Source organism: Schistocerca piceifrons, chromosome 2, assembly GCF_021461385.2.
Source record: "Schistocerca piceifrons isolate TAMUIC-IGC-003096 chromosome 2, iqSchPice1.1, whole genome shotgun sequence".
In the NCBI taxonomy this organism is placed as follows: Eukaryota; Metazoa; Arthropoda; class Insecta; order Orthoptera; family Acrididae; genus Schistocerca; species Schistocerca piceifrons.
The window spans coordinates 940,484,423-940,556,511 of record NC_060139.1 but is presented as its reverse complement, the minus strand read 5'-3'; the positions used below and the strand labels follow the sequence as shown (position 1 = coordinate 940,556,511).

At 45.1% G+C, this 72,089-nt stretch overlaps 1 protein-coding gene across 1 annotated transcript; it reads left to right on the top strand.

The window, feature by feature from the left end:
* Nucleotides 1-17,640: 17,640 nt before the first annotated feature.
* Nucleotides 17,641-67,623, top strand: LOC124776008 (nuclear receptor subfamily 2 group E member 1). The gene is made up of 8 exons (XM_047250849.1): nt 17,641-17,829; nt 17,988-18,018; nt 22,121-22,202; nt 25,005-25,159; nt 31,713-31,822; nt 34,117-34,245; nt 36,243-36,468; nt 67,316-67,623. Exons 1-8 carry the CDS (start codon nt 17,641-17,643, stop codon nt 67,621-67,623), a joined length of 1,230 nt encoding a protein of 409 aa, XP_047106805.1.
* The last annotated feature ends 4,466 nt before the right edge of the window (nt 67,624-72,089 follow it).

Genomic DNA, 72,089 nt, shown 5'->3' with positions numbered 1-72,089 from the left:
TTAATTTCTCCAACGTCAAACAATCAAAGCTATACGGGATCCAGAAACGACTGTTGTGCCTCAAACAAGACTCATTGTAGCTGTGCTTTGGATAAATAGCCGACGTCTAAAAACACGGTTTTTGGAGACTCATGCAGATGTACACTTCGCGTGTATCTTCTAAACACTCTGAAACCACGATTCAGATTTATTTTCCAATTATTATCACATTGGGGGTACGATAATTTCTGATTGTGACACTGTTGGGCAGTTAAACACTCATAAAAGTTTCTACAATCTTCAGAAAAACCTTGTGTTGTCACCCATTACTATTCATAGCGTTCGAGAGAGCTTTTGTAATGGGCCTGATACAAAGATTTCACAACATTTTTGCAAGATTCAATTTGACGCCTTTTGGTTCGAAAAACAGGCACAACTTCCAGCGACTAGCTGCGGAGCAGATATCGAATTCAGACTGATACAATTACTATTTTATTCGTTGTTTATCTTCACCCTTTTACCTTATTGACGATCATCAGTTACCACACACGTTCTCAAAGAGACTAAAGGAGAATTCAGTCGGGATTAAGTTGTGTATGAGACTAGTCCTACAGTCAAAACACGTTATCAGAATCGACACAGGAATTCAGAAATGAGTCTGTCCCTGGGACTAATCCCGTAATTGTTAATTAAAATAAAACACACACTCGGGCTGTAAACGTGTGTCTCGAACGAGTATTTTATTCTCTCATGAGTTTATCCACCTAGTTGGCAAGGTTTGCGTGCAAAATTGCGTAATATCCCTTTAAGAAAATAGTAGCAGATGATGATGATAATAATAATAATAATAATAATAATAATAATTCGATGATTTTCTCCATCATAAATGGTCTGTTTGGAAACCTGCAACTGTGAAGATAGGTGGGTTTGTTTACATACAATTTTTTGCAACCAGTCACGATTTCCTTTTATTCATATTTTACACAACTCGTTTCGAGAAATGCACACTTGAAAATGGGAATCATTTCACGAAACGCGTCCTGTAAAATGGAAATAAAATTGTGGCTGGTACCTGATAAGTTATTTATAAACAAACGAAATAGCAATACGCACTTGCATTTTTCAGTTTCTGCATCACCTTACACAAGAAACAGTTCTTTTAAAATGTTCTGCGTTATGCATTCACCTGTATTCCATTAATACTGATTTATGTTCCCCATAAACCTTTGCGTTGTAAACTTGAGGTACTGGTTCTCTGATATCAGCTGCTACTTTTCTGCATGATGCACTCAGAGCTAAATTTTATCTAATATCTGTACAAGTAGACTACACTGATCGTTAATGAATTCAGTAACCATGGATAAGAAATTGTGCTAACAGCTTCTATGTTTTCAGACCAGCTAACCAGAACAGTGAAAATGAATCCATACGTAGATAAAAATTAACTTCTTGCTGCCAATAAAGAAATTCTTATTATTACTCTACATAGCTACATAATATACAAAAGAGAGAAGGTTGTCTTGATGAATACTTTTTAGAGCTCTTGAAGATGACGTGGGTGTGTTCCATGTTTGTGAATTTCGCCTAGGGCATAGGAACGTTTCATTCGAATTATGGCGTCGGTCAGAAGAACAAGGAGTTATTCTTCACTCCTACTCCGCTGGTATTATCAGGTTCACTGAGCGTTCCACATTTCCCAATGCTCAGTATAACATTGTTAGATAAATTACTCATTAAGGCATATTAGTATCTTTGCTTGACAGGCATGTCAGCTTCCAAATATTAACTTTCAATCCCAACATTTTGCCTTAGGCCTAACCGCGGCCATTACGACTAACGGAACTTACTAATCTTTAATCAAAGAAGTCGTGGTTCTTCGCCTATCAAAATTATGTGTTCGCTGGCACATAAATCCATGAATTTTATCTATGTCTATCTCAGAAATTTATTTTTATATTGGTTTCGTGCATAACATGGAGAGTTGATGTTCGAACTCTTGAAAACATTGTGATGTCTACATCAATAAAAGTGACTTGTGACACCTCTTTGTCGTGGTTTATTTTGTAAAACTTTTTAAAAGATATTGTCAACCTTAGCATGAAAATTATTTATTTTTAATATCCGCAGTTGCTATTTCGAGCTCCATCCATTTTTGTGCTGTAGCACATGTCAAAATTTAAAAATATTACAAACGTAGGCCTATATGTCATTATCACACGGCTAGTATTTTAAAGTTTTTCTGTGTGCTAAAGCAAGTAATCTTTTCAGTGTTCCATTTGAAGATGATAGCGGACATTTCAGTTGTGTGTTTTAAACACCAATTTTACCATTTAAGCTGACAGCAAGATATTGAAAAAATTTTAATCGACTGCGGACGTCCCTCAAGGAAAAAATTCCGTCCGCAAAAGCTGTAACATGGCACTCCTCTCTATCTGTACACCACACTTTCTTCAACTGGCCGAACATATACACCTACATAAAACCAATAAAAAGGCGAATCTCTGAGAACGAAATACGTAGAGTAAGTGAGCTGCATTGAGGTGGTGTGGGCGGAAACGAAAAGTTTCTCTGGCGAACGATACAGCATAATATTTAATTAGAGTTCAGTTTCTCTCTGCTGGGCAATATGGTACGGAATTTAATGGCTAGTCTCATCTTGGAAGTGGCCGGGGTTCAATTCCCCACAGGCGTCCCATAGTTTTCCTAAATTACTTCAGCTCCTGTCTGACGTCACCGCGAACAAAACCGCTACTGACTCATTTTCCGCTGTCTTAGCCGACAGAGCTGGTGCAACTTTAGTAATTTCTCTATGCTGATAAAAAACAGTTTTCCTCCTCTAGTTTCTCTACTGGTCCAGTGACTGAGCTTCTGAATTTCCATAGTATGTACAGATCTCGCAAGACGATGGTCTGAACGCATTTAAGGTTAAAGCGTCTCGTTCTCTCTACGTGACACGAACCAAAGGTACAGGAAAAAAAGTCAGCAGCTTTCTTGGGCTACAATTACGAAGAAATAGGTATTAAGGCTCTCGGAAATGGGCAGCAAATTTCCTTTCCTTTAGCTGTGCAGCAAAATCCTTAGATTATCACAGGCTCAAAGAATTTTTCATATAGGTTAAGCTGGCATATTTGAAATGTTACCAAACTCAGCACAGTTTACGTTATTTCGTGCACTTGTATTTTTGCTGCATTCTTTCGGAAGATACGGAGGAGACTACTAATACAGAACCACGCCGATGTTGTAGTTGTCGAGACGTTACCATTGTTTTTGTTTTAAAGCCAGATGTTCAGCCATCTTAGACGCATGGACGGCCTTAGCTTACTGAAGTCAATCAAATGAAACAGATAGAATATTACGCTCAGCTTCACAGGTAACGGAATCTTGCAACGCCAAAACTGCGGTGAGATCAAACTGTCTAGAATCACTCGTGTCTAGTGACAGACCAGCCACTGAGCTGCTCTGAGCAGACACTGTTAATGGTTACTGTCGTTAAATCTAAAAAGGCGTTCTGACTGTAGAAAACAATTTTGAAAATAATAGTCGTATTTATGGGCAACAGAGATAAAAATCTGGGAGACACATTCTCGGCATATTATCAGAAGAAATAAAGTCGCAATGATTTTTACACCAGGATAAGTAGGTAATAATTAGGGACAACCCTAGAGGAAGGAAAACCTCGAATACGGGGTTACCGTATCTAGGCCCCATCAAAATTGTGCTCATTTGAGACGCAGCATTAGTTCAGGCTGGACAAGATTACGTCAAGGAGTCGACCAGTATATCTTGACACTTGATGAAAAATTTATTCACATTCAAGGAAACCACTGAAAACCTAAATCAGACTCGGAGCAGACGTAGAGTACACTTCTCCCCGTTTTTAACTCAGTGTCATAACCACTACCTCAAACTCGATGCGTTAGAAAAAAATATTTCTTGAAGTGATTTGTTTGAAAGATAGTTTCACGGTGAAGCCTACTGTTGGCGGGAGGTAAAACAAACTTATCGTTTAAACAAATGCGGTAACTTATTTCGTCGGGAATGTTGATTGACCGTTAACAGATTTTTATTATGCCGCACGCATAAGTGCTTTTGGGGATTGAACCCAAATAAATAGTACGGTGTTGAAGAAAAATTTAATACGACGATTATATCACGTACAAGTAACTACGTATGTTGTCTGATAACGAGGGGAAATTACATTTTCAGACTGCGTGTTCTAGCACTACTTGAAGCTGTGCACATATCATACTCCTGTATTTAGATGTCGTCGCTCCTAGGTTATCACGCGGTAGAAAACTGTCAAAACCAATTTTTGCGGTACAAAAGCACTTGCAGTACCCGCGTGTTCTCCGTTGGGTGCTGCAGATAGTAATGGTTCGCGTGATCGGTGATGGAGTGTCAAGTCATAAGATGAACTTTAGTATACCATGACATTGCTCCGTAATTTACTGTCTATCGTAAAAGGAGTTGGCTGCTATTTTGTCTCACACGCAATAATTTCAGCTGTGGTATTAGGTCCCACCCTAGGCACAACCTCGGGTATCGATCGTTACATATTCGGAAAAAACATGATTGTGGAAATCAATAAACTGATATAAACAGAAGGAAAAAAGAGGAACAAAAAAGAAACTTTGGAAACAGCTTCCATATTGTAAAGAAAAGTAATAACTTCGTACCTTCCACCAAAAGAAATCATTTTCAGCTATTCTCATTGGCTAACGTATACTATCATCCGACAGGCTACGAGAAAAGTTGACGAATTGGCAACAGTGGAACTGAATGGAACAGTCGCGGACACCGTAAGTCTACTTCGCCGAAAAAAGTTCCTGTTCTTTGTAAGAATTTAAAAGCCAGCCTTCTTACAACAACAGCGTTAATAAATTTTGTTAGCTTTTCAGAAAAGTCGGTTATCTAACTGTATACCAGTTCCTTGGAAAAGAAACAGAAAATCGAACCTTCTAACATCCCTGCAGTTTAAATCAAATCTGACATTTATTTACTAAGTCGCTGTCGTTTGAAGTTACATTTAGGTCTTGTTGGTGAATATACGTAAGAGTAGGCCCTATCACCTAAATTATTTTAGAGCCTTTGTATAAATTTTGTCAGCCAGAACAGTAGTGCCTACATACAATTTGCCAGTCGTCGAGCAAAGAGGGAATAAATACGTCTACGAGGTAAGGTCGACGACTATGCAAGGAAATTTAGATCTGGAGTAAGTTTGTATAAAGAAAAGTGCGCAAGGTATGATAAGTTCTACATAGGGCAGACTAGACGCAGTTTCCATACTTCACTCAAGGAACTCACAGGTTTAAATATCAAAACAGCGTTCGATGCACACGCACATGCACACATCATACGAAACGCAAGACACAGCACTTGGAAGTAACGCATACAGGCCCACTGAGTCGTTTCCTTAATGTACTGGAGGCACTTGTAATTTTCGCACATCACTTGAAACAGACAAACTGCTCAAAAAACAAAACAATTAATAGATGCATAGCTTGTTCGAACATTCCAAAGACACTTCCAGAGGCACATACCGCAACATACGCGCTGAAAGTGTTGGCCACTACAACGTTTGCGCCAGCCGACGAGACCACCCCAGAAGCGGAAGCGAACTGCACGCTGTACCTGGTGTGTTCCCAAGCAACGGAAAATAACACCCTCTCTTGGAATACTCTCAAAAAGAACCACCCGGTGTGCACGACTGAAGAGATGCGAACTGCGGGAATCCCTTCCATTGGATATCAGGTAACTGTTTTGTTGCAACACAATGACTTTATTATTTTGCTGTACTACGTGTAGAGTGCGACACGTCCTATCGAACTTACCCTCTCCACTTTAAGGGCTCTACAAACGTACCGACCGACCGACCGACAAACTGGACGAGTTCAGTCCTTTTGACCGACCGAACGGCGATCGTTCCTTGTCGGTACGTCGGGCGGCTAGGACAATTCAACAACCGACCCCATCCCACCCACGAGGCCAAGAACTTATTACCTCTAAAACAGCCAAGGCAAATCCTAATGTTTGGTTCTGTGGAAAACCATGCACGATCTCGTAGAACATTAATTCGGTGACTCGGTGAACTAAAAATAAACAAACGCCAACCGCCTGACAAATGTTCGTCTTTTCTCATTGCTCACAGGATTAAATGCAGTTCTAAATACACATGACAGAGTGCGGGACGGGCGAATCTTTAAGGACATAGTTTCTGGAGAAATGGAAATGCCGTGTGGCTAGGACCTCCCGTCGCGTAGACCGTTCGCCTGGTGCAAGTCTTTCGACTTGACGCCGCGTCGATGACTTGCGTTTGGACGGAGATGAAATGGTGATGATTAGGACAACACAACACCCAGTCCCTGAGCGGAGAAAATCTCCGACCCATCCGAGAATCGAACCCGTCACCCTGATCACTAAAAAAATGGTTCAAATGGCTCTGAGTATGGGACTTAACTGCTGAGGTCATTAGTCCCCTAGAACTTAGAACTACTTAAACCTAACTAACCTAAGGACAGCACACACATACATGCCCGAGGCAGGATTCGAACCTGCGACCGTAGCGGTCGCGCGGTTCCAGACTGTAGCACCTAGAACCGCTCAGTCACTCCGGCCGGCCGCTGACCACTCAGCTACCAGGGACGGACTCTGGAGAAATATAAAGACTACGGATGTTTGTGGCACGTGGTGCGAGGGGTAGAGCAATATACGAGTAGATGCAAGAAATGAAGCACTTTTTTTATTGTTTTACGAATCCGTAATAGATCCATGTGGCACATAGACCGAATAAAAATCCTCTGCTCTTCTGTAGATCTGTTTTCAGAGTTTATTTCCAATACTTACCGAAAATGAAATCTAAAAACCGAAAAACTGAAATTAAATGGACGTTAACTGATAAAATACACTTGCTTCATTCTTACAAGCCTTAAGAAAGTCCAGCCTATGGTTATAGGTTTGTTTATGGAGAGCAAAGTGGGTGACTTATTTACGGTTCCAACGGTCACTAAATGCTTCATTTTTTAGGTATCTATGGTATCTATTGGATGATGTGCATCACCAACATGTCTAGCCTTCCTTCTTCGAATTTTAAATAAGCTTCGTAAACTTACAGGACCTCTTCTATGTTACGTGCATAAATAAATTAATAGCGTTTACATTACCGTCGTTCGTTTTATTTAATTTGGTTTACCATGATGTATTTCTTTAGTCAGCTATAAATCACGTTGCAGGTTTCAGTATTCATTTTAGTTAATAGCTGTGGGGTACAATAGCACTGAATGTGAGGTCCACCTAAATTACCTCAGTTTTTAGAAATCATAATTTAAGTAACAACCTTTCCTCGCGGCTTACAACCTCTCTCGTTAAGAATGGTTTGATGATGTTCACCAGCTCCGAAATAAATAATTCATCAGTTCTTAGGTAATTAGTAAAAATTGGAAAATCATCAGCTGCCAATCGCTTGAGTAACATAAATTTACCAAATTTATTTCCTTGGAGCTCGCCGTGGTGGGTGAGCGGTTCTAAGCGCTACAGCCTGGAACCGCATGACCGCTACGGTCGCAGGTTCGAATCCTGCCTCGGGCATCGATGTGTGTGATGTCCTTAGGTTAGTTAGGTTTAAGTAGTTAAGTCCCATAGTGCTCAGAGCCATTTGAACCATTTCCTTGCATTACCTTTTCTTTGCCCAGAGCTTTCTTTCGGCATTTTCTTTCTGTTACCTCTAAAACAGCCAAGCCAAATCCCCATCTTTGTTTCTGTGTAAAACCAAGCGGGATCTCGTAGAACATTAACTTGGTGACTCGACAAGGCGACGCTGTAATTACTGAATGCAGTCGGGAGGGACATGTCTAGGTTGGTCGGTCAGCCGATAAATTAGTACGTGTTTAGGGACCTTTGTAATTACTGACATTGTAATTTATGTACATTAAGGATTTGTTCAAGCCGCGCACAGTGTATAAAACAGACGGGCTGCTGTGCACCTACAGTGGGTATCGTATACTATACAGGACGATCCGGTTGCCACTACGCTTGGGGTTTATGGAAGCCGCAACGTCTTCAAAAACCACGTGCGAGATTTTCATATTCTCTCGCTCGCTACGCGAGAACTATTATTCCTGCAGGAAAAAACGAGCAGGACCTTCTCGTAAGAAATTTAGTGGACTTAAATTTTGTATTGCGATACGTTTTGCTGGAGTCCACGGTTTTCGAGTTATTCAAGATGAAAGCATTTGAAGCTCACTTTTGTACGCTGTTGTTGCTGTTGTGTTCTTCAGTCCAGAGACGGGTTTGATGCAGCTCTCCATGTTAATGTATCCTGTGCAAGCTGCTTCATCTCCCAGTACGTACTGCAGCCTACATCCTTCTGAATTTGCTTGGTGTATTCATCTCTTGGTCTCCCTCTACGATTTTTACCCCCCACACTGCCCTCCAATACTGAATTGGTGATCCCTTGATGCCTCAGAACATGTCCTACCAACTGGTCCCTTCTTCCTGTCAAGTTGTGCCACAAACTCTTCTCCCCAATTCTATTCAACCTCCTCATTAGTTATGTGATCTACCCATCTAATCTTCAGCATTCTTCTGTAGCACCACATTTCAAAAGCTTCTATTCTCTTCTTGTCCAAACTATTTATCGTCCATGTTTCACTTCCACACATGGCTACACTCCATACAAATACTTTCAGAAACGACTTCCTGACACTTAAATCTATACTCGATGTTAACAAATTTCTCCTTCAGAAACGCTTTCCTTGCCATTGCCAGTTTGCATTTTATATCCTCTCTACTTCGACCATCATCAGTTATTTTGCTCCCCAAATAGCAAAACTCCTTTACTACTTTAAGTGTCTCATTTCCTAATCTAATTCCCTCAGCATCACCCGAGTTAACTCGACTACATTCCATTCTCGTCGTTTTGCTTTTGTTGACTTTCATCTTATATCATCCTTTCAAGACACTGTCCATTCGTTATCCTTAACTAATTCGAAAATTACGTCTTATAGGGAAAACGTATCCCAGTACAAGGTTTAATTCTCACAAAAAGTTCCCATTCATTTTCTTCTGTAGGACTAATAATTTAAGCGTAGCGAGTGAGAGAATATGAAAATTACGTGTGAGGTATACGAAGGCGTCGTGTGTTGCGTAAAACCCATAGCCAGGGGCAGGTGAGTCACCCTGTATTTATTATATTTGTGTTTCATATTAACGATGTTAGATCAAATTTTGCATTTTTTTTTTTTTTTTTTTTTTTTTGACTGGTCTGAGGACGTTCTGGTAATCATTGTGAAGATGAATGCGGCAGTAGATTGAAATAAAAACTTTTAAAAAAGTGTTAGAATAAAATACGTGTACCTTTGGTGCCGCGTTCACGAATAATCGTCCAACCGGTTAGAGTCGCGCTAATTGTAGCCCGTCGCGCGTGATAGCTTATAAAGAATGCGCTGCAGCGAGCCCTTCGCCAGAGGGCCGGATGCTCGGAGAACGCCAGACGGTAAGGCACCGCGAATGATCCGCCGGTGTGAGCTTCCGCCGCACCTGTAAGGCCCTATAGCTGTACCATATGCTGTGCGTGGGAATTCTGGGCCCGCGGCGGCATATGCGGGTGGGCCGGAGCGCGCCATATGGCCGCGGCTGGTGCGATGTTCGCAGACTCCCCGTGTATCCATCCGCTGGTCCGTGACCCGCGCCCGTCTGGCGCTTCCGCGGCGATAGCCACTCCCACCCCACCCAACCCCCCGACTGGCAGTCTACAACTTGTTTAACAGCCGTAGAATAAAGTGGTACTGGGTTTCGATAACTTAGGGCTCGTTTATGCTGCAGCCTCGCTGCTAGTACGTAACCGGCATGACCTACTGCGTCTTACCCGGAGCATTTAGCCTGCAGAGTTGCTGCTCGCTACGATCTTCGTCAGGCGAGGATATGAAGTTGCTTTGTGTTTGGAGCAGCGCCGTGCGTCTTGAAACTTTAGCTGCGGTTGCCTGCTTTAAGGTCGCTACATCGGCGCTATTTTTTAAAGGGCTGCTCCTCGTTTGCGCGATTTCTTGAAGGCCGTACACCTACATCTACATCCATACACTGCAAACTACAGTAACTTTTATGGCAGAAGGTTCTTCCCATTGCACAACGTGCTAGGGTTTCACCCGTTACATTTGAGTATGGAGCGCGAGATGGTTAGCGTCGGTCTTCAGACGTCTGCCAGTTCACGTTTTTCAGCGTTTTCATGATGCTCTGCCGTTGACCGTGGATCAAACGAAGCTGTGACTCTTCGTGCGACCCTTCTTTCTAAACGTTCAATGGTTCATATGGCTCTGAGCACTATGGGACTCAACATCTTTGGTCGTAAGTCCCCTAGAACTTAGAACTACTTAAACCTAACTAACCTAAGGACATCACACACACCCATGCCCGAGGCAGGATTCGAACCTGCGACCGTAGCAGTCCCGCGATTCCGGACTGCAGCGCCAGAACCGCACGGCCACCGCGGCCGGCCGTCATCTTGTTCACATTGGTCAATTTATTGGCGACGAGACATTGACACCGCAACAACAGAGCGTTTCCGTGAACTGAAGACGGGCGAACATTGGCATCAAAGATACAAACCATGTTCCACAGCCTGCCTTGTCTGAAATGCTGTCCGCCTTCCACCCTTCCCTTTATACTGCCACAGTCTGGGTATAGATGTTTACCCTTCGAACCCCATTATCCTTTGTGCTGCAGCGGGGACGGGGTTTTCCTGAAAGCGCGCCGCGTGCTGTTGTTATGCCGCCGCCCGCTACTCCACGCGACACCGGACTCCGGGCGTTGCCACGGCGAAAGGCCGTGCCGCGGCGATTACGGCAGCGATAGCGCGTCGTGACTCAGCAGCGCTGACCGGGCGGAACACTTCTTGGCTTTCTGCCGCGATTCCTGACACCAGCCGTGATAGTCTAGTGGTTAGGACATTGCGGCCGCAAGAACCCAGGTTCGAATCCTGGTCACGGCAAGCGGAAATTTTTTATGTCATCCGCCAGAAAGCAATGCTTACCGCCGATTCTGTATTGTTTTCTTGTGCGGAGCGTAGTAGGATATAGAACAAAATTTGTACAGAAGAGGCCACCAATGCTGTATAGCTCTTGTGGTATTTAGAGGTATATGCAAAATTTTTCTATCATACTGGCGCCAACTGTACAAAAGAGTGTATTGTAAATATGAATATTTTACAAAAATGTACACACAGTATTTACAGATTATATTGTAGCAAACGTATCGGTAAGTTAAAATGCAAGCCCCAGTGTTTTCAGCTAATTCGCTACGGCACTGGTGGCTCTTTCTACATCTCGCAAACTTCCCCAATATCCTCCCTGGACACTCCGTGGCCACGTTCTGGATGGTCTGTGGCACATTTGTCACAGTACCAGAACAAGTTTTCAGTTTTTCGCCACTGATGAGGCCATGATCTACGTCTTCCACGATTTGTCCTAGTTCTGTTTAATGGTACCCATTCGTTTCTTGGTAAATTAAAGCCTGGCCGATGTCTGCTTGAATTAAATTTAGGTAATCGGGATTTACAGACGTCCGTTCTCCATCCCAGGTCTAATCAGTCTCGATAACATCATTTGATGAGTTTGTCACCAGGTTTCCATGAAGGGTACCTGGATTTAAATCTGGTTTTATCTGGCGAAGGCAGTCCTGATGCAACGCCAGCTGAGGCTTACTGCGACATTTCTACCAGTCTCTTAGCAGACTCGTTTGTCTTCGGGTATGAGGAAGATGCGTGTTGGATAGCGGTGACAAAAGAGTAAAAACGGAATGGTGGTTGTCCGTCTTTGGAACTGTAAAGATGTGGGCGAAGTATACTTCATCCAATTGCATTTTAATCGAATAACGACTTAGGTATCTGTGATATCTTTCGACTCCAAACCAATCTACGAAGGCGTACTGAAAAGTAATGCCTCGGATTTTTTTATGTAAAAACTCTTACAGCTTTTTAAATAAAACAAACGTTGTTAGCATCATAAATCTTCATTCTTGAGCCGCGCGGGACAGCCGTTCAGTCTGGGGCGTCTTGTCACGGATCGCGCGGTTCAAATGGCTCTGAGCACTATAGGACTTAACATCTGAGGTCATCAGTCCCCTAGACTTAGAACTACTTAAACCTGACTAACCTAAGGACATCACACACACCCATGCCCGAGGCAGGATTCGAACCTGCGACCGTAGCAGTAGCGCGGTTCCAGACTGCAGCGCCTAGAACCGCTCGGCCACAACGGCCGGCCCGTAAAATGTATTCATAGGTTTTCGTATTTAGTGTTTTCTTAGCCACAAAAACAGGACCACACCCTAACCACGAAGAACACGCTCCCCCTCCCGAAAGAAAAAGACGATCTCCTCCGTACTTCACTGTTGACACTCCACCACGCACCTTACGGTGGCTTCCGGAGTATCGATCTACATGTAGACACTATACATGATGGCACGCAACTGTCTCGAGACATTCGCCAACCCTAAACGCATCCATCGGATTGCGACGTGGTATATCATGATTCGCCACTCCACATCACCTGTTTCCAGTTGTCCAATGTCCAGGGTCGTCGCTTAGCACTGACTACAGAAATACGTGGCTTATAAGCAACTGTTCGATCATTTTTATATCTCCCTCCCCTGAGGCATTGCGCTAGCTAGACTGCTGGCAGTGTAGCAACGACCCGCTGCAATGCTGGACGGTCCCTGTCCGTCAGAGGATAAGTTCTGTCTGGTCTTGGTTCAGCTGTAGCTGTTCCTTCACGCCTCGACTTCACAGTCACATCACGAACAGTCGAATTGGCCAGCTTCAGAGGTTTCTAAATGTCTCAGCTGGATTTGTTACTCAGGTGACATCCAATGACTAGTCCATGTTGGAAGTGACTGAGCTGTCCTAACGGATCCGCTTCTCTACTGACAATATACTGGTGGGTCCGTCTGTCGTTACAGTTAGTGGTCAATTCCGCATCACACAGTTGAGAACATTACAGGTCCTATTAATATTCCTTGGGACTAATCCGATGTTACTTTAACTTCTGCAGAACGTTCGCCGTCCAGTGCAGCGTTCTATTAGTCAAATACTCATCGAGGTATCAAAGAGGTAGAAATGAAAGTGACATAATAATAGCAGAGCGTCCCGTCATGAGCCGGCCACGGTGGCCGAGCTGTTGTAGGCGCTTCAGTACGGAACCACGTGGCTGCTACGATCGCAGGTTCAAATCCTGCCTCGGGCATGGATGTGTGTGATGTCCTTAGGTTAGTTAGGTTTAAGTAGTTCTAAGTTTAGGGGACTGATGACCTCAGCTGTTAAGTCCCATAGTGCTCAGAGCCATTTGAACGCCCCATCATGAAAATAACCCCTGTATTTAATGCGCTCGACGGAACACTGTACTCTCAGAGAGAGGAAGGACAAAAACAAGCATTCTCATCCACAGACAATCAGCTATGACGTGTCGAGATACCCAGTGCTCCGGAAAAAAGTTTTCTGTCGCTTACCCCACTTTAACCAATATCACGCAATCGACACGCATCAGCGTGACGCTGCGTAGGCGGCAGCTCAGGGCGTTCATTAGAGAACAATAGCAGGGGTAGCGCGGCGGACTGATTAACGAGGCGGAGGTGGGCCAGCAGTAACAAACAGCAGCAGCAGTGGCGGTGTTATCTCGGCGGCGGGCGGATGTGGTGTGCGGACGTACCGACGCCGTGCCACGCGACAGATGCGCGGCATTCCCACGGGCGCCGGTGGGTTCCCACAGGATGTGCGGCGCCGACATGTGTGGCCGGCCACCCCGGCGTCCGTGAGCTCCCAGCTCAGGGGGTGCCCCTGTGGCTGGACCACGAGCGCGTGGGCGGCGGAGCGTGGCGGGGGCGGGAAGGGGCGTGGCGTGGTGGAGCCACACGGCCACAGCTCTCCTGCCCATTGCGTCACTGCCTTTCACTCAGTTTCACATGTGACTCAACTTACCCACTATTTAGTACGTACTGATGAAAAGGTACCGACGTACTTGCTTTATTTTTCAGAGTTTTCCTGGCTGGACTCTATCCAGATTTAGTATGATACATTTAACTGAAAGGTCCGCTACAAAATCGACGGCACAGTGGAATGACTCACTTTAAACCAGACTTAGCCAAGATTCGTGCTCCCATAGCGCAATCGCGCTTCCCCCATCACTGCGCTATTCCGAGCAGGTATGTGTGAGAGAGACGGCTATATGCTGAAGGCTGTACAAGCAGGAAAGATGTGTTTGACACACAGTGTGTCTACTTCCAAAAGTTGAATATTGCAGTATACATTTATAAACAGAATTTTATCACTTGTTCATTTTCTCCTCTATAATTTTCTTCCAAAGCAATAACTTCATACCGGTTCTTTGGTCAGTTAGTAGGCCTACATTTGTGTATAATAATACAGTGATCAGAACTACTAAAAGCTTTCGTTCTGATGTTTATTAATTTTTACACATGTAGATTTTAGAAAGTGTAATACACTCCTGGAAATTGAAATAAGAACACCGTGAATTCATTGGCCCAGGAAGGGGAAATTTTATTGACACATTCCTGGGGTCAGATACATCACATGATCACACTGACAGAACCACAGGCACATAGACACAGGCAACAGAGCACGCACAATGTCGGCACTAGTACAGTGTATATCCACCTTTCGCAGCAATGCAGGCTGCTATTCTCCCATGGAGACGATCGTAGAGATGCTGGATGTAGTCCTGTGGAACGGCTTGCTATGCCATTTCCACCTGGCGCCTCAGTTGGACCAGCGTTCGTGCTGGACGTGCAGACCGCGTGAGACGACGCTTCATCCAGTCCCAAACATGCTCGATGGGGGACAGATCCGGAGATCTTGCTGGCCAGGGTAGTTGACTTACACCTTCTAGAGCACGTTGGGTGGCACGGGATACATGCGAACGTGCATTGTCCTGTTGGAACAGCAAGTTCCCTTGCCGGTCTAGGAATGGTAGAACGATGGGTTCGATGACGGTTTGGATGTACCGTGCACTATTCAGTGTCCCCTCGACGATCACCAGTGGTGTACGGCCAGTGTAGGAGATCGCTCCCCACACCATGATGCCGGGTGTTGGCCCTGTGTGCCTCGGTCGTATGCAGTCCTGATTGTGGCGCTCACCTGCACGGCGCCAAACACGCATACGACCATCATTGGCACCAAGGCAGAAGCGACTCTCATCGCTGAAGACGACACGTCTCCATTTGTCCCTCTATTCACGCCTGTCGCGACACCACTGGAGGCGGGCTGCACGATGTTGGGGCGTGAGCGGAAGACGGCCTAACGGTGTGCGGGACCGTAGCCCAGCTTCATGGAGACGGTTGCGAATGGTCCTCGCCGATACCCCAGGAGCAACAGTGTCCCTAATTTGCTGGGAAGCGGCGGTGCGGTCCCCTACGGCACTGCGTAGGATCCTACGGTCTTGGCGTGCATCCGTGCGTCGCTGGGGTCCGGTCCCAGGTCGACGGGCACGTGCACCTTCCGCCGACCACTGGCGACAACATCGATGTACTGTGGAGACCTCACGCCCCACGTGTTGAGCAATTCGGCGGTACGTCCACCCGCCCTACCGCATGCCCACTATACGCCCTCGCTCAAAGTCCGTCAACTGCACATACGGTTCACGTCCACGCTGTCGCGGCATGCTACCAGTGTTAAAGACTGCGATGGAGCTCCGAATGGCACGGCAAACTGGCTGACACTGACGGCGGCGGTGCACAAATGCTGCGCAGCTAGCGCCATTCGACGGCCAACACCGCGGTTCCTGGTGTGTCCGCTGTGCCGTGCGTTTGATCATTGCTTGTACAGCCCTCTCACAGTGTCCGGAGCAAGTATGGTGGGTCTGACACACCGGTGTCAATGTGTTCTTTTTTCCATTTCCAGGAGTGTATATTTAGAACTGTGGTTCGCGATACAAAGACATTGAGTTACGCTGATTAAGATCTGCTACACTCGAAAGTTGGGGAATTTCTTTAATTTCACAATTTCTGTAATTTCAGATTTCTTTAATTTAATATTATACAGACATAAGTTGGACCAAACACTGAAATATTTCTAGCAGATTGTCCTTGTAGTCGAGGTTATTGCTCTTGGGGCAACATTTCATGAGAGTCTGCTAAATTCCTGAATTGGATGAATATGTCTTATTTGAGTGCTACACAGAATGTCTGTCCAGTCAGGTAAGGTTCGTGTGTTTACCCGCTCCCTAGAGGCCCGTCGCTCTACTATTGTAGCTATGAGACAGCTTGCTCGTTGACCTATTCAGGGCTGTAGTCAGTCTGCCAAAGTTGAATTTCGTCACTAAATCAAATATTCAAATGGTTCAAATCGCACTGAGCACTATGGGACTTAACATCTGAGGTCATCAGACCCCTAGACTTAGAACTGCTTAAACCTAACTAACCTAAGGACATCACACACATCCATGCCCAAGGCAGAATTCGAACCTGCGACCGTAGCGGTCGCGGGGTTCCAGACTGAAGTGCCTAGAACAGCCCGCCCATACCGGCCGGCAGCAGCTGCTGAGATCAGAAACTGTAGGGGAAGACTGAGTGGAGTACGTCCAACACATAATTCAGGTTGTGTGGTGTAAGTGGTACTTGAGATGAACAGGCGGGCACAGGAGAGGAATTCGTTGGGGGGCCGCATCGAACCAATTAGGAAACTGATGACTTCAAAAAGAAAGGCACATAATATCCGTCGTGCACATACGTCTCTCCTACCTTTCAGATGTCGTCAAGAATTTCTGTCTAGTCAGTAGCGAGCCAGCGGGTGTGTTCGACCGTCTATCGAGCTACAGACCCCCTTGAAGATGTCTCCCGCAGACGGGGACGAAACGTTGGGAATTGAGACAAAATTCATCAACCGACCACGGCATAACAGCCCGGATAATCATAATGGAAATGACATTTCCGGACGTGAAAGTGTACAGTTTACTGTCAAGAATTTCACTGAATAGTCTCTCTTTCAATTGCGATGTTGTTTCTCTGTGTTCAGTTACATCCTCATTAACGAACAGCGTGTACATTTTGCTCATTCTCAAATTTTCTAATTTTAGTTCCATCTCTTCTCTTTCCTCCAGAGTATCGTCTCCACTGCTTATACTTTACTGTCATATTTCTTTTTAATTGTCTAACTCTGGCTTCCGTACATCTGTAATGGTATCAGCATAGTTATAAATCTTTGTTTTGCGGAAGAGATAAGTGGAAGTCGGTTGATCCAGAGCAGAGACCATGCCTACGATTCGGTACAAGATTTCCTTCCGCCAGGAAACATCTCTGCCATGCAGGGCGTTGTTTACGTCGCACAAAATGTTATCGCAGTACAGTGTAACGTGATATGTTTTCGTAGCACGTCTTCCGCTACCGCATCCCGATCGGCTTCCGCTGGCACCGGAAATAGAGCGCTGTCACAGACCGCTGCGTGTCCCACCGGCGGCTACGTAAGTGGAGCCGCGGACCCCGAGCGACGAGCGAGTAGTCTTTAAACGGCGCTGCGCTCCCTGGGTGGACCTGCAGCTTCCGGCCCACAATGGCACCTTCCGCTTCCCTCTTGCGTCCCGGAAGCGAGGACTTTGCTGTCGGTAGCCGCGCGCCTCTCGCAGCCCATTGAGCGCAAGCAGGCAGGCAGCAGGAAGTGCCATAATGGACCGCCTCGCGGCAGCGCGCCGCTCGCCATTTCGTCGCGGCGGTTACGCCCACCCAGACACGGAGCGCGGGCCGGCCGCGCCCACTTGTTGCTGCTCGCCCTTCGGCTGGCAGGGGAGCCTCAAGACCCTCCCAGCCACCTGCAACGCCCTCGCCAGACGCTCTGCTGCCCAAAGGCCCAAAGCCGTGAGTCCAATAGCAAACCTCTCCTGATTTCCACAAAAGCGTACTTCAGAGCAGACAAATAGTGCACATCGCAGATTCTCAAACTGAAAAATTGAGGATGGATTCCAGGCAAGAAGAATCATTGGGGTTGTGTTCATAGAATTATCATCTGTTTACAGCACAGCCAACCACAGGCTGCAATAACGGAGAGTATGTGACTTACACTACTGGCCATCAAAATTGCTACACCAAGAAGAAATGCAGATTATAAGCGGGTATTCATTGGACAAATATATTATACTACAAATGACATGTGATTACATTTTCACGCAATTTGGATGCATAGCTCCTGAGAAATTAGTACCCAGAGCAGCCACCTCTGGCCGTAATAACGGCCTTGATACGCCTGGACATTGAGTCAAACAGAGCTTGGATGGCGTGTTCAGGTACAGCTGCCAATGCAGCTCCAACACGATACCACAGTTCATCAAGAATAGTGACTGGCGTATTGTGACGAGCCAGTTGCTCGGCCACCATCGACCAGACGTTTTCAATTGGTGAGAGATCTAGAGAATGTGCTGGCCACTGCAGCAGTCGAACATTTTCTGTATCCAGAAAGCCCCGTAGAGGAACTGCAACATGCGGTCGTGCATTATCCTGCTGAAATGTAGGGTTTTTCAGGGATCGAATGAAGGGTAGAGCCACGGGTCGTAACACACCTGAAATGTAACGTCCACTGTTCAAAGTGCCGCCAATGCGAACACGAGGTGACCGAGACGTGTAACCAATGGCACCCCATACCATCAGGCCGGGTGATAACAGTATAGCGATGACGAATACACGCTTCCAATGTGCGTTCACCGCGATTTCGCCAAACACGGATGCGAACATCATGATGCTGTAAACAGAACCTGGATTGATCCGAAAAAATGACGTTTTGCCATTCGTGTACCCAGGTTCGTCGTTGAGTACACCATCGGAGGCGCTCCTGTCTGTGATGCAGCGTCAAGGGTACCCGCAGTTATGGGCTCCAAGCTGATAGTCCATGCTGCTGCAAACGTCGTCGAACTGTTCGTGCAGATGGTTGTTGTCTTGCAAACGTACCCATCTGTTGACTCAGGGACCGAGACGTGGCTGCACGATCCGTGACAGCCATGCGGAAAGATTGCCTGTCATCTCGACTGCTAGTGATACGAGGCCGTTGGGATCCAGCACGGCGTTCCGTATTACCCTCCTGAACCCACCGATTTCATATTCTGCTAACAGTCATTGGATCTCGGCCAACGCGAGCAGCAATGTCGCGATACGATAAACCGCAATTGCGTCAGGCTACAATCCGACCTTTATCAAAGTCGGAAACGTGATGGTACACATTTCTCCTCCTTACACGAGGCATCACAACAACGTTTCACCAGGCAACGCCGGTCAACTGCTGTTTGTGTATGAGAAATCGGTTGGAAACTTTCCTCATGTCAGCACGTCGTAGGTGTCGCCACCGGCGCCAACCTTGTGTGAATGCTCTGATAAGCTAATCATTTGCATATCACCGCATCTTATTCCTGTCGGTTAAATTTCGCTTCTGTAGCACGTCATCTTTGTGGTGTAGCAATTTTAATGGCCAGTAGTGTAGTAAAGATCATTGTATGACGCAAACGATAGCCGATCTCCCCCGAAACGAAAGATGCTTTGTCTGTTTTTAAGGTCGAAGGAACTATTGGAAAACGCGGAAGATAGTGTGCTGGCTCCAGTGCTTTTCAGTATATACGAGTGACCAGCGAGTCCCAACAGGTCCTAAGTTATATATCCGTAGATGACTGTACTATTATATCCCAAGCAAATAACTTTGACATCGTTTAAAATAAACAACCAGAAGCGCTGGCTGCCTACTACAAGGAAAACCAGCTCAAACGTAACCCCTCGAAGGCACAAACAGGTGTTTTTTATCTGAGTGACAGGTATCAAAGAAACAACTAGCGCGCAAGGGAATACCGCTAAAGCATTGAGTGTCATATTTGACAGAGTTCTGAGTTACAGAAAATATCATACGATCACAAAGTGTAAAGTAGCTGCTAGGAACAACATTGTGTGCAAATTAGCCGATGTGACCGAGCGGTTCTAGGCGTTTCAGTCTGGAACCGTGCTGGTGCTGCGGTCGCAGGTTCGAAAAAAATGGTTCAAATGGCTCTGAGCACTATGGGACTTAACATCAGATGTCATCAGTCCCCTAGAACTGATAACTACTTAAACCTAACTAACCTAAGGACATCACACACATCCATGCCCGAGGCAGGATTCGAACCTGCGACCGTAGCAGTCATGCGGTTCCGGACTGAAGTGCCTAGAACCGCATAGTGCTTAGAGCCGTTTGAACCATTTTTTCTGCGAATTAGCGGGTACTACGTGGGGCGAACAACCACAGTACTCACCTGCGGAGTACGCATGTCTTGTGACGTGTAACTCCAGCCATGTTTATATACTGCACATACCACTCATGGGATCATGCTACATCATCGCAGGCTGTTTGAGACCGACACTGACTGATGAGTTATACCGCCTATCAGGTATCGTTCCCCCTAGCATCAAATACGAAATGGCAGCGAAGAAGGATAAAAACTACATCTTTTACATCTACGGGCCAAGTCCGTCTTATATATCAACCAGCTCGCCGCCCACTTAACTCGACGAGTAGTTTCTGGCACACATCAGAAATGGTAACTGAAGAAGCCTTCACAAGCCGAGATGGCTAAAAATCGCTAAAAAAGCATTTTATTGGATGACCGTTTTCGACCAGTTATGGTGTCATCATCGGATCTTACGATGACAGCACAGCTTTGTCGAAACCAGTCATCCAATAAAATGCTTTTTCTAGCTATTTTTGGCGATCTCAGCTTGTGATGGCTTCTTCAGTGGCCACACATTGCAGAATTGTCCACGTCAGGATTATATTACAAATCAGAAAATCTCTTTAATACACCGCAGCAAACCTGACTAGAAAAGAACGTCCATCTCTGAGATTGGTCTATACCAAGGGAACAGTTTCCCTCGAGAGACACAGAGAAGTCGGACTTACGGAGATGTTTGAACAGATTACGTTCCGGAGTAGCAAGAACCAAAAGTAACAGAAACTCATGTAGATTATCAGATGTACCAATTCTATGCGGTTGAGGACAAGAAGAGACTAATGCCCGCCTTATGCAGTGTGAGCCATGTCCAAGCAACTGCACTGTTGAGGAGCTCTTGAAGACTGCCCCATATGCGCTACATGTGGCCAGCTTTTGGTCCAAAATTTCTTAGCTCTATAATATTATATGTTACATTTACATTTATACACATTTCTTTAGTTTTACAAAATTTGTCTTTAAAAATGTTATCTATTCTTTGTTGTTAAATAATACTAGCTAATAAATTTCCGCAAGTTGCCTATGGAAGCTACTTCTGCAATTTCTTTGATGTGGAAACATCCCCACCAAGTCGACATCCACAAATTCCATAAACTCCTAGATGTGACTTCCAGAAGTTTGTGGATACAGTTTCTTGCATCTTGCTGCAATTAGTTGCCGAAATTGCTCGTTGCTCTAAGTTTTTCTGAAACTTGTGCAGCATTTCTGCCCTCTGTACCGGTACGAAAATAAATGTGTCGAAAAGGAGAATGTTGCAAAAACAGATGAGTCGAAACAGATGTACCACTGGAACCGCAAACATACGCAATTGGACAATCAGTGAAGGAAGTGCCAAATGATTTTGCCGATTACTTTTTTTCACTAGAAGTGGAAGTAGACTGACTAAACAGACGTCTTTAAAGTTTGGCTGATTTTTTAATGTTGCTATAAACATAAATGCCTTACGTTTGTGATAAAAGTAATACGCATTGCGGATGTCGTGAATACCATTCTGATTCTAGTGTGCTTCTCGCACTGCGATAAGGAGATGTTTCTTTTTTCCCCTACTCGTCTCCTCCCCGGCAGCGGCTCATGAGCTGGGATGCGATCATCTGCTTATGCCCGTAGCATCCCCAACGAAAGGCGACTTAGCACTAGTAACAGCTATGGAGACAACTTCTGTTTGATGTGTGTTCAGAGGAGTAAAAAAATTCTAGAACGCAAATGATACTGTAGTATTGGAAAAATATTTGGTTCCAAACTGCTTTCCAGACAGTGTAAGTTGTATGGAGATATGTTTTACAGAAATCTGTCAACAAGCTTCGCTGAAAACATCATATATACGTTAGTATATTCACCCCTTCTTCGTTTCTTCTCATCTTTCGCCCGTGACATTCAGTCATCAGTAACAGTTAACTCTGTTTATGTTGCAGGCCGCATTCTGTACGACATTCCTTGCAAGGTGTGCCAGGACCACTCGTCGGGAAAACACTACGGGATCTTCGCGTGTGATGGGTGAGTTACTCGTGCATTACGTTTCCATTCTCTCACTGCCTCACTGTTGCCAGGAAGAAGATAGTGCAAAATTACATTCGTATAAAATATCCAAAAAATCTAATGCTAAAAACTAAGGTTTAAGTGATAGAAAACAGTGATCCCAACTAATTGATTACTATCTGTTTTGCTAGCTGGCCGATGTGGCCGAGCGGTTCTAGGCGCTACAGTCTCGAGCCGCGCGTCCGCTACGGTCGCAGGTTCGAATCCTGCCTCGGGCATGGATGTGTGTGATGTCCTTAGGTTGGTTAGGTTTAAGTAGTTCTAAGTTCTAGGGGACTGATGACCTCAGAAGTTAAGTCCTATAGTGCTCAGAGCCATTTTTGAACTATCTGTTTTGCTGTTCATATCGTCATCAAGAGCCACCTTCAGATACAAGAAAAACGTGTATTCCTTCAGTCTTTATTTCTCGATCTTAACGATATTTTTGAAAGCAAAGGAAGCTAAGAACAGCAGCTGCGAAAACGAAACGTTGTTTAACTGAGTACGCTTCTAGTAAAGATAAAGACTATAATCGGTTCACTACGCCAGTTACGGGGTCACAGATAGTTTAACACAGAATTCCAATCACAGATAAGCTTCACACATTACAAACACATAAAACACACAGGTCATAGAGCCCATGACTTTGCTTTTGCAGCCTGAAACTTGGTATTTGAGTCATCACACCTTCCTCCCTAAAACCTTTAGCTATCGTCTCACATAAATTCTCACAACTTTTGCTGTCCGTGTTCCTAATAAATTTCCCTTACTTGTCTATTTTAAAAAAGGGTCTTGCGTTACCGCTGAAACAGATTCTCAGCTTCTTTCTGGGCAAGTCCTTCATTGAATTCTCCTTTTCACAAATGGCTGCTTCTTGAAGAATAATTTGTACAGTATTCACACAGACTCCTTAATATTCGTCTACTGATCTAGCACTTAAGCGAACCGTAGCCGGCTGACTGGTACACTTTCAGCCTGAAATTCTTCAACAAAGCACAAGAAGACCAACAGCCTTTTTCAGTCCGTTCGTACGCTCTGAGTTAAAGATCCTAGAGTCTTTAGGATGGTACAGTAACATAAATCGCCTTTCTGCAAACGTAATCTGCTGCCGACCACTAAGATGGTCGCTTCCCGAGTGGTGCTGTGGCCACAAGTTTTACCGTCCACGCTACTGTTGGCCGGTGATGACAGCTACGATCATTTTTCCAGTCAGATGTAAATTGATTCCTAATCTTAATACGACTGCGTTCCCAAGTTTCATCAACAATGGGAAATTTGAATATATAATTACGTAATTGTCTTTTTCAAGCGATAGCTAAAACTTCGACTACTCCTCTATCAGCTGGTTTTTAAATCCACTTAAATGTCGGAGAAAGGAAAGGCTGTATCACCCCAATAGAGCCATACTTAGTAGAGTGCTTTGGTATTCCAACTAGCCTTCGGTGTGAGGGCAGTTTTACTTTACATAATGTATGTAGTCATGAAGAAATCCGAAACGGTGGATGACTCATCCGTGGTACACTTATTCTTCTTTCTATACTTCAGCCTTATAATAACCTAATCACATTCTCTAGAGATACTCTGCATTACATTTTCTTGTGAGGAGATCATAGTTTTTCATTGCAAACCTGGGCTACGTCAAACATTTCCTTGCTTCGCAGCCACACATTACTGGGACAGTTGTGACATGTAGAGAGATGCTCCATATCCGAAATTCATCACAATCACGTCTGTCGTCGCGGTCATCTGCAAGGCACGATTTTATCATGTTTTTAAAAGTGTGTTTTAAGAGTGGTAACATGCTACAAGTAGGTTGTAATCCGTTTATCTGTGCGATTAGACAGTTTCAACTATGGGTTGTTGTCAAGAACGTATTTTAAGCTTGAAATGAAGTGTGGCGCTTAAAATATGTGCTCGAAAATTACCCACGGCTGAAACTGGCTATTTGCACACATAATAAACAAATCACAGTCTACTCGGACTATGTTTACATACTCATAATATCAGGTTTGCCTTAACTGGTGTTGCTCCCGTTCCGATGCGGTTCAGGCCTCCCAGAGTTGTCACAGGTGAGTATCTTCTGTACTAGAGGGTAGTCGTGTGGACGCTCTGTGAGTTCTTTGAGCCTTCCACAGAAATCTGCAAATAAATTATGACTTTCCTGGAAAGTATGATTAAGCGGTCTGCCACCGAGAAGCACAGTGTCTGGGCTATGGCTCTCAGAATTGTTTGAACTAGCTCCCCATTTGCTATAGCTAATTTTCTCAGTAATTATTCCCTGCTGTGAGTTTATGGTGGATCTACTCACGGCGATATTTCTTCGTGAGTGACTTATCCAGCGTGGCTCCCAGGTATGTAAGTTTTACTGTGAGTTCCATGGTGACGCCATTCCAGGTTACATTCAGCATTCGATCTGTTTGAGCAATGTCGAAGGTACTGACTTGTGTGTTTGAGGAATCTGAATGACGGGAGTTTCCCCGGTAGTATTCTGACATGGTGCTTAGAGCACGTTACAGATTTTGTTCTACTTCCTAAAAACTCTTTCCTTGAGCTGTGATGGCCAGACTGTTGGCGTACAGAAAGTGGATAGTGTAACTTTATGTTTGGTTGCCACTGGTATTCGGGTTCAAAAGGAGGGGAGTTAGTGTAACAAACCGAGCTTGTTATTAAAAGCGGTCGCTATCACCAGAGGCGGCAAGACATGAGCTTAGGACGCAAGCTGGGCCACCGCAGTATTTTAAGTATGTATTTATGTATTTGTGTGTGCGTGTGTGTGTGCAGGTGCGCCGGTTTCTTCAAGCGGTCTATCCGGCGCGCGCGCCAGTACGTCTGCAAGGCGAAGGCGGAAGGTTCCTGCGTCGTGGATAAGACGCGCCGCAACCAGTGCCGCGCCTGCCGACTCCACAAGTGTCTCCAGGCCGGCATGAACAAGGACGGTGAGTTACCGCAACACGCACCTCAACATGCAAGCTGTACTTACTGTTGTCTTAGTCATCTGTCTTGCGTAAGGTTCCCCATATCTCCATAACTACTGTCAGTGTCACCCACGCCCACTTGTTCCTGATGTTATATTCGAGCCTGTATTTAACCATCCTCCTCCCCACCCCCCAATCCCTCTTCGCGGTCAGTTTACTGAAACAACTGTTATTGGATCTCTCAAGATACGTAAAATTACTCCACCCCTCCGCCGTGCCAAATTTTTTCGCCGTATTGGTTACTAAGTCATACGATCTACGCATCTAATCTCCTGTATTGTGTCGTGACACTACATTTCAACTGCTTCTACGATATCTTATGGACACATAAAAGCCTTTCCTGCTGTTAACAGTACTCATTTTATATCCTACTTACTTCTTTCGCCGGCCGAAGTGGCCGTGCGGTTAAAGGCGCTGCAGTCTGAAACCGCGAGACCACTACGGTCGCAGGTTCGAATCCTGCCTCGGGCATGGATGTTTGTGATGTCCTTAGGTTACTTAGGTTTAACTAGTTCTAAGTTCTAGGGGACTAATTACCTCAGCAGTTGAGTCCCATAGTGCTCAGAGCCATTTGAACCATTTTTTTTACTTCTTTCATTATCAGTTACTTTGCTGCCCAAACAACGAAACTCGAATGTTACTTTCAGCCACTCATTTCCTGATCTGACTTTTACGGCATCTGGAAACGAAAAGAGAGGAATTATCAGTCCGGAGCTCTGAGTCATGGATTGAAGCGTGTGGGGGTGACTCACTTCCTTACGTTGTTACGGCTAAAAGTATGAGTCCGACTTTCACCTGTTCACCACAGCATATTAGATGCAATTATGTTTCCTTATATTAGTTGCATTGTAATTACTTAATAAAATTTACTCTTTAAGAAAAATACAGGATGTATTTCAGGATTTTTGTAACAAGGGTGGCGTAGTACGAAACAGCCGAAAGTATTCGCCTAGACAACATCTTTTCCGATCCGGAGGAGAACTGTCGTGAGGATGCATTAGCTCCTCTTTGTTACAAAACGTTATAAACAAGCATGAACAGTTCATCATAGCGGTCCGATGACACTGATAACCAACTCCCTTTGTCTGTTGAGTGACATCGTCCTACCAAAACTTTCTTTTTTTGTACATTCCAGATTACTTCTAATTTTTGTCATATGAAATTTGAAACCTATATATTTCTGTCTTCGTGACTCCGCGAACTGAGAAGAAATTTTTCTTTGGAATGGGATATCGCATGACAGATCACACTCCCTCGGAAGAACATTCGATAGGTATACTTTTATCTCTAGTACAGTTCGCTGATAAGACTATATCGGTAACCCGTAGACAATTGCTTTCCTGAAATGTTACTTCCGTGTAAAACTGTATTGCTTCACTTTATTCAGACTGTAGGGAGCATCTGCATAGCTACTCTTAGAAGGAACGGTACTACAACAATATAATTAAGTTGTAATATCTTTCGGGAACAATAACCATAGCTGACACTATTTAAAAATTTGGAAAGAAAAGCTAAATTTCTTTCAAATCGTTGTGTAATTATTAATTGTAAGTAATGCGGATTACAACTTCATTCGGATGAGACAGTAAATGTGCCGGATGTGCTACTCATTTACATTCTAGATAGTGAAACACTTTTCGCCTTTTCAAAGCTCAATATGGAACTGAAACTTATGTCCACCATTTACACTGCTGCTTGAACTACTTTAGGTAGACCTTAAAACAAAGGATACCATGGACAGATAGTCACAAATGTATTGTGGAGTACGAACAAAGATTTAGAAATTGTCAATACCACCAACATTATAAAACTAGAATAATTTGGCCACAGAATGCGCAACGAAAAATACTTCCTGATACTTCAAGGAAAGACTGACGGCGGACGTGATCTAGCACGTAGAATGTTGCCCTGCCTAAAAATATTCAGCCAGTGGTTTGAACTGAGCACGGAATCATTCTTCAGAAAATCATGAACAAACAGGAGACCATGCTACTGACCGTCAATGTTTTGGAGGAAGAGGTACTTGAAGAAGAAGAAGAAGAAGAAGAAAGTAGTTAAAACAACAAACCATAAATATTAATTTATAATTCGTTGACACTGAAGTTCATCGTGGCAGTTTGTTTAAAATCCAATATTTCTCTTAATCGAAGATTTGCTGTTCAGGATACCATCTCCATAGTGAATATCCTGTGGGCGTCTAGACAGAACCTGTATAGATGAGTGGCCTAAAACAGCAGACCAGACTGGCAAAAGACGGCCGCACCATCGCGTTAGCAAACTGATATTCCAAAAAACAAAAAAAGTGTGGAAAAAGTGTTCGACTGACTCTGTAGTCCCTGCGCGCTTGGGCTAAAAGTTATCACTCGTACAGCGTTCAGGCGCCATGCGGTGCTGATGTCTGCTGACGTATCCTCAGTCACACACGACACTTTCATACTGCTGCATAGGCCACTGAATGTGCACGTATTCCTCGAAAAGGATGACAGCACGTGGCACCAAAGTGTGGGACACCACGTAGACAGTGGTGAGAGATACTTAACGAGATTCCGGTGGCAGCTGGGTAGTACTTTGCGTGCCCCCTGTGGCTCACGGGGTAACCAGACAATACCTCGGCGGCTGCTGGCTGGCGGAGGCAATTCGGACAAAAGGACGATCCACTCCCCCCTGGTAGACAACCCTGTTCTCCATTCGCTGCGAAGGCCGCTCACGCACGCTTATACACGTTGCCTTAAGCAGCATCTCTTCCAAGTTAGTATGTCGCTATCATTGCGATGTTGCTGATGGTTTTTCTGTGACAGTTTCGGGAAAAACCAGACGCAATCTGATTTTTTTTTTTTTTTTTTTTTTTTTTTTTTTTTTTTTTTTTTTTTTTTTTTTTTTTTCATCAGTCTACTGACTGGTTTGATGCGGCCCGCCACGAATTCCTTTCCTGTGCTAACCTCTTCATCTCAGAGTAGCACTTGCAACTTACGTCCTCAATTATTTGTTTGACGTATTCCAGTCTCTGTCTTCCTCTACAGTTTTCGCCCTCTACAGCTCCCTCTAGTACCATGGAAGTCATTCCCTCATGTCTTAGCAGATGTCCTATCATCCTGTCCCTTCTCCTTAACAGTGTTTTTCACATATTCCTTTCCTCTCCGATTCTGCGTAGAACCTCCTCATTCCTTACCTTATCAGTCCACCTAATTTTCAACATTCATCTATAGCACCACATCTCAAATGCTTCGATTCTCTTCCGTTCCGGTTTTCCCACAGTCCATGTTTCACTACCATACAATGCTGTACTCCAGACGTACATCCTCAGAAATTTCTTCCTCAAATTAAGGCCGGTATTTGATATTAGTAGACTTCTCTTGGCCAGAAATGCCTTTTTTGCCATAGCGAGTCTGCTTTTGATGTCTTCCTTGCTCCGTCCGTCATTCGTTATTTTACTGCCTAGGTAGCAGAATTCCTGAACTTCATTGACTTCGTGACCCTCAGTCCTGATGTTAAGTTTCTCGCTGTTCTCATTTCTGCTACTTCTCATTACCTTCGTCTTTCTCCGATTTACTCTCAAACCATACTGTGTACTCATTAGACTGTTCATTCCGTTCAGCAGATCATTTAATTCTTCTTCGCTTACACTCAGGATAGCAATGTCATCAGCGAGTCGTATCATTGATATCCTTTCACCTTGTATTTTAATTCCACTCCTGAACCTTTCTTTTATTTCCATCATTGCTTCCTCGATGTACAGATTGAAGAGTAGGGGCGAAAGGCTACAGTCTTGTCTTACACCCTTCTTAATACGAGCACTTCGTTCTTGATCGTCCACTCTTATTATTCCCTCTTGGTTGTTGTACATATTGTATATGACCCGTCTCTCCCTATAGCTTACCCCTACTTTTTTCAGAATCTCGAACAGCTTGCACCATTTTATATTGTCGAACGCTTTTTCCAGGTCGACAAATCCTATGAAAGTGTCTTGATTTTTCTTTAGCCTTGCTTCCATTATTAGCCGTAAAGTCAGAATTGCCTCTCTCGTCCCTTTACTTTTCCTGAAGCCAAACTGATCGTCACCTAGCGCATTCTCAATTTTCTTTTCCATTCTTCTGTATATTATTCTTGTAAGCAGCTTCGATGCATGAGCTGTTAAGCTGATTGTGTGGTAATTCTCGCACTTGTCAGCTGTTGCCGTCTTCGGAATTGTGTGGATGATGCTTTTCCGAAAGTCAGATGGTATATCGCCAGACTCATATATTCTACACACCAACGTGAATAGTCGTTTTGTTGCCACTTCCCCCAATGATTTTGGAAATTCTAATGGAATGTTATCTATCCCTTCTGCCTTATTTGACCGTAAGTCATCCAAAGCTCTTTTAAATTCCGATTCTAATACTGGATCCCCTATCTCTTCTAAATCGACTCCTGTTTCCCTTCTATTACATCAGACAAATCATCACCCTCATAGAGGCTTTCAATGTATTCTTTCCACCTATCTGCTCTCTCCTCTGCATTTAACAGTGGAATTCCCGTTGCACTCTTAATGTTACCGCCGTTGCTTTTAATGTCACCAAAGGTTGTTTTGACTTTCCTGTATGCTGATTCTGTCCTTCCGACAATCATATCTTTTTCGGTGTCTTCACATTTTTCCTTCAGCCATTTCGTCTTAGCTTCCCTGCACTTCCTGTTTATTTCATTCCTCAGCGACTTGTATTTCTGTATTCCTGATTTTCCCGGAACATGTTTGTACTTCCTCCTTTCATCAATCAACTGAAGTATTTCTTCTGTTACCCATGGTTTCTTCGCAGCTACCTTCTTTGTACCTATGTTTTCCTTCCCAACTTCTGTGATGGCCCTTTTTAGAGATGTCCATTCCTCTTCAACTGTACTGCCTACTGCGCTATTCCTTATTGCTGTATCTATAGCGTTAGAGAACTTCAAACGTATCTCGTCATTTCTTAGTACTTCCGTATCCCACTTCTTTGCGTACTGATTCTTCCTGACTAATGTCTTGAACTTCAGCCTACTCTTCATGACTACTATATTGTGATCTGAGTCTATATCTGCTCCTGGGTACGCCTTACAATCCAGTATCTGATTTCGGAATCTCTGTCTGACCATGATGTAATCTAATTGAAATCTTCCCGTATCTCCCGGCCTTTTCCAAGTATACCTCCTCCTCTTGTGATTCTTGAACAGGGTATTCGCTATTACTAGCTGAAACTTGTTACAGAACTCAATTAGTCTTTCTTCTCTTTCATTCCTTGTCCCCAGCCCATATTCTCCTGTAACCTTTTCTTCTACTCCTTCCCCTACAACTGCATTCCAGTCGCCCATGACTATTAGATTTTCGTCCCCCTTTACACACTGCATTACCCTTTCAATATCCTCATACACTTTCTCTATCTGTTCATCTTCAGCTTGCGACGTCGACATGTATACCTGAACTATCGTTGTCGGTGTTGGTCTGCTGTCGATTCTGATTAGAACAACCCGGTCACTGAACTGTTCACAGTAACACACCCTCTGCCCTACCTTCCTATTCGTAACGAATCCTACACCTGTTGTACTATTTTCTGCTGCTGTTGATATTACCCGATACTCATCTGACAAGAAATCCTTGTCTTGCTTCCACTTCACTTCATTGACCCCTACTATATCTAGATTGAGCCTTTGCATTTCCCTTTTCAGATTTTCTAGTTTCCCTACCACGTTCAAGCTTCTGACATTCCACGCCCCGACTCGTAAAATGTTATTCTTTCGTAGATTATTCAATCTTTTTCTCATGGTAACCTCCCCCTTGGCAGTACCCTCCCCAATCAGCTACAAGATGCAATATCACTCCACTTAAGCCGGGACAATTTCAGATGACTGTAATCACTCGTTTAAGTGTCTCGTTTAATACCATCGTCATTTATTTTACGGAAACCGAAGATAAAGGGACAAGTAATCGTGAGAATTCGGAGCACCGTTTGAGTGTTGCATTAAGGAAAGCAATTTGCTAAAGAATCGTTGACACTGACAATATATTACTTGTTACTAATCATATTCAAATTTTCTTACTAGCATTTCACTATTTGCAGTGGCTCCAAAAGAAAACTGTTGATTTGCTACACATTAGATAATTTTCGAAAATTTTAATTCCAGCCTAATGTTCGAAATAGTTACAAGACCTTAAAGTAATGAAATAGCCCGAAATTTACCTACTTTTGGACATAAAAATTATTTGGTTATGTTTTCGCACTTCCACTGCTTTGAGTGTGAATCCTGAATCCTTCTTGGTCATGCTGACAAAGTTTTATGAATTTATTTGTAAACGTATAGACAGTAGAAAATAAAATGTTCTGTGGTGCCTCTCCTGCTCCTAGTCGGCCCGTATGACGTCCTACCCCCCTTAAGCTACACGAGCAGGTCTCGGCCGGAGACATTAACTGGTCGGCCGGAGAAGTTTCCATTTTTGCGCATGTACCAGCCTGAGACGATGCTGAGCTGACAGAAAGCTGAGTGTGAATGTGTGTCTGTCTGCCCGCAGCGGTGCAGCACGAGCGCGGGCCGCGCAACTCGACGCTGCGGCGCCAGCTGGCTCTCTACCTCAAGGAGCCGGCCCAGGGGCAGTGCTCGCCCCCGCCGCCCCCGCCTCCCGCCGTGCCGGCAGCCGCCCACGCAGACATGGCCGCCGCCGCCGCTGCGGCCGCAGCCGCCGCCACCGCCGCTGCCCTCCATTCCTCCCACGTCGCGCCCATGAAGGTGAGGTGCTGACTGGCTGCCGCACGGTGCCCTTGTAAAGTAACTGCCAGCTTCTTTGATTGCTAACGTATCTTACTCTTTCTCACCCACTTCCCCCTTCCACCCATTTACACAGTTCAGCATACCGTAGACACCGCCTTCGTGAAGCTCTTTTTACACGAGCGATTCCCTGTCCACACCAACTGCACGTGGCTGGAGTCGTGCCCGGTGCTGGTTGTAGCCAACCACTCCGTGTCTCGCAGTCCGCACCATATGGTACACAGCACACCCCCGTCGGCTCGCGAGACCACGCTAATCCGGCCACGTTCTCGCGCCTCGCCGGCCTACGGCTTCCTAAACCTGCCGGTTTGGCCGCTCACCGGGTCAATCTAAGAGAAATACTTAACCGCCTTTATTATTGCCATCATTATCGGCATTATCGTCAGCATCATCTACATTCATGGATTACTTCAAAAAACTTAAAAATGTTGCGTTAAAATCTTCCAAAAGATGTAGTCGATAATCCTCGTTTATTGCCGAATTCAGTTACAAACAGTTTCGCGATAACGAATCACATCTTCAGGTTAAATCTGACTGGATTACATTTAGCGATTAAACTAATACACTGAAATGCGTACATATTAAGAAACCGATGGTCAAATATCTGCGCTTATACATCTCAGACGCCGTATGTTGCAATTTTTTTTTTTAGGAGATTTGCCTTGTTGCTTTATTAGCGTACTAGTTCCCGCAGAGCAACTCCACACAGACGGTTCTTCGCTGCTCTTCTGTTAGGCTGCCAGGAACCCAGCGGGCACAAGCATTTGAGTATCCGAACAGGTGGACGCGTTTGTCGGCACTACCAACAGAGACGTCCAGTTGAGCAGCGAGGTGTTTGATTGAGATCCGCCGATCACCGCGAATGAGTGCGTCCGCGCGTTCCAGCACTCCAAGAGTAACAGTTGTGTGCGGCCGACCGGTACGCGTGAGATGGGACAGGTTCGCGCGACCTCGTGCGAAGATAACGGACTCACCGTGCTTTTGTTCACTGCCAGACCTCCGTAGATATTCTGCAAGCGCCTATGAATATCTGTGCTACTCTGGTTTTGTTCCAAAAGAAAATCACTGAGAGACCTGCGCCACATATTAGAACTTCATGAAAGTATTACAACACTTTCTGCGTTTTTTTTTTTAAGCTGAAATTGGCTGAGGAGAAGAGGTGTTGCATTACTTATTGAAGGTCCCTCGTATTTTAGATATTAAAAAAATAGGTAGCCTATGTCCTTTGTAATGATGATACGGGTGATGATGATGAGACCCCATACTCCGGGAGACCCGCACCGCTGATTAGGCGAGGTCCTAGCGGAGGTGGTTTACCTTGCCTTTCTCCGACCGTAATGGGGATGAATGATGATGAAGGCGACACAACACCCATTCATCACGAGGCAGGGAAAAATCCCTGACCCCGTCGGGAATCGAACGCGGGACCCCGTGCACGGGAAGCGAGAACACTACCGCAAGACCACGTGCTGCTGAGCTGATAAGAGTATGGTGTCAAAATTTGAAATAAGTGGGTGAGGTACTTTTGCAGAATTTTGGTAACAATGTTAAAAACCTGTCTTTATAGACCAGATTATTCTGATGAATTATTAGTGAGTATATTATGACAGTATTTTAAATTTTCAAATTCAGTCGATAATTATATGAATTATTTAAAATCAGATTTCTGTTGCATCTGGAAGCCGTTGGGTAGATAATCTGCTACTGGAAAGTATCTCGTTATAGCCGTTTGGCTGCGCTTTGTAGCCGCGCGGTCTCAAGCGCCTTGCCACGGTTCACGCGAGTCCCCCCCCCCCCCCCCCTCTCCATTGGAGGTTCGAGTCCTCCCTCGGACATAGGTGTTTGTGTTGTCCTTAGCGTAAGTTCGTTTAACTTAGATTAAGTAGTGTGTAAACCTAGGGACCAATGGCCTCAGCAGTTTGGTCCCATAGGAACTTGCCACAAACTTCCAATATTTTAGCCGTCTGTTAATATAAACAATGCCAATATTCCGGTTCCAGTCCATATTTTTGAGAGGTTAGCCTATATTCTGAGGTAGATGCTGAAGCTACATATCCGTTCACCACCTTCGTCTACCGCTAGAACTGATCTCGTTAGTCTCGTGAGCGCCAGACCAGTGAGACGCCCCTTTTTCCTTGTGTGTTGCTCAGCTGCTGCCGCCGACGTTCCCCCTGCGCTCTGTGGAGGCTGTCTGCGAGTCCGCGGCGCGTCTGCTCTTCATGAACGTTCAGTGGGCCAAGAGCGTCACCGCCTTCACTGCGCTGCCCATGAATGACCAGGTAAGAGATGCAGCTGGTGGTTTCCCAGTCAGTATACTGCTCGGCCCACCCATATTTGGACTGAAGACTGCGTCAATAACACTTCAGATTTGAAAGTCCTGTATTATTCACACGGTTTTTATGGGTTCTCCATTATACCTGTACGTATCAATAGTCTTGTGAGTATAATAAAATCATGAAAATGAAAGGTTTTTAAGGTATTTAAGAAGTTCTGGAGGCTTATATTGCCGGTAAACCTTAATAATACACTTAGCTGCCCGGCATCTTGAGACACTCAACGTTTCAGGTCCAGTGCTTCCACAAGAGTCACTATTCTTTGGACGGCTGAAAACTGATTAGTCCAGCGATACTGCGTCTGAAGAGCAGTGGCTCCTGAACAAGTTACTGACTTGAAAGTGAAATGTTCTGTGACCTTCCTCGGAAGCCACTGTTCTTCAGGTGGCTGAACACAGTGCTTAACGCTCTGGAGAACAGCGACGCCTGAGGATAATACAAACTATAGGAGGTTCGTAGTAGAGAGCTTCCTCAGGAATCACCAATCTTCAGATGGCTGAAACTGGTGCTACGCTTATCAGAAGAAGACATGACTTGAGCAAGTGGCACATTCAGGTCCAGTTTTGTGATATTCCTCAGCAATCACATTTCTTCACGTGGATGGATACTGTGATAGTCCAGTCAACAAAATACCGACCTCATGAGTGAATAATTTCTGGTTCTACAAGCTGCGACATTGTCACGAATAAAACAGGGACCCGGATATACAATAAGTTTCCTTTAATTTACGTCTATGGTCACATACTTTTTGTTAACCGATTACCGGTTTGGGTCTATAATGACCATCATTAGATCTGTTTTGTAAATTTTAGGGCTTTGTTATTACAAAACAGATCTGATGATGGTCATTATAGACCGAAACCGGTAATCAGTTGACAAAAAGTTTGTGACCATAGACGTAAATTAAAGAAAACTTGTATTTCTGGTTCAGTGTTGGGAGCATTTTCGTGATGCTACTCAAATGGCTCAGTGTTTGATGGGCCTAGCATTTATCTATCTGTGGACCGATGATACCAGATCTGAAACGTTTCAGATCAAGTGCTGGGGATTTCCTCAGGAGCCATCATTCTCCAGATGGCTAAATAATGTTATAGGTTCTGGGTTATCCATATCAATAATAGCGATTCCTCAGAAAAATGCCGATTACAGGACTGAATAGTTTCAGGTCCAGTGCTGGTATTTTCCTCAAGTGTCACTGTTCTTTAGACGAGTGAATACTGTGGCAGGTCCAGTGGTTATGACTGAAGAACAGTAACTCCTAAGAATGGTAGCAGTTTTTTCTTCTTCTTCTTCTTCTTCTTCTTCTTCTTATTATTATTATTATTATTATTAATAGCACATTCTCACTGGCGTAGGGTGCGCTTTTCGGTCAGTGCACACCATTTCTTACACTCTAACTCTTTCAGTGAGTCAAGCCATCGTGATCTTCTGTGTTGTCTCTGGCCTTCAACAGATTGGTAGGCTGAGCTGATGAATGAAGTAGGTGGTAACCATATGGAGTGTCCATACTGTCAAAGTCTTCATTCTCATTGTCAGATCCTTATATTGTTGATATGGTCGAGCAGGGAAAAGCCCAATGATCTTCTCAGCATATGCAATTCCATGGCATGTAGTGAGTGTTCAACACTTCCAGGTATGGGCCAGCACTCGGTACCATATAATGCAACTGCCCTTACCATTATGTGGTATGTCTTCGATTTCAGGTGGATAGGCATCTTCTCACCACGAAGAACGCCAGTGGTGCCTCTGAATCTCATCCTGGTCGCTTTGACTTTTGCTCGCACATCATTATTTCCATAGACGTCACTCTCTTCTGGAGAACCTAGATATTTGGATGTAACCTGGGCTCATGACCCATTGGACTGAAGGGTTCACTAGATGGCGACCAAAAAGGCGGCGAGGCGGGCAGTAGTTCTGAGACGCGTTCTGTGGTGTGTCGACAGCTGCTGCTGCTGGAGGAGAGCTGGCGAGACCTGTTCGTGGTGGGCGCGGCGCAGCTGATGCTGCCTCTGGACGTGTCGCAGCTCGCGGCGCTGCTGGGCTCCAGCAGGTCCCTGGCGCTGCTGCACCAGCTCAGGCTCTTCCAGGAGGCTCTCCTCAGGTTCGCCCACATGGCCGTCGACGCGCACGAGTACGCCTGCCTCAGGGCCATCGTCCTCTTCAAGACAGGTCAGCCACTTGACACTCTCGCGTTCGTAATAAATTAGTCAATACTGTTGCTGTGTCCAGTCCGGCTTCCGCCCTGAGTGCAGCATTATCCCTTCGAGGTCGCGTTAGAACCTAGGGAACAGGGTCAATAATATATAGATTGAGAAAGAAGGAAAGAAGGAAGATTGGGTTTAACGTCACACCGATGCTCATGGAGCCAAAGCACGGATTGGGGAAGGATCGAGAAGGAAATTAGCCACGTCCTCCTGAAATGGACAATACCGACGATTGCCTTAATACCCCACTGGCCATTAAAATTGCTACACCACGAAGATGACGTGCTACAGACGCGATATTTAACCGACGGGAAGAAGATGATGTGATATGCAAATGATAAGTTTTCAGAGCATTCACACAAGGTTGGCGCCGGTGGCGACACCTACAATGTGCTAACATGAGGAAAGTTTCCAACCGATTCCTCATACACAAACAGCAGTTGACCGGTGTTGCCTGGTGAAACGTTGTTGTGATGCCTCGTGTAAGGAGGAGAAATGCGTACCATCACGTTTCCGACTTTGATAAAGGTCGGATTGTAGCCTATCGCGATTGCGGTTTATCGTGTCGCGACATTGCTGCTCGCGTTGGTCGAGATCCAATGACTCGTAGCAGAATATGCAATCAGTGGGTTCAGGAGGCCAATACGGAACACCATGCTGGATCCCAACGGCCTCGTATCACTAGCAGTCGAGATGACAGGCATCTTATCCGCATGGCTGGAACGGATCGTGCAGCCACGTCTCGATTCCTGAGTCAACAGATGGGGACGTTTGCAAGACAACAACCATCTGCACGAACAGTTCGACGACGCTTGGAGCAGCATGGGCTATCAGCTCGGAGACCATGGCTGCTGTAACCCTTGACGCTACATCACCGAAAGGAGCGCCTGCGATGGTGTACTCGTCGACGAACCTGGGTGCACAAATGGCAAAACGACATTTTTTTCGGGTGAGTCCAGGTTCTGTTTACAGCATCATGATAGTCGCATCCGTGTTTGGCGACATAGCGGTGAACGTACATTGGAAGCGTGTATTCGCCATCGCCATACTGGCGTATCACCCGGCGTGATGCTATGGGGTGCCATTGGTTACACGTCTCGGTGACCTCTTGTTCGCATTGACGGCACTTTGAACAGTGGACGTTACATTTCAGATACGTTACGACCCGTGGCTCTACCCTTCATTCGATCCCTGCGAAACCCTACATTTCAGCAGGATAATGCACGACCGCATGTTGCAGGTCCTGTACGGGTCTTTCTGGATACAGAAAATGTTCGACTGCTGCCCTGGCCAGCACATTCCCCAGATCTCTCTCCAATTGAAAACGTTCGGTCAATGGTGGCCGAGCAACTGGCCCGTCACAATACGCCAGTCACTACTCTTGATGAACTGTGGTATCGTGTTGAAGCTGCATGGGCAGCTGTACCGTACACGCCATCCAAGCTCTGTTTGACTCAATACCCAGGCGTATCAAGGCCGTCATTACGGCCAGAGGTGGTTGTTCTGGGTACTGATTTCTCAGGATGTATGCACCCAAACTGCGTGAAAATCATGTCAGTTCTAGTATAATATATTTGTCCAATGAATACCCGTCTATGATCTGCATTTCGTATTGGTGTAGCAATTTTAATGCCCAGTAGTGTATATTTTGGAAGAAAATGAAAAACCTACATCTGGATTGCCAAGCGGGGATGGAATCACTGACTTTGCGAATTCGAGTCTAGTGTTTTAACTTGACCTTGGCGTAAGTTTTGGTGGGCGTTCGGTTTTCATTTGACTGCCTACAAGGGGCGTTAAGACAGTTATCCTACTAGGACAAGAGACGATCAATTCCTATTTCGTAGAAAGTGGTCAGCCGCTAACAGATTCACAACCGCATCCATAATTGTACTTCCTCGCCCGACTGAGGCCGACCTCCATGCATATCTGTCTGCAGATCACAAAAGATTTGAAAATCACACGGTGAAAGATCCCGGGTGTACGGAGGATGCTGCAGTGTTTCCCAACCCAATGGCTGAAGCGCAGCCTTTGTTCGATTGGCAGTGTGGGGTGGGCGTGATCGTGCTGCAGACAGCATTGCCGGGCATTTTCACTTTGTGGTGCGTCGCAGTTTCTGCAAAGTGTCTTCATAGCGCCGTGCACTGATTGCGGTTCCATGCTCTAGAACTCGACAACCAGAGCGCCTATGTAGTAGAAGGATGTCATCGTGACCTTACGGGAACTTGTGCAAGTAACAAGTATTTCTTTGGCGGTGCAGATGTGGGGTGTTTCCACCATTGGCTTTGCCGTTCGCCCTCAGGCTGTCGGAATGCTGTCGGCTTTTAGTACCCGTAAGTCCATTAACTGAACACACTTACACAGACTATTTATTATGGACGTCAGGAACAGGTAATGAAATCCCCGACTCCTTTCAATACACAGATCCGGTAAGACATAATTTTTAGCTCTTCGACTTTTGCGACATTTCACGAAATACGGCGAATCTGACAATCAACATTTTTCCATAGGCACTGCGGTTTTTTAAGTGGAATACCGATCCCTTAACCTACGCAGGGAAACAATCACGTAAGTGCCACACCTGACACGTTCTGAGTCAGTGGCTATAAAAATACACAGCGGTTACCGTTTTCCTCGGAACCGTACCGATTATAACGCCATTTTCTCGGTAACTGCCAAGAGTAAGGACGCAAATTGATTAAAAGTAAATTTTCCGTGCGTGTTCCGACAACCAGAACGAGGGTCCGGGAAGAATTAATGCGCGGCCACACAACGATGCGGTCCGGCAATTTCAAAAAACCACTACCGGCCAGGCCGAAGGTCTTCGCCGAACTAATAGTCTGGTTTGAAATTCATGAGACGACCGAACCTTCGTAGCAGCGCCGCGCTACACCGAGAGGGGCGAGGAATCGCGTGTCTGCCACGGTTAGGGCATTGTACGACCTCTCAGAGTACGAGAGACCTTTGTTCCTTAACATTTCCCACCACCAAAAACAAAACAAAACACGTGGGAATTACGTTTGTAGCTTCTGAAACAAAGAACACATCCACCCGTCATATTCATTCACAATAAATCACGAAACTGAGCTCTTCAGTTTTTGATTCAAACTATTTTGTATTGCAGTTCGCTCTTCAGGTCGACTGTCTTCAGTGACGGGAGTCGCACATTGTCCACACTAAAAATACTGAATTATTTCCTTAGCGATTTCTGCTTCGATAGTTTGCATTCAACGGTTGTGACTTACTGTACAGTCGAAAGATCGCGTTTAATGAAAGGGAAGGATACGTTAAAATCAGATACCGACACATTATTTACTACTGTCGAAGAGTGTTCACTTCTCTACGAAAGTGTTTCTAACTAAATATGTGACATCAACATCTCACGCTATAAAAAATACACTCCTGGAAATGGAAAAAAGAACACATTGACACCGGTGTGTCAGACCCACCATACTTGCTCTGGACACTGCGAGAGGGCTTACAAGCAATGATCACACGCACGGCACAGCGGACACACCAGGAACCGCGGTGTTGGCCGTCGAATGGCGCTAGCTGCGCAGCATTTGTGCACCGCCGCCGTCAGTGTCAGCCAGTTTGCCGTGGCATACGGAGCTCCATCGCAGTCTTTAACACTGGTAGCATGCCGCGACAGCGTGGACGTGAACCGTATGTGCAGTTGACGGACTTTGAGCGAGGGCGTATAGTGGGCATGCGGGAGGCCGGGTGGACGTACCGCCGAATTGCTCAACACGTGGGGCGTGAGGTCTCCACAGTACATCGATGTTGTCGCCAGTGGTCGGCGGAAGGTGCACGTGCCCGTCGACCTGGGACCGGACCGCAGCGACGCACGGATGCACGCCAAGACCGTAGGATCCTACGCAGTGCCGTAGGGGACCGCACCGCCACTTCCCAGCAAATTAGGGACACTGTTGCTCCTGGGGTATCGGCGAGGACCATTCGCAACCGTCTCCATGAAGCTGGGCTACGGTCCCGCACACCGTTAGGCCGTCTTCCGCTCACGCCCCAACATCGTGCAGCCCACCTCCAGTGGTGTCGCGACAGGCGTGAATGGAGGGACGAATGGAGACGTGTCGTCTTCAGCGATGAGAGTCGCTTCTGCCTTGGTGCCAATGATGGTCGTATGCGTGTTTGGCGCCGTGCAGGTGAGCGCCACAATCAGGACTGCATACGACCGAGGCACACAGGGCCAACACCCGGCATCATGGTGTGGGGAGCGATCTCCTACACTGGCCGTACACCACTGGTCATCGTCGAGGGGACACTGAATAGTGCACGGTACATCCAAACCGTCATCGAACCCATCGTTCTACCATTCCTAGACCGGCAAGGGAACTTGCTGTTCCAACAGGACAATGCACGTCCGCATGTATCCCGTGCCACCCAACGTGCTCTAGAAGGTGTAAGTCAACTACCCTGGCCAGCAAGATCTCCGGATCTGTCCCCCATTGAGCATGTTTGGGACTGGATGAAGCGTCGTCTCACGCGGTCTGCACGTCCAGCACGAACGCTGGTCCAACTGAGGCGCCAGGTGGAAATGGCATGGCAAGCCGTTCCACAGGACTACATCCAGCATCTCTACGATCGTCTCCATGGGAGAATAGCAGCCTGCATTGCTGCGAAAGGTGGATATACACTGTACTAGTGCCGACATTGTGCATGCTCTGTTGCCTGTGTCTATGTGCCTGTGGTTCTGTCAGTGTGATCATGTGATGTATCTGACCCCAGGAATGTGTCAATAAAGTTTCCCCTTACTGGGACAATGAATTCACGGTGTTCTTATTTCAATTTCCAGGAGTGTAGATGACGTTCGGAGCTAAAGAACATCGTACAAAGAGAGTCCTTAAGAAAATTTCATACTTTATATCAGCTGCCGCAAAACTTGATAACATATCCTGTGTCTGTTTTTTTCAAGCTTCCTATTACAATCTGTGTGAGTATGGAAAGCAAAGACTGTCATCCTGCAAATCAAGCAACACTTCGGTTCAAGTAGGAAGAAGGGGTACTCGAAATGGATACTATACATAAGAAGTGTAAGAACACATGTGGAAGCTTTTCATCCGTGTATAGCATTTGTGACCGAATGAAAGTGGCATACTGAAGTAGATGTAACACTCAAAAACGTCAATGTGGTCTTTGAAAGTGGAAAACGCGTTCAACTCAGACAGAAAAATAAAATACAAGACTGAAAGCAAGAGTTAGCCTAGGGGCAGTATATGACGGAATGTCTCTTGATAACGTACCTGAAATAAATCTGAATCTTTTTCGCACCCATGTTGGTCAATGTGGACTAATAAAATCAGTGTGCTCACTGTTAGGTATTGTAGTAATGATTTTTCTAAGCGTATTAAAAAGACATTAAATGCCAACACCAGTTGATATTCAATATTGGAGGTTTTTGCTTATCCTATTTGTTGCGCCCGAAAAGTGGATAAAGACAAGTTCAGAAACTTGTATAATTTTTGAATGTTATTTCGATATTGTCAAACTGTTACCTTCCCTTAATGTTTGTTGTAAATGTTCATTTCCTAATATCAACTAGAATTACTTTGCGCATATCCGCACGTCTCGTGAGCAGCATGTCTCAAACAAAGACCCGAAGTTCTAAACTAGAAATAAATGGTCGCTACGATGATTTCACGAAGCAAGTAATCAAAAGTCGTTTACTAATTATTCCTCGAGGAAAGATGCATAATCCGTAACTACCTTCCACTTATTTACTTTTCACTCTTCAGTGCTGGTGCAGCGTTATGCGATAGCAAACTCGTAGCTGTTCGTGTCAGTGGTTTTTGTGTCCGGAGCTTAATTGGTTGTGAGTCTGGTGCACGGTGATAACCTTCTGATAGCATATACATGATATAAAATTGAAGTTCACAAACAAGGAGTATTAGGCAAAAGGATGGAAGGTTAAAATTTATGCTCCATCGGCACTGAGGTTATTATACATGTAATGGAAAAGAAAATCGGTTGGGATGTTTTTGCAGGGAAAGAATCAACGGCGACTTTCTTTGTACCACTCTAACCGACATTACTTTTTTTGTGATCATCGAATTCTGGGCAGCAGTTCGGCCATAAAGAAATAAACGTGATTGCCCCCCGATGAATCATCTTATCACAGACCTCTGAATCTGAATTACGTTGGAAATCCTATGCGATAGTTGTCGAGGATGTCCGTGGAGTACGCTTTAAAGTTCCGTGGAACCTGTCAAATATGTATGTACATCTTCCAGGGCGATGAATGCGTGTAGAGCTTCCGTATCGTTACTTATTCACAAATATAGCGTGTGTTCTGAATGTAGCTCCTGTGCAGTGTCTGTTAGGGAATGCTCGAACCTGGGACCAAGTACGACCCGTTTCAACTCAGTTCTCACCTTTGATCCTTACAGGAGACAGCTACAAAATACTGGCGAACAGGAGATGCGTACCGCTGGCGGCTACATAGGCCAATGGCAACAAAACCCGTTCCTTGAGGCCTCAGGAGCTTCTTGTCTGCATAGTGTATCTGTCTCCTAGCTCACAGACCACACGAGCTTCTGCAACGTTGTCAATTCCTGACTTGCACTCGTTTTGCACCCTAAATAACATTAGGGATGTAGCCAACGTTTCGGCGTTAATCAGAGCAGTGCCAGGAAGCTCCAACACGAGGCATTCACCTCGTTTCTCATGCTCGCATTGCTACTCAGACGCCGCTAACCAGAAAAAATAAGTTAGAGACGCCGTTTAGGATTCTACAAACTACATCATTCGTTCTCTACTTTCAGAAACAGCCCTTCCGATGTCCTTAATCACCATTTTCAAACTGAGATGATGCTCAGTTCCTAATGTCCAAGATATCGATGGGGTATTCTCAGCTTCCTTCACTTTTCATCACCATCCTTGTTCCTAAATGCAGCTGTGCGTAATTACCGACCAATCAGAAACCGTCTATGGGCTACATAAGGCCACCACAGCAAAAGTTTTGACCGTCAGTTGCTCCTGACGAAGATGATGGAGGTAATCGTCGAAAGTTCCTAGGTTTTACCCTGAAATGACGCGGGAAGAAGTCCAAGAATGTTTTATACAACAACCAGTCACAATATTTCTAAGTATCATTAATTCACGGCAGCAATTATACGTGATGTGAGCTTCGTTACGTGGGAGGCTCGTTGCCCTCAGACTCTATATGACCACTAAAGTCAACTGACATCATAACGCTCGGAACTGGGCACGTACAGGTCATATCACCGCTGTGAACCCCACGTCTCCCTAGCGTATCTGTTATCAATAACCAGTACGGCACAGTTCGTGAGTCCACAGGTGTAACCGGCAAACCAGAGGAAGTTGTGTCAGAGAAGACAGAAGGGAATGACCCTCCAACAAGAAAAATGAAAGCTGACTTTATCAAACCCAGGAGGAAACGACTGAAGGAAACAGCGTTCCCATCATTTACAGGCTCGCATAGTTACTGTCTGCACGGCTGTGTTCGCTCCTAGTGCTTAGTGGGCGATGACGGTTATACGATACTTCGATTTTATATGTTGTAAATCATACTAATGTCAATGTTGTGAGAGTGTTTTTACTATTATAGTTCTTAAACCAATAGCATGACACGCTTCTCTCAAATTTTCGGCAGAATGCCTGTCAAATGATGTGTTTTCCTGAAACAATTTCTTCGACATTATGGTAAAGCGATGTAGTAACCAGTCATGAAAACATTATTATTATTATTGCCATATTAAATATTTAATATATTTTGTTGTTGTTCTTATTATTATTAAAATCGGAGAATCTGGAGCAGCTATAAGAGTGCCTAACAGAAAGTTATATTGGCGTGTTTGGTGGAAGGTGGGCATGGGGGGGGGGGGGGGGGGTGGGGGAGGGGGGGGGGAGAGGGAAGCAGCAAAGGGTAACCCCCGCACTGAAGCGAACCCTGGATCCACACCTGAGCAGAAGACCGTTTAACTGATGGCCAGTGGTCTAAACGTTCTCCTCTGTAGCTCCCTGTGGACAAAAGTTGTGCAAACCGGCGGTCGTCATTATGTACTCGCAGCGACTCTGACACAGGGGTTTTCCACTGCCGTTAGCCGCTAGCCTATTAGCTCGCTACCTGCGGCCGTTGTTCTCCGTAAGAAATGAATCCAGCTACTGTTCAGCCTCAGGCATTCCTCTGTCTTGTTCGAGAGGTTATCGCATTTGTAGATCTACACGGCTTCTCAGAACGAACGATTGTGGTGAGCCCTTTCCGCAGATAGAACGGGGATTTCGGCCAACATTATACAAAGGCGCTGAGGACATCGTAGCCATTTGCTGACATATTACCTGCCGGCTATTGTCCCAAGATGTTCGGCGGACGTTTATTGATTTTTGTGGCATTCCACCAGCACAGCTGGCTGGCATTGTTGAAGATTTCCTCTCCATTGCTGGTGACGGACTGCAGTTGAGTCCCCGGGCTGAGAGTGTATCTGCCTGTAGCATCAAAGTCTCAGGGATTTTCCATCGTCATTACCGCTGTGATTCTCCCCTTGTTACCTGCAACGATCGTTTCTTGCGATACGGGAATTCAGGATCCGTTTACCATGAGCTTTTCTTCTTTCTCGTTGAAACTATTGTCATGTTAGTGAATTTGTGTGCCTTCCCTGAACAAACGGGAGCGATAGCTCTCATCCACAACGAAAACCTGCATAAGAGCGAATATTACTACGTGGTCTGCCTCACAATGGGCTTGCTCCGTCACGTCTTAATTCTGTCCCAGACTGCAAAAATCTTTATATCTATGATCCAGGTACTGATGGAGCATTCGGTCATTCGCCCACGGACTTTTCCACGCGTACGCGGTATGCGGTATATTCCCGACATTGCGAGTGGGTTTATTTCGTCCCTTACCGATCTGAGACCTTTAGTCATTTTCTTGTGTTTCTTGGAAATGATTTGAGGAATTGTACAATTATTTCCCCTTGTGTCAATTTTCAATACAAGCTGTGGTCCAGGTTCTCCTCATCCCTCATTATCAGATTTTTTTTCTAGAAAATTTGATGTTGGTATGGAGACCGTTCGGATGTCTTAGGAAGGCGCTTACCTTTACCATGGTTCCATACGACGAGGGTGTCATCCATGTACCTGAGCGACTGTCGTTTTACGGAGTACTGAATATAGTGTCCGCTTTTCGAATTACTCCTTAAAAAAATTGGCAGTCACTGGATTTGACAGACTTGCTATGCAGTTCCTTCCAGCTGTTCCTAGAAATTACCATTTCACATAAAAGTAACCTGACATGCTCCATGCATGGGAACAACTTGATTACTTCATCTGCGAAAAGGGGACGAATGCACCCTTGGTAGTGTAGCCTTGTAATTAGCGAAACATCTGAACTGACCAGGTTGTTGTTCGGCACAATTTTTCAGTTCATTCTGAACGCATTCGTCTCATCCTTGTGCGGTTGCAGCAGCTGCGCCAGATGTTTCGGGAGTTCGTGTTTCGGCTAGCGGTAGTTAGGATTTATCGCGGAAGAAGCCCAGTGGAATGTTTGTTTCCAGAAGCGACAAGGCCGGCAGACGGCGGGATCCGAGCCGGATACATCGCACAATCAATTCTCTTGGCGTGAAGAGTTCTGATTTGGAGCAGCAACTAAAGAGGACGTAGAGAAAGGGATAATTTGATTTCAGAATACAGTCAACATTGTGTTCATTAGGCATAAAACAAAAGCGCAAAAACCTAGGAGGAAACCGTGGTGTTACGGAAGGAACCAAACCAACTTTCAGGTCAAATGGCTTAGGAAAAGAACAGAGAATTTAAATCGGAATTAGTAATTTGAGACTTTCCAGAATGAGATTTTCACTCTGCAGCGGAGTGTGCGCTGATATGAAACTTCCTGGCAGATTAAAACTGTGTGCCCGACCGAGACTCTCAGGAGAGCTTCTGTAAAGTTTGGAAGGTAGGAGACGAGGTACTGGCAGAAGTAAAGCTGCGAGGACCGGGCGTGAGTCGTGCTTCGGTAGCTCAGTTGGCAGAGCACTTGCCCGCGAAAGGCAAAGGTCCCGAGTTCGAGTCTCGGTCGGGCACACAGTTTTAATCTGCCAGGAAGTTTCAATTTGAGACTTGCCGTCTAATAAGCTGCAGTGACAGATTACGAGAGCTGTACCTAAAATTGACTGTGGCCATTGTGATTACGTGTTGGTGCAGTGACTGCAGCAGAAAGTTGTTTATTTTTTAACGCTGCCAGTCACAATATTCATTTAACATGATATTATACCTTTCCAGAATGTGTTGCTGCTCACCAAGCGATTATTATTGCTTGCATATTAAAACATTTACCAAATGGTTAATTTTAGAGTATTTCAGCAACTTTTGTTTTCATATGTATGTAATAAAAAACATTTGATGAGCAGAAAGACATTCTAGAAACAGCGTTAATTCATTTTATCTATGCACGTTGCACATCTTCTCTTAAACTACTGCCTGCCGGTGTGGCCGAGCGGTTCTAGGCGCTACAGTCTGGAACCGCGCGACCGATACGGTCGAAGGTTCGAATCCTGCCTCGGGCATGGATGTGTGTGATGTCCTTAGGTTAGTTAGGTTTAAGTAGTTCTAAGTTCTAGGGGACTGATGACCTCAGAAGTTAAGTCCCATAGCGCTTAGAGCCATTTGAACCATTTTTGACGCCGGCCGAAGTGGCCGTGCGGTTCTAGGCGCTGCAGTCTGGAACCGCGACACCGCTACGGTCGCAGGTTCGAATCCTGCCTCGGGCATGGATGTGTGTGATGTCCTTAGGTTAGTTAGGTTTAACTAGTTCTAAGTTCTAGCGGACTAATGACCTCGGAAGTTGAGTCCTATAGTGCTCAGAGCCATTTTTGAACCATTTTTGACACTGTGTACTATGTATCAGTAAATTGTGTAGGAAGTCACTGTCATTAATGGTGCCTACACTGGTACCTTTTAACATGGTTATACAGAGTTTACACTAATTAACAGCGAAAACTGATGCAGGTAAAAGTATACGATAACATAAGCAAAGGCCTTCCATTAAATATGCACTAACAAACGAGCCGTTAAGAAGAAATACGAGAAGTGTATTCAACCAAAGACGTCAGTATGAAATATTATCGTAGTTGGTTCAAATGTATTTGAAATGTAAACTTTTTAATCACATCCCCTTCTAATTAGGATCAAATATTACCCATGGCCGCGGTTAAAAAGGAGTACACTGCTGCGTCAACAAGTTACAAGGTACGATTTACTGCACACAGGTACCTATTACAATGTTCCACGTGTCGTCCTCGTATTTTGATGCAATACTACCGTCGTGTCTGTAGCAAGTTACGAATTTTTTGAAACACAACCAAATCACGTCCTAATCTTGAAAGAACCGGATAATTCGCTACTCCAGTTATTCAATCGTTTCGACGGGAATGCTGTACACCTTACCTGAGGAATGATTAGAGATAGATTAATCAAGAATTAAGTTCAGATGATCCTGCAAGCCGAAGTACAAGCACTAATAGATCCATCCGCATTGAACCGTATTGGTGGGTGAGATGTCGTCTTACAGCAGGAGCAGTTAATTATTTTATACACTGTACACTTGAAACCATTGAAGAAATGTAAATATAAAGCGATATGGACTGCTTTAAATTCAGTTTTTAAATCAAATTACCAAGGTGGATACTGAGCCTCATTGCTTTCGAATACGGTTTCGGAGTATTTACCACTGCTCCATCTAAACGCGAAAAGTAAACAGACACGTCCAAAATTACCAATGGTGTACTGAAACATAAGTAGAGCGGATTCAGAAAATTTCGTTCTTGTCGAGCATACCTCGCTCTTTATTCACAGGCCATCTCTAATTGATTCCATATTTCTAGGTTTGCAGGAGGCATTTGACACATTTCCTGACACGTGCTTCTAATGAATCTGCGTTCCTATGGAACACCGACTCAGTTCTTCTATGAATTCGTGATACTCTGTGAGAAACGTAGCAGTTCGCAGTAACTGACGGGAAACCTTCTAGTGAAACCGAGGCAATATGTAGGTTTTTCCAGGGAAGTGTTACAGGTTCTCTTTTGTTCTTAATTAATGAAAATTATTTACGAGACAATATGAGCAGCTCTCTTAGACTGTCTGCAGATGATACCGTCGTTTGGGGTTCAATAAAGTTATCTGAAGATGAAAACGTATTCAAACTGGTTTAGGCGAAATATCTGTATAGTATGAAAAGTGGCGATTGTCCTTCAAAGACTAAAAAGTATGCAGTGCAGCACACGATTACGAAAAAATCGGTATTACTATTACGAACAACTTAAAGTGGAATTTTTGGAAATTTGTGGTAATGCCTTATGGGACCAAACTGCTGAGGTCATCGGTCCCTAAGCTTACACACTACTTAATCTAACTTTAACTTACGCTAAGGACAACACACACACCATTCCCGAGGGAGGACTCGAATCTCCGACGGGGGAAGTCGCGCGGACCGTGACAAGACTCCGCAGACCGCGCGGCTACTTAAACTGGAATAGTCACATAGAAAATGCTGTGGGGAAGATGAACCAAAGACTGTCTACGGAAGAGACGGCCTACACTACGCTTGTACGTCCTCTTCTGGACTATGGCTTAGCCGTGAGTGATCCTTAACGGATAGGATCGACAGAGGACATCGAAAAATTTCAAAGAAGGTGGGCTCCTTTTGTATTATCACCAAATAACGGAGAGGGTGTCATGTATGCGATAAGCGAGTTGGGATGCAAATCTTAAAAACAAAGACGTTTTTCGTTGCGGATGATATCTTTTCATGACAGTGCACTCATCAGTTTCCTTCTCCGAATGCACAATATTTTCTTGAGTCCTGGAGAAACCACCGTCGTAACAAAATAACAGAAACTGGCGCTATCTTGGAAAGATTTAGACGTTCATTTATCCCATTTGCTATTGGAGAGTGGAATGGGCGAGAAATAATATGAAACTGATTCTATGAACCCCTTCCCAGGCACTAATGCGTGAATTGCAGAGTAGTAATGTAGATGTAAACTTCGTTACCTAAGTACTCAAACATTCGTATAGCTGCAAATTAAACGAATGGAAAAAAGAGTATTATTAGCATTCGCTTCCAAGACTTCGGCGGCCATTATGTCATACTACCTTTTTGCTCCAGGCTTCACCTGCGTACGTTAAGTCACATACATTGTACACACATGCCACATATTTCACATAAATTTGTACTCGTATTTCATCCGTATCTAGCGCATTTCGCCCTTTATTTCCGTCCGAATTGTGAGGCAAATTGTAATTCTGCCAGTAACTGACTGTTGTCCCGAGAAGGACTGTCTCTGGCAACTGACTCTCCAGTGTTTTAGACCACGCTACCCGGTAGAGGACGTTATTTGTATCTGTAGCATTGATCTTTGGCCCTGAAACACAATGTGGTTGATGTATTGAACAACTCAAATGAGACAGATTGCGCTTCATGCTTTCAAAGTACTTCAGTTCAACTAATTACGAGAAAGAAATAGAAACAGGTAGTTTTCTGAAGTTTCTAGAAGTCACCGTTTGTCGTCTTTAGCTGCACCCAACGCGGTAGCAGGCGTATCTTACTTCGAAAAGTGGTTTCAGGAAAATAATGAGTCATGAATATACGAAATTTCATTAAAATTTCTACTGACATTCCCGAGTTATGGTTCTACGTCACCCTCTTGTTAACGCCACCATATAGGTGGTAGGTGGTTCTTACCGCACAGAAACCTTCGCACAGCAACTGAAAAAAGGTTCGTCATAATCGGATGAATGATATAGGAACGGGCAGACGGAAAAAAATCGGAAAACAAGGAGGCGTTGTGCGACAAAAACGAAAGTTGGTTGACATGTTTCAACATCTGAAAAATGACGTCTATTCCAATTTCGTGCCAGTCGAATAAGAGTGGCGCTAGTAGTGCCACTATGTGGATGCATATCAGCTGTTCTTTAAATACAGGCTGTAAAGGTTTTGAACGTTTTTAGAATGTCTTTAAGGCCACAAAGACGCCGTACCAACACCTCACTGAGTTTGAACGAGGTCGTTTAATAGGGTTACGAAATGTTAGATGTTCCTTCTCCGATACTGGAGAAGGACTTGGCAGGAATGAGTCACTGTAGATGACTGCTGGCAGTGGTGGTCAATAGAATGTGTGGTCACAAGATCGCGTGTCCCCGGACGAGCACGTGGCGCCACCGGGAGGGTAGACCGTATTGTTCGGCGTATGGCTCTGACGCATCGTAGTGGATCTGCAGCAGCAGTTTGAGCAGCAGTTGGCACCACAGTAACAAAACGAACTGTTAAAAGTCAATTACTTCAAAAACAGCTCCGAAACAGACGCCCTGTAACATGCATTCCACTGACCCCAAACGACCGCCATTTCGACTTCAATGGTGTCAGTCGTGAGCTCACTGGAGGGCAAGGTCTGTTGTGTTTTATGATGAAAGCTGGTTCTGCCAGTGACGGCCGTGTGTTGGCTAGGAGGCAGCCAGTTGAAGGCCTCCAACCAACCTGTCTGTGTGCTAGACAAGCTAGACCTCCCCCTTGAGCTACGGTCTGGGGTATGATTTCGTCCGACAATAGCAATACTTTCATAGTTACCATACGCACCCTGACTGCGAAACTGTCCGACAGTGTATTGGACCTGTTGTGCTGCCATTCATGAACAGCCTTCTGGGGGGTGTTTTCCAAAAGGATAACGCCGGCTCACAAAATGGCTCTGAGCACTATGGGACTTAACTTCTGAGGTCATCAGTCACCTAGAACTTAGCACTACTTAAACCTAACTAACCTAAGGACATCACACACATCCATGCCCGAGGCAGGATTCGAACCTGCGACCGTAACGGTCGCCCGGTTCCAGAGTGTAGCGCCTAGAACCGCTCGGCCACTCCGGCCGGCGCCGGCTCACAAACCACTGTTATAACCCATCGTGCTCTGGAGAGTGTCGGCATGTTGCATTGGCCTGCTAGATCACCAGATCTGTCTACAATCGAGCACATATGCGACATCATCAAATGACAACTCAGGGTCATCGACAAACAAAGTTAACCGTCCCTGTACTGACCACCAAGCGCTGCAGGCATGGAACGTTATCCCTCAAACTGACATCCATAACCTTATAGCGCAGTGCATGCACGTTTGCCTGCTAGCATTCAACATTCTGATTTCTACACCGGTTATTAATGTACCATAATTTCGCATTTACAATGACTTATCTCGCACTTACATTAACCTGCAATCTTGCAATGTTAATCAAATATATTTTAGCTATACAAATGTATTCAGAAAATTTCGTTGCTCTACATTAATTTTTTTAATGTTACGATTTTTTTGTATCAGCGTATATGGTTCAAATGGTTAAAATGGCTCTGAGCACTATGGGACTCAACTGCTGAGGTCATTAGTCCCCTAGAACTTAGAACTAGTTAAACCTAAGGACATCACAAACATCCATGCCCGAGGCAGGATTCGAACCTGCGACCGTAGCGGTCTCTGCGGTTCCAGACTGCAGCGCCTTTAACCGCACGGCCACTTCGGCCGGCGGCGTATATGGTATTAAGATGTAATGCCAGTGGGAAAGAGATATAAACGGACTGAGTGCCAAATAGGAGGAACGAAGTTACAGCAGGTGGACGGTTTCAAGTACTTAGGATGCATATTCTCACAGGATGGCAAAATAGTGAGAGAACTGGAAGCGAGGTGTAGGAAAGTTAATACAGTGAGCGCTCAGCTACTGTCTACTCTCTTCTGCAAGAAGGAAGTCAGTACCAAGACTAAGTTGTCTGTGCACCGTTCAATCTTTCGACCAACTTTGTTATATGGGAGCGAAAGCTGGGTGGATTCAGGTTACCTTATGAATAAGGTTGAGGTTACGGATATGAAAGTAGCTAGGATGATTGCAGGTACTAGTAGATGGGAACAATAGCAGGAGGGTATCCACAATGAGGGAATCAAAGAAAAACTGGGAATGAACTCTATAGATGTAGCAGTCAGGGTGAACAGGCCTAGATGGTAGGGTCATGTTACACGCATGGGAGAAGCAAGGTTACCCAAGAGACTCATGGGTTCAGCAGTAGAGGGTAGGATGTACCTGGATTTGGTTAAGAATGATTTTGAAGTAATAGGCTTAACATCAGAAGAGGCACCAATGTTAGCACTGAATAGGGGATCATGAAGGAATTTTATAAGAGGGACTATGCTCGAGACTGAACGCTGAAAGGCACAATCAGTCTTAAATGATGATGATGATGAGTGTATATTAGATTATCATACTGTGCCGGATTGGGTTCTAGCGCTGGTTCAGTGGACACCCGCTGTGCGACCGCGCGGAGCCGTCATCGCGCGCCAGCTTATTTTGACACTCGGCATTGTCCTGACTGCGAGGAGGCCGGCCTGCCCCCTGCGGACCCTGACACACGCGTTCACAAAGCTAGCCGCGTGTCGGCGCAAGTAGGAGCCGAGAGCCAGCCAGCCAGACGTGGGTCTGTCGAGCGAATTCCAGGGCCCGCTGCAGGCGCTGCTTGTTTGCGAAAAGCAGCGTCGGCGCGCCTTGTGCCGCGGGTCGGATTAGCAGACGCGTCGCTGGTCAAAGCCCCGCCCAAGGCCGCCGCCGACAGATCTTCCCGATCGCCTCTCTCGCTAATGGCCAGCCAGGCCCCTACCTGCCGCCTCGCCGCCAACTCCGGCCGTCTGCTCTGGAGCAGCTCCGTGCCTCTACGTCACAGGGGGTCTGCACACACACACACACACACACACACACACACACACAGACGAACACAAAAATATTCCTCCAACCGACGACTCGTCACTTCAGGATACTTTGATCGGTCCGCCGCTGTTGGCGATATATGGGTATACATCAGCAGCGTTCGATAAATAATGAAACACGTTTTTTTGGCGAGTTTCGGTTTAAAAAAAGGCAGAATTGGTTGTAAGATGTCGCGGAATATTCCCGCTTCAGCCCCTATAGTTTCATGAAGTTCACATGGGTGAGGATGCTACACTACTGGTCATTAAAATTGCTACACCAAGAAGAAATGCAGATGATAAACGGGTATTCATTGGACAGATATATTATACTAGAACTGACATGTGATTACATTTTCACGCCGTTTCCGTGCATAGATCCTGAGAAATCAGTACCCAGAACAACCACCTCTGGCCGTAATAACGGCCTTGATACGCCTGGGCATTGAGTCAAACAGAGCCTGGATGGTGTGTACAGGTACAACTGCCCATGTACCTTCAACACGATACCACAGTTCATCAAGAGTAGTGACTGGCGTATTGTGACGAGCCAGTTGCTCGGCCACCACTGACCAGACGTTTTCAATTGGTGAGACATCTGGAGAATGTGCTGGCCAGGGCAGCAGTCGAACATTTTCTGTATCCAGAAAGGCCCGCACAGGACCTGCAGCACGCGGTCGTGCATCATCCTGTTGAAATGTAGGGTTTTTTAGGGATCGAATGAAGGGTAGAGCCACGGGTCGTAACACATCTGAAATGTTCAAAGTGCCGTCAATGCGAACAAGAGGTCACCGAGACGCGTAACCAATGGCACTCCATACCATCACGCCGCGTGATACGCCAGAATGGCGATGACGAATACACGCTTCCAATGTGCGTTCACCGCGATGTCGCCAAACACGGATGCGACCATCATGATGCTCTAAAAAGAACCTGGATTGATCCGAAAAAATGACGTTTTGCCATTCGTGCACCCAGGTTCATCGTTGAGTACACCATCGCAGGCGCTCCTGTCTGTGATGCAGCGTCAGGGGTAACCGCAGCCATGGTCTCCGAGCTGATAGTCCATGCTGCTGCAAACGTCGTCGAACTGTTCGTGCAGATTGTTGTTGTCTTGCAAACGTCCCCATCTGTTGACTCAGGGATCTAGACGTGGCTGCACAATCCGTTACAGCCATGTCGATAAGATGCCTGTCATTTCGACTGCTAGTAATACGAGGCCGTTGAGATCCAACACGGCGTTCCGTATTACCCTCCTGAACCCACCGATTCCATATTCTGCTGACAGTCATTGGATATCGACCAATGCGAGCAGCAATGTCGCGAAACCGCAATCGCGATAGGCTACAATCCGACCTTTATCAAAGTCGGAAACGTGATGGTACGCATTTCACCTCCTTACATGAGGCATCGCAACAACGTTTCACCAGGCAACGCCTGTCAACTGAGGTTTATGTATGAGAAATCGGTTGGAAACTTTCCTCATGTCAGCACGTTGTAGTTGTCGTCAACGGCGCAAACCTTGTGTGAATGCTCTGAAAAGCTAATCATTTGCATACCACAGCATCTTCTCCCTGTCGGTTAAATTTCGCGTCTGTAGCACGTCATCTTCGTGGTGTAGCAATTTTAATGGCCAGTAGTGTATGTTTCGGTGATTTGTATTATTAATAGACGGGGGGAAGGTTTATTAAAACCTTCGATTTTGCAAGTGATTGGTTGTTTACTATTTCTACTAGAAGCTTTTTGCTATTTGTTTTATCTCTTGTACCTTCAGAATTTCAAAGACTGTAAGCTGGCCGGAGTGGCCAAGCGGTTCTAGGCCCTACAGTCTGGAACCGCGGGACCGCTACGGTCGCAGGTTCGAATCCCGCCTCGAGCATGGATGTGCGTGATGTCCTTAGGTTAGTTAGGTTTAAGTACTACGGTCTAGGGGACTGATGACCTCAAAAGTTAAGTCCCATAGTGCTCAGAGCTATTTGTATTATTAATAGACGGGGGGAAGGTTTATTAAAACCTTCGAATTTGCAAGTGATTGGTTGTTTACTATTTCTACTAGAAGCTTTTTGCTATTTGTTTTATCTCTTGTACCTTCAGAATTTCAAAGACTGTAAGCTGGCCGGAGTGGCCAAGCGGTTCTAGGCCCTACAGTCTGGAACCACGGGACCGCTACGGTCGCAGGTTCGAATCCCGCCTCAGGCATGGATGTGCGTGATGTCCTTAGGTTAGTTAGGTTTAAGTACTACGGTCTAGGGGACTGATGACCTCAAAAGTTAAGTCCCATAGTGCTCAGAGCTATTTGAACCACTTTGGAAGACTGTATTCCAGTCGGCACTGTCAAATGCTTTGTCGAAATTTACAAGTGCAGTAAATGTAGGTCTGACCTTCTTCAGTCTGTTGTCTAAGGTAAGTCGTCGGGCTATAGCAACTATAATGTGATTTGCAGTTTCGACTCACTCATACTCACGGGTATCGATCGATTAAATCACTTGCACGGCAGGCAGACCTGTGGCGCGTCGTTCGAAGCAGATATCGTTAGGCGGGCAGTGCACACTGTAGCAGAGCGTGAGTGGGGCCCATTGTGTTTGCTGGCGGTGGGCACTTGTCTCAGGGGACCGTTACTCGCTACAGCCCGAGGCGGCTTGTTTCCCCGCTCTGAGAGCCCACCAGCTCACCAGCTGCCTCCTCTGCGCCAGCGAGGGTCCTTACCGCCGCCCGACAAGCACCACGCCCGGAGCTACTCCAGGAGGGCGCAAGTGGGACGTGACGCGATGCGGGCGACCATCTTACGAGCTCCCGCCTCACACCACCTCCGCGATTTTTACCTGCTCAACACACTAACACAGCCATGTGCCCAAAACGGCGTCCTGCAAACTACGCCCTGTGAAATTTGCGCCTAGAATATGTCGAGGAAAGCTGCATTAATTCTTCCTGTTCTAGCTCCACAACTTGCCCCCCCCCCCCCCCCCCCCCCCCAGATAGAACAGACTAGGGATACACAGGGTGGTCAGAAACAGTATGACAACAGCCTTGATTTTGCTAATAGTAATTCTTAAGAAAGAAATCTGATGCGTTGCGCCATTTCTGAGTTAATCAGGATTGAAGTTAGCCCGCCGAACCGTTGCGCGCGAAAAATCGTCTGGCCTCCAGAGACGGTGTCGCCAAACTTGTTCTTCGTTTGGTTTCCTAAAACCGAATAAGAGAGCGGTGCAAAAATTGGTCATGGGATGGCACTAAGGATCGAACTCGAGCCAAACGCTGAGCAGTCTCGTGTGCTATCATCAACGCTAAGAGAATAACTGACACTGATTATTGTATCTGGAGAGACGATTGAATTTGCGCGCGCAACGACCTGATTGCCTAACTTCGATGCTAATTAACTCGGAAACGGCTCAAAGTGTCGATTATTTTTTTAACAGTTATTTGTATGCACAACGTACCCTAAAGCCGTCGGCACACGGACCGTGCATCCGAACGTTGAGCGTTGAGCGTGGCGAGTTTCTGACGTCATAGCGTGGAATACCACGTTCGGGAGTCTTTCCGAACGTGTAGAGCCATATCTGGCATGTCAGATATTCTGAGCGTGCTTCTGAGCGTTGACCAATGAGATGACACAACGCCACCTACGTCACACGCACGCCGTCTCTCTTCAGTACAGAATTGTGAGGCGCCATATTGGCATTCATTTCAAGCCTATATGTATATATGCAGTTTATGAAGACCAGAAAATTGAGAATCACTGGAAAACCCGTTGTTAACTGTGTGATTCGTTCCACTAAAATAATGAGAAACATAATATTCGTGGCAAAATAATTATTGTAACTTGCGTATTATGGGAGTAGGCTATTTGAAGGCAGAGATACACTGAAGATCCACCTGAAACGCATTGTTCTTGGTACAATTTGTTATAATTAAATTTAAATTAGTAACATACCTACGATTAAGGTTTTCAGCAAGGGGTAACATACTATGATTAGAAGCAAGGGATGCGTTGTTGGCTTACGCCGCGCGGAATTGCCCGAGCGGTCTCAGCGCTGCAGTCATGGACTGTGCGGCTGGTCCCGGAGGAGGTTCGAGTCCTCCCTCGTTCATGGGTGTGTGTGTTTGTCCTTAGGATAATTTAGGTTAAGTAGTGTGTAAGCTTAGGGACTGATGACCTTAGCAGTTGTCCCACAAGATTTCACACAGATTTTAGCCGGCACTGTAGCTCAGCGTGCTCGGTCAGAGAGCCGGTTGGGCTCTGTAATAAAAAAACTGAGTGGAAGGATCAACAAACGAACTTGACCGGATGTCATGTGACGTCCGCAACGACCAAACACAACGATCAACAACTGAGTAGAATCACCGTCTTGTAGTGAGTTGTTTGTCGGGGCGGTGGTTCGCGTCTTGACACTTCCAATTTTTTTTCCCCTAACATTCGCGTTTTTATTAGGTTCTGATACTTTATTATTAGTTTAATATAACTATATACTATAATATTTGATGTTATGCAAATATAAGTTCACCTTTTTTTGAGGGGTGACTTTGTTCGATTGGCTTAATCTACTAGGCAGCTTGTGCTACTTGTATAAAGATATTTTGATCCTTTTTCTTTTACGCTTCGTAATTCACATATTGCAAAGATTCTGCTACTGGGTAGGAACAGTGATCAAGTAAGACTCACCTTGGGGTTTTACTAAAATGTGAGAATGATGAAATAATAAACATTATTTATTATTCTTATGCGGAGAAGTATTCCAAATTTTTACCGCACTGTTGGTAATGGAACTTTTATAAGCCTGTGTCCTTATTGATTGGACATGGTACTTTCCTTTTCGTGGACGATGGAGGAAATGTGCGTTTTAATAGAGCTAACGTGGGAATTTTACGCGTGCCCGTTGAGTAAACAGTGTGATTTGCGAACTAGAAACATCCCTCAACTGCCGCTGGAGTGCGTTGTGATAGCGTATACCACGTTGGGGCCCACGTACCGTATGCACAAGCCGCATCGTTCCCGAGCGTTCAGCTGCACGTTGAACTTGGCACGCTCAACGCTAACGTTCGACAGCACGGTCCGTGTGCCGACGGCTTAAGGCGCCCATACAAGCTTTGCAGACTATATCCGGCCAACACTGTGTAACGGACGATCAGCAAGTTTTAATTCAAAGGCCATGCAGTCCACAATCAGTAAACCAATGAGGCAAAATAGCCGTGAGCGTTGAGGCAATCATCCCGGCAACACCTCACGCTGGAGATACCTGCTTGGTATGCTTGGCATGACCTTCTGCATGAAGAAGACCGTAACTGCCTGCTAGACACCCTCGTCTAACAGGAAACGCCCACCCTTCAAGAGCCTTTTTAAGGACCGAAGGCTTGATAATCGCATTGAGAGAGGTCGGGTACTCGAATGTCTCCTACTCAAGTTTGCGTAACTTCTGTGTTACGACGTTCGCGATATGGGAAGTGCGTTATCCTACAGCAGCAGCGTCCCTTATGCAGTTTTCTCGAACGTTTCGCCTCAATTGTGGACAGAGTTGCGCATTAATGTTCGCCAGTGATGGAGACAGCAGGTTTCTTGAATGGATGAGGCTACGCTCCCACATTGCCGGCGTCTTCTGTCGAATCTTGACCAGCAGATGCTAGTCTTCATTCTCCGCTGAAGGTTTACTGGAGTCTGTCCTCCAGCAGAGCACGTTCGTCCTCCTTCGACGCATTTGGTAATAACTTCCCCTTAGTTCACGTTTACGCACGAATGCCGCGCCGGCAGGAGTGGCCGTGCGGTTCTAGGCGCTACAGTCTGGAGCCGAGCGACCGGTCCGTTCGCAGGTTCGAAACCTGCCTCGGGCATGGATGTGTGTGATGTCCTTAGGTTAGTTAGGTTTAATTAGTTCTAAGTTCTAGGCGACTGATGACCTCAGAAGTTAAGTCGCATAGCGCTCAGAGCCAACGAATGCCGCACTGATCCCTTACCTACATGTAGGTGCTTATATACTCGCATCGGAGTTGCGCTACATTGCGTGTACGGTACAGCAACACCCTCAAACGGGAACTTTTCGATCTGCCATTGAGCTCTTAGAAATTCGACCTCTCTTACTTTATCGTCCTCTTCTGTGGCTGAGTCAGTCCGACATTCTTTTAAGCGAGCGTCATCCGGAACTCCACAATAACCCTCTTTTTAACTAAGCATCTTTCATTCTTTGGTCTTCAGCATTCCTCGGCAATAAGTTTTTTGAACAGTGCCAGATCACAGTCGCGTCAACTCCGGTTCTCTTTAAAATACACGAGTAACTTACATCATCGTGGCCATGGCTTACTCATTATTACTAAACTGTGATCTGAGCGTTTATCAGATGCTAGTTACGCCTTACAATCGAGTACGGACTATTTTATTTCGAAATCTGTATCTGACCAAGATGTAATCAGCTGCAACCTTCCTATATCTCCAGGACTCTTACAAGTATATCTCCTCTTCCTCCCCCTCCTCATTCGCCTGCAAGTATTGAACAGCTCAAATTTATTGCAGAACTCAGTTACTCTTCCTCCTTTCTCATCCCTAGTACCAAGCTCATATTCTCCCATATCTTTTTCTTCTTTTCCTTTCCCTACTACCGCCCGCGTTCCAATCTCCAACAATTACTAGATTACCATCTCCTTTTATACCTCTTGAATTACTCGTTTAATGTCGTCGTATTTTCCATCCTGTTTGTTCTGCTTCCGACGTCGGCATATATACCTGAACTACCGTTGTTGGCGTTCATTTGCTGTCGAATCGGACGAGAACAACCCAGTCACTAAACTGTTCACATTAAGTCGTTCTCAACCCTGCCGTCCTATTCATAACGAACCCTACTTCCGTTTTATCACTTTGTCCTGCTGCTGATATTACCCTGCGTAGATCTAACCAAAAGCCCTTAACTTCCTTCCATTACATTTCAGTGACCCACACTATGTCCAGATTGACCCTTTGCATTTCCCTTTCTTGCTTTCCTAGATTCGCTACCATACTCTGCCCTTCGATTCATTGAATGTCACCCTTTCATCGGTTTTTGAATCTTTCTTCCATGTCTGCTGATGGAGATCGGAATGTTGGACTAATCGGAATCTTTTGCCAATTGAGACATGATCACGAAAGTTTTCCAATTGCAGGACACATGTCCTGTAGACGCACATCGGGTGTCTGTGCTACAGTGATTTCTACTGTCTTTTGCATCCGCATGCCGTTGAACATTGCTGATTCCTCCGCCTTGTACTGGAAGTTTCCAACCTCAGTCAGTTCTGTTGGCTACTAACTAGCTGGATAGCTGGCGTTGCCCGGTTATTCATTCACTACGATTTTAAATCAGGTAGGAAAGGGAACTAAATCTATCTACTGTGCAAAAACATAGTTACTTTATTTGCATATTATTGTAAAGAATAAATATAGTAAGAAAATTATAAAGTAACATAAATTACAGATTCAACTTGGTACAGTACATATTGATTTGCTGTCATTCTTACAAGGGAACCTCCCCATCGCACCCCCCTCAGATTTAGTTATAAGTTGGCACAGTGGATAGACCTTAAAAAACTGAACACAGATCAATCGAGAAAACAGGAAGAAGTTGTGTGGAACTACGAAAAAAATAAGCAAAATATACAAACTGAATAGTCCATGGACAAGATAGGCAACATCAAGGCTAATGTGAGCTCAGGAGTGCCGTGGTCTCGTGGTTAGCGTGAGCAGCTGCGGCACGAGAGGTACTGGGTTCAAATCTTCCCTCGAGTTAAAGTTTACTTTTTTTATTTTCGCAAAGTTATGATTTGTCCGTTCGTTCATTGACGTCTCTGTTCACTGTAATTAGTTTAGTGTCTGGTTTTTGCGACCGCACCGACAAACCGTGCGATTAGTAGACGAAAGGACGTGCCTCTCCAATGGGAACCGAAAACATTTCATCGCAAGGTCATGGGTCAACCGATTCCTCCACAGGAAAACACGTCTGATGTATTCTATTCGACACTGGTGACGGCATGTGCGTCACGTGACAGGAATATGTTGTCGACCCACCTTACTTGTACACTTGGCAAATGGGTAAAAAGATTCTTCTACCTTTCCCGATTTAGGTTTTCTTGCGGACGTGATAATCAATCCCAAAAAAAGTGATCGCATCGTACGGACAGATAATGATTGTCTGAAAATAAAAAATTAAATTTTTCACTCGAGGGAAGACTTGAACCAAGGACTTCTCGTTCGGCAGCTGCTCACGCTAAACACGGGACCACCGCGTTCATAAGCGCAGGTTGGCCTTGGTATTGCCTGTCCAGTGCATGGACTACTCAGTTTCTATATTTTGCTTTTTTTTCATAGTTCCACACAACTTCTTCCTGTTTTCTCGATTGATTTGTATTTAGTTTTTCAAGGCCTGTCCACTGTGCCAACTTATAACTAAATCTGACGGGGGTGCGATGGGGAGATTCCCTTGTTAGCAGAGAGAAATATTCAGACTTCGAGTGTATCCGAAGGAAGTAGTGCAAAACCGTTGCTTTTCACAAGATACATACACATGTAAAAGATCTAAAGGACAACGTCGGATGTTCCGTGATGCCATCTGAAGATGATGGTTCTACGCAAACAGAAATCGCAACGGTAGAAAACCGCAGCGAAGTGAAGGAGATACACCCAAAAATCGACACTTGGTGCAGGGACTGGCAGTTACCCTTCAGCATAAGCAGATATAATGTACTGCGCAACAACAGCTGCAAGCAGACACAACCATTCAGTTTATGGGAGCATGCTTGTGGAGCAATCTGAAATGACACGATCACAAAATCGATCCAGGTATGGGAGATGCCAGACTGATAATGTTTGCATGAACCCTCAGGCGTTTTAATCCACCCATGAAATAGCTTACGAAACCATCTTTCCAGCGATACCTGAATATCGCTCGTCAGTATGGATTCCATACCAGAAGGGAATGGCAGCGGAAATAAACAGCAGCGTGTTTTCTTACAGAATCGTTTAGTAAGCACGAAAGTGTCATGGAGATGGTCATACAGTTCCAGTTGTTGGCGCTACAAGAGACATCAACAATAACAGTGTGGTTTACTACTCAAATCCCGGGAGTAAGCGCTCCTAGAAGAGTCAAGCAATATATTGCCTCTTCCTATATACGTCTCACGTAAAGGTAAAATCAGAGATATTTGAGCTGGCACGGAGGGCACTAACAATCTTTCTTTCAGTGGACAGTTCGCGACTGAAACAAGAAAGCGGAAACTGGGAGTGCTACACAAAGTACATCCCACCCCACACACTAAGATTGTTTGCGGAGTTCCTATGTGCATGTAAATGTAATGTCTGGAAAATTATACAATTGGTAATGGACACTCCCTAGCATTCTGTGGGAGTGGGGCGGGAATGTGAAGGAAGCTGAATATAAAAATAGTCGAAAACTCACTACATTACCGTAAAATTCACAATTTTCATCATTTTTCGGTGACAATCACGAAGACGTTTAACTCGTAGGGGATGGAATGACAGTATAAAGGGCGTAAGTCTGTAACCGTTGGGGTCCTGTGCTCAAAGGTTTGGATCAGCTGGCATCACAACTTTCATCAGTTGGCCCTGGAATACCGGATATTATAGACACGACATTAATATTCGTCGTTTTGGAATTTTTACATCAGAACCTTCCCACCTCCATCCCGCTACAGCCCCGAGCGCGGAATGTCATTCCAGTTATCAGCAATCACCTTAACGACTCCAGAATTCATGAGGATTGATTCCGTGCAAATAATTCCATCCGAATAATTATGCTCCACGACCGTGATGTAATCGAGGACAGGAAGGTGGTCAGCATTGGTCGTAGTATCAGCTGTGTTTCATTACAGATCTAGATTTCAGCTAACAAAGCAGCTATCATCAGTGCTTTATACGAACTACCATTGTCACCCCCACCATAAATTGTTGTTCCACCATGTTGTATGATGGTTGTTTCAACACATTGGCATCTAGTTTCCTATACAATAAAAAATATTTGATTAACATTGGTTTTTCATCTGTTAATTTTGTAGCCTCTAGCTGAAATTCTCCATTATTTTTCGTCGTGTACGCAAACGCATTTTCACTCCAACAAAAATAAACAGAAGTAGCACACGAAATATATGGAACCGAAGACTATAAGTTTTCCAGTCTAGCACCATATAGGAAGGACATGTCACTACTATGAAACTCGATAAACTTTCGATGGACGATTAATTCATTCCGTCCACTTACCGTGGAGGATATCTGCTGCAGAAAGCCCACTGAGATAGCTGGCACCTTGAACTATGTCGTATTTAGGTCCGTTAAGTACTGCCCAAGGACAATATCTGCCAAAGAAAGACACATCAGCGTGAACTGATCAAGGATGAGAAACCATGCACGGTAAACTTCATTACCATTCACTCCGTTCTCTTCTTCCAGTATTTACAACAGTATGCTCTTAATGAACGCCCACCAGTGTAAACAGCTGCGAGCAGAGACATCTGCCACCTTAAATTGTGTTAGCAGTCAATCAGTTGGTTGAACCCCGTGCTTCCCGAGGACGACATCTCCTGAATGAACCACTAGGGTGAACAGAGAGAGTGACACGGCTGGAACTGCATATCAACTCAGTCATTCTTCGCTTTCAGTGCCCAAGTGTTGTGACAGGTTGTCACAAATGAACTGACTTCTCAGCAGGTGATAAATGATATGATTACTGCACACGCAAAATGTAAGAATTGCAATGTATTTACAGTCAACAGTTATCTTTTGTTATACAACTTCTTTGTTGTGACAGTGGGTCAAAGCACTTCTGGCGAAAAAGACTGTCCTAGGGAATACACGTCGAAACACAGTTCAATAGACACTCTATCTCGTAGCACTGTTCAAAGATAAAAGTTCACTGACATATGCAAGGACTTGGAGATCAACCTGAAGAGTCTAACTGATTGTCTGTAACTCTGTTGTCGCCGCACACGGTACTCTTCTCGCTGTTGGATGTGGACTATGCCGTGACTAGATGTTACGTAGCCTGGGGCAGAACCGACATCTCGTGTCTGTGTGTCTCGGACAAATTCTCGACAGGCCGCCAACGGAGACGCGGACAACTTCTGTGGGCGTGTGTTACTATTTCCGTCGCATTGGTGTGGGCAGCGATTCTCCGAGAGCAAGGACCATCTTCACGGTGTCGACAGTACTCGCCAGTGCTACGTCTATTCACTACACAACACAAAGGACGATATCTCCTGAACGAAATGTGTACCGCTTTAGGGTGTGATCCCTGGCACATTACACTAAATCATCATTCAGTCAATTCCCGAAAGAAGCCCCATCCGAGAGAGATACCTGCCACTTAAAGCTACGTCACCACCCAGTCCTTTCTCCGATTCCAGTGCTTTCCAAGGATGATACTATAAGACCCCCATGCTTCCCGGGATTTGCGAAATTACAAGTTGACAATGACCGTGAATTATGAATTTTGACCCGCGTCGGGATAAGGCACTCGAATCCGAAGTAAATAATGATTATTCCGCGGGAAACAGGAGACGTTATAACTTGATCGTTATTCAATGAGTAATTTCATTCAATAACGATCGGTAAATGAAATAATGGAAATAATTTGGAAATAAATTTTGCCAGTGGAAATTTTGCCGAAAGAAATGATTAAGTTGTAAAAGCAATTAAAAAATCGGTCGCCAGCTCAACAGATGAGAGACAGTACTGTTAAATACGTGAATGATTGTGTCAAAAATAAAGTTTACCTGTTTGTAGCGTAGCAGGTGGAGCGGGAACTTTTACGTAAGTACTGTGTCAGGCTCAGTAGTCATATAAATCAATGTCGTAACAATCTAACTACACTTATTTTGTTCATAATTTGTCAGCTAAGTGCAATGCTGACAACACAGATAATTATCTATCGAGATTTTGAATAATGGACTGTCATTCTGTCTTTAAAATTAGGTACTTTGCACAGTTTAATCTACTGACAATGAAAAATATTGCCAATAATTGATTAACTATGTTTTGAATGATAATAAGTCATTAATTGGGGGATTGTCAGGTGGAATAAGCTTTATAGTTTCATGAAATATCCTTCAATTAACTTCAGCTGAATATGCATTGAAATAAATCTTAATAATCAAATTTATTACTTCAGTCTATTATCAAGTTACTACGGTTGGCGTAAGCTTATTAAGTGCAACAATTAACTGCGATAACCAGTCTGAAATTTACTCTTCACCGTCTATGCAAATAATTTGATAATTAACATATTTTCTCTTGATAATGGCGTGACACACTCGGTTCAATAGGGTAAGGATTGGAAGGAACCTACTTGGTGTTATTGTCGGGTGGAATGTAACTGCGACACTTCGATTATAGTGCTTGTTATTCATTGTTCAAGTTCAGAGAAAAGCACTGTCACTGGCAAGCCTTCTACAATTTTATCCTACGAAAATTACGTAGATCTTACTTCCCTCGTTGTCGGTGGATCGACGGAAGTCCACGGCAGTGACACAATGTGGCATCGAGCTTTTACTGTTGCGACTTGGGCCCACAGTGAGCTTCACATTTAAGTCCTCGTTTCTTCAGCACTATGCCCATTAACTCATAGTAACTTGCCCGGCCATGCTTCCAGGTATGCCGACCATTACTTTCCCGTCGTACTTAGATCCACACACTAGCCGTTAGATATAACACAGCTAGGACTAGCAGCACTCGACTGTACGTCTTACTCTGAGCACGGCGTTACTGCTACTACTACCCGCTGGCGCGCTCCCGCGCCCAGAGGCATGATAAAACAATCTCTCTGATTTCAACGTTAACTAAATATGCCCTGACTTGCCAGTGTTAAATATTACATAATTTAAACATAGTATTTACAATACAGGGTTATTACAAATGATTGAAGCGATTTCACAGCTCTACAATAACTTTATTATTTGAGATATTTTCACAATGCTTTGCACTCACATACAAAAACTCAAAAAGTTTTTTTAGGCATTCACAAATGTTCGATATGTGCCTCTTTAGTGATTCGGCAGACATCAAGCCGATAATCAAGTTCCTCCCACACTCGGCGCAGCATGTCCCCATCAATGAGTTCGAAAGCATCGTTGATGCGAGCTCGCAGTTCTGGCACGTTTCTTGGTAGAGGAGGTTTAAACACTGAATCTTTCACATAACCCCACAGAAAGAAATCGCATGGGGTTAAGTCGGGAGAGCATGGAGGCCACGACATGAATTGCTGATCATGATCTCCAACACGACCGATCCATCGGTTTTCCAATCTCCTGTTTAAGAAATGCCGAACATCATGATGGAAGTGCGGTGGAGCACCATCCTGTTGAAAGATGAAAATAGCTCCCTGCTTGCTTTATTCGTCGACTTCCGCGGGCTACGCGTGAAACTTGCCCGCACGCGTTCAACCGTTTCTTCGCTCACTGCAGGCCGACCCGTTGATTTCCCTTTACAGAGGCATCCAGAAGCTTTAAACTGCGCATACCATCGCCGAATGGAGTTAGCAGTTGGTGGATCTTTGTTGAACTTCGTCCTGAAGTGTCGTTGCACTGTTATGACTGACTGATGTGAGTGCATTTCAAGCACGACATACGCTTTCTCGGCTCCTGTCGCCATTTTGTCTCACTGCGCTCTCGAGCGCTCTGGCGGCAGAAACCTGAAGTGCGGCTTCAGCCGAACAAAACTTTATGAGTTTTTCTACGTATCTGTAGTGTGTCGTGACCATATGTCAATGAATGGAGCAACAGTGAATTTATGAAATCGCTTCAATCATTTGTAATAGCCCTGTACATTTTTACACTAGACAATACATCGTATACAAACAGTTTCATGTGTTAAGTAAGCGAAAAAATTCATAGCAAGGACTGAGTTGTAGCGTCACAATACCTCCTCAATAAAAGTCCACCGCGGTGACCAGTTTTAGGTTCAGAGACTGTAGGGTCAGAGACCTTGCATCTTTCAATTCGTTCTGCGGTGCCGATCTACGACACCGCTATGCCCTTGTCAGTTTAGACATAAGCCACCAGTAGTCGATTGCGAGAGAGTGTAACCAGTCGTCCGCCCGCGTGTGTGTTGCAGTGCTGGAGACCCCGGGCCGGCGGCTGGAGGCTCCAGAGGCGGTGTGCGCGCAGCAGGAGGCGCAGCAGCGCGCGCTGGGCCGCTACACCGCCCTCGCCAGGCCTCAGCAGCCCTTCCGGCTGGGGAAGCTACTGCTGCTGCTACCCGCCGTCCGCCAGGTGGCGCCCGACACCATCGAGGAGCTTTTCTTCCGCTCCACCATCGGCAACATCCCCATCCACCGCATCATCTGCGACATGTACCGCACCGGCGCCGGCGCCGACCCCGCCGTCCCACACACTCTGCCCGCAGCCTCTCCGGAGCTCTGACGTCAGCCGCCGCAGTGGGGAAGCCCGTACCACCTGCAGCGACGCCACTACGGCGCTAGAGGCTAGCATCTCGCCTCCGTCCCAAGACTGTAAATGTATCGGTCGTGCGGACCACAACGATACTACAAGACCTGCTTCGTTGCTAAACAGTTGACCCAGGTGCACGTTACGACCGCTACTCGGTATCACGTGTGTGGAAACTTTCCTCATGCGGCCATCAAACTACTGATGTTACGCGGATATGCACTGCAATCGAAGCTCCAAGAAAGTATAACCGAACAATATATTTCTCAAGATAGTTCCTTCCAAGAACGGCTTAATGAAAAAATTTTGTCTTTACATCTTACACTACTACAAAGAAAAACTCATACCGTCCGATTAACGCTCTCCTTTAGAGTGAGGCGCGTAAATTGATCGCATCAAGTAAATTTTGACTCGTTAAATTTGACGACGACATGTCATTTGGACAGGTCGGATATTGTGTAACATTTCAACTTGCCGCAAAGCCGATGTCATGGTTGTGTGAAATACATGAATTGTAATTTACAATCAAATGGCGACAAATTTCTTTCAGAGAATGCTCTTTAAAGATTGCGATTTCTCTCCGCCCAGAGCGGTGTAAAACCAGTCCGCTTGTTATGTCCTGCATGTTTCGTCCGTTGTGCATCATCTGGCTTCCAAGGTGGTGGAAATCCTTAACTTTGTCTGGTTTGTGGTCCCCAGTTTTGATGTTAGGTTGGTCGTTAATCTCATTTTCAGTACTCGCCACAGCTTTCGTCTTTCTTCGATTTACTTTCAATCTTTATTCTGTACTCGTAAAACTGTTCGTTCCAGTCATCACGCCCTGTAATTATTCTTCACTTTCACTGATGATAGCTATGTCATTAACGAATGTTATCATTGATATCCTTTCAGCTTGAATTTAAGTCCCACACTGGAAGATAATTTTCTTTGTGTCATTGTTTCTTCGATGTATCGAACAATAGGAGTGAAAGACACTACTCCTGTCTTACATCCTTTTTAATGTGACTACTTCGCTCTTGGTCTTCCTTTTTTATAACTCTCTCTTGGTTCTTGCAGCCTTACGCTGTAAAATTGTAGTCAGTTCCTAAAATGGCCTTCAGACTCAAAACCAAACGCCGAAGAAAAAGAAAAATACCCGTTCAACCTCCCAGATTTAATTTCCTTTTAATTTTCCTAAATCGCTTCAGACGAACTCTAGAGTGGTTCCTTTGAAAGATCACGGTCGGTTTCTACGTTTGTATCTATATGACTACTTTGCATTTCCCACTTTAGTGCCTGGCACAGGATTCACCGAAACATATACTTCTGAAAGAACAGACACCATATCCATATAAGTATATAGTTCTGGCAATACTGGCCATGACCTTCTTCTTCTGTGCGGATGCACACATATTCCCCGAACTCTTACAGGACTTGGAAGAATGTCTTCCACGAGTAATGAGTGTGTTGGGGTGGGACACTACGAATGTAGTGTGTGGACATACAAGGTGAGAATGTGGGTCTCACTGGAGGCGTGCGCAAGATAGTCCCTGCAGTAGCACTATCCTCTGTGCCATCGGTGGCTCAGATGGATAGAGCGTCTGCCATGCAAGTACGAGATCCAGGGTTCGAGTCCTGGTCGGGGCACACATTTTCACCTGTCTCCGTTGATATACATCAACGCCCGTCAACAGCTGCAGGTTTTAACATAATTCTAATTTCACCGAAACATGTCTCATTCTATTTCTCTGCCGCTCCACTCTCAAACACCATGTGGAGAAATCGAACACTTCAGTATTTGTGTGCGAGCTCTGATTACTCTTACTACGACGATGATTTCTCACCGTTTATGTGGGAATCAACAAAATATTTTGGCATCCGAAGGAGAAAATTCGAGATTGAAATTTCGTGAAAAAATTTCATTGCAACGAAAAACGCCTTTGTTTTAACTATTGGCCGTCCATATCAATGACATTTTCTACATCTACATCTACATCCACATGTATATAGATATTCCGGAAGCCACCGTCCGATGCGTGACGGAGGATACATTTTACCACTACTTGTCATTTCCCTTCCTGTTTCACTCGAAAATAGAGCGGGGGAAAAACAACTGTCTGTACGCCTCCGTATGAATCCTAATTTCTCATATCTTATCTTCGTGTGTTGGCGGCAGTCAGTTTCATAAGCCGGTTCTGCAAATTTTCTCAATAGCGTTTCCCGAAAAGAACATCGCCTTCCTTCCTGGGATTCCCATTTTAGTTCCCGAGGCATCTCCGTAACATTTGTGTGTAGTTCGAACCCACTGGTAACAACTCTAGCAGCCCGCCTCTGAATTGCTTCGAGGTCTCTCTTCAATCCGACCTGGTACGGATCCCGAACACTCAACTAGAACTCACGAATAGGTCGCACCAGCGTCCTATTTGCAGTTTCCTTTACAGATGGACTACACTTTCTTTAAATTCTGCCAATAAACCGAAGTTGACCGTTTTTTTCCCTGTCAAAGTTTTCACATGCTCGTTCCACTTCTTATCGCTTTGCAACGTTACGGCCAGATATTTAACCGACTTGACTGTGTCAAGCAGGATACTGGTAATACCTTATCCGAACGTTACAGGTTTTTTCTTCCTACTCATCCGCATTAACTTATATTTTTCCGCATTTAGAGCTAGCTGCCATTCACCACAGCAACCGGATATTTTTTCTAAGTCGTCTTGTTATAATGTGTGTGAAATCTTATGGGACTTAAGTGCTAAAGTCATCAGCCCCTAAGCTTACAGACTACTTAACCTAAAATATCCGAACGACAAACACACAAACCCATGCCCGAGGGAGGAGTTGAACCTCCACCGGGACCAGCCGGGTCGTCTTGTATCTTCGTACAGTCACTCAACTTTGACACCTTACCCTACACCACAGCATCATCAGCAAATGACCGCAGATTGCTGCCAACCCTGTCCGATAATTATTCCATATGCTCGTACCGTCGTTAACAGCCTGTAATGGGGCATCGTGTCAAATCTTTTCCGAAATCTAGAAATATGAAATCTACCTGTTGCCATTCATCCATAGTTTTAGTGTATCACGTGAGAAAAGGACAAGCTGAGTTGTGCACGAGCGATGTTTTTTAAAACCATGCTGATTCGTGGACATAAACTTCTTAGTCTCGAAAGAGTTTATTATATTCAAAATGAGAATATGCTCAAAGATTCTGCAGCAAACAGAAGTTAGGGATATTGGTCTGTAATTTTGCGAGTCCGTTCTTTTACCTTTGTTCTGTACTGGAGTCACCTGCGCTTCTTTTCCCATGGCTTGGGACTTTATGTTGGGGGAGAGATTCACAATAAATGCAAGCTAGGTAAGGGGTCAGTGCCGTAGAATACTCTTTGTAAAATCGAACTGGGACCTGGTGATTTATTTGTTTTCAAATCTTTTCTTCCCTATATCGAGATAACAAAAAACGCACTGCACTTCTTTGCACTTCTTTGATGTCCTCCGTCAGTCCTATATGGTAGAGGATCACATAACGCACGTCAATATTCTAGGTCTGTTGCATCGTCTAGGTGTTCTGCCAATAAAAGGCAGTCTTTGGTTCGCCTTCCCTACATCATCATCTACATCATCGTTGTAGATGTTATGTTATGTTATGTTGTAACTGTTATCCTTAGGTATTTGGTTGAATTGACAGCCGTTAGAATTGTGTGATTTATCGTGTAACCGAAATTTAATGGTCTCTTTGTAGTACTCGCGTGGATGTCTTTTCATTATTTAGGGTCAGCTGTCACTTTTCGCAACATACAGATGTTTTCTCTAAATCGCTTCCTTCCCTCTTCGACCACGTACTAACCTTGCAGTGAATAACAATAACAATAATAATAATAATAATAATAACTTTAATACTGCTGTCTGTACCTCAATGATAAATGAAGCTGCGAAAGCGTTTCTAGACTTCCTCGTCAGTATTCGTACCGATAGAAATAAATTAGAAAATATTTCAAACGAGTCAAGAATCATTTGAGGCGAAAAATTTAGGCCACTCAAACTTGTATGTGCAAGCTAATGGAGAGATCAAATGGTGCTAAATTTAATTTTGAAGTTCAGTTCCACGATTGAGCCGTCACTTTTTTCGTTGCTACGTCACGTTTACCATTTAGAAATAGGCCATAGAGAATTCTGTTCCCTTATGTTTGACATTAGTAGTATCAGTTATTTCTACCGCTAACAATAAGTAGTAAAGGGCGGATTTGACTTAAGTTAAAGTGAAAAAGATTCACATTTTCGCACAGTTAAGAGTAGCAGGTGATCTTAAAACGCCCAAGTGTTCCTCCATCCAGAATTACACTTTCGTTTTGTCAGCATCAATGGAGTGTACACCGAGAGTTCGCTTTGATCTCCTGCGTAGTATCCCATGTTCTGAGAAAATTTTGCGAGTTAGTAGTATCGAATAACAAAATTCGCTTTCG

What these genes read in the sequence shown, in the direction of transcription:
- LOC124776008 (XM_047250849.1), top strand. Translation starts at nt 17,641, where the DNA reads ATGGACCGCCTCGCGGCAGCGCGCCGCTCGCCATTTCGTCGCGGCGGT. An exon ending in GGGATCTTCGCGTGTGATGG is followed by an intron (nt 22,203 to 25,004) that starts GTGAGTTACTCG and finishes GTGTGTGTGCAG; the next exon opens with GTGCGCCGGTTTCTTCAAGC. An exon ending in CCCCGCCGCCCCCGCCTCCC is followed by an intron (nt 31,823 to 34,116) that starts GCCGTGCCGGCA and finishes TGTGTTGCTCAG; the next exon opens with CTGCTGCCGCCGACGTTCCC.